At 37.4% G+C, this 72,089-nt stretch overlaps 2 protein-coding genes and 1 long non-coding RNA gene across 3 annotated transcripts; 1 reads left to right on the top strand and 2 right to left on the bottom strand.

The window, feature by feature from the left end:
• Positions 1 to 13,116: 13,116 nt before the first annotated feature.
• On the bottom strand, positions 13,117 to 18,792 carry LOC140146338 (uncharacterized). The gene is made up of 4 exons (XR_011858224.1): positions 18,696 to 18,792; positions 15,919 to 16,079; positions 15,313 to 15,419; positions 13,117 to 13,791 (listed from the first exon to the last, which is right to left on the bottom strand). It is a non-coding gene; the product is annotated as an uncharacterized lncRNA (long non-coding RNA).
• A 14,265-nt stretch (positions 18,793 to 33,057) lies between these two features.
• On the top strand, positions 33,058 to 40,211 carry LOC140146337 (UDP-glucuronosyltransferase 2A1-like). Its single transcript, XM_072168147.1, has 4 exons — positions 33,058 to 34,031; positions 37,725 to 37,944; positions 39,001 to 39,220; positions 39,925 to 40,211. Exons 1-4 carry the CDS (start codon positions 33,168 to 33,170, stop codon positions 40,208 to 40,210), a joined length of 1,590 nt encoding a protein of 529 aa, XP_072024248.1. The 5' UTR covers positions 33,058 to 33,167; the 3' UTR covers position 40,211.
• Positions 40,212 to 43,485: 3,274 nt separating this feature from the next.
• LOC140146336 (uncharacterized) lies at positions 43,486 to 62,436 on the bottom strand. Its single transcript, XM_072168146.1, has 7 exons — positions 62,109 to 62,436; positions 54,444 to 55,475; positions 53,706 to 53,850; positions 49,281 to 49,445; positions 47,235 to 47,374; positions 46,038 to 46,204; positions 43,486 to 45,480 (listed from the first exon to the last, which is right to left on the bottom strand). The coding sequence occupies exons 1-7, from the start codon at positions 62,257 to 62,259 to the stop codon at positions 45,250 to 45,252; spliced, it is 2,031 nt and encodes a 676-aa protein (XP_072024247.1). The 5' UTR covers positions 62,260 to 62,436; the 3' UTR covers positions 43,486 to 45,249.
• Between the last annotated feature and the right edge of the window lie 9,653 nt (positions 62,437 to 72,089).

Raw genomic sequence — 72,089 nt, 5'->3', positions numbered from 1 at the left:
TAAAACCCACTTGGATGAAAGCGCTAGCAAAATTAAAACGCTAAGTGACGCGGCGACTATGGCGGACGACTATGGCTTAACTCACAAATTGAATGCGAGTAGATTTGGCCATAACAGAAGTTATTCAAACAGGTTCAGCAATAACCAACCTAGAGCAAATCAGGGTGGTACACAAGAAGGGAAATCTCAGTCTAATCACAGATCCTGGTCTAATTCACAGCATAGTGCTGGTGGTAGAGGGACCCCATGGAGTTCAGGTACCAGACCAACAGGTGGGACTGAATTTAAATCCCAATTATTTTGCAATTTCTGTAAGAAACCAGGACATACAGTGACCACGTGTCGGACCTTAAAAGCCAAACAAGACGCACAAAAACAGCAGCAAACTGATAGTAATACTGTAGGATGTGCAGTGTCACTTGAGTCAAAGAAACAAGTCAGTCAAATCAAGAAACAAGAATTCCCACAAAAGGGAGGTGAGACAGACAAGGTGTGTGAAGAATTTGAACCATTTGTGTTAGAGGGAGTAGTATCACTTGGTGATAATGGTAGTCCAAAGCCCATTAAGATAGTGCGAGACACATGTTGTGCACGGTCTATGATTCTGGAAGGAACTTTGCCCTTTAATGAGGATAGTTCAGCTGGTAATGCTTTGATCCAGGGTACTGGGATGGAAATACTTAATGTACCTCTCCACAAAATTAACTTGACATCTGACTTGGTTTCTGGTCCGGTAACCATAGGAGTTAGACACAAATTGCCAGTCAAGGGAGTGTCCATGTTGCTAGGAAATGATTTGGCAGGGGGGAAGGTTTTTCCTGACCCAATAGTTACAGATAAGCCCTGTTTACAGGATGATAGTAGTGAGGAAAAGGAGATATTTCCTGCATGTGCAGTTACACGGGCAATGAGTAAGAGAGCCTCTGTAGAAACAATTGAGGACAACAAAATTGATGACCTAGGCTACAATTTGGAAGACACATTTGTGTCAAAGTTGAATGAGAAAGAAGATAAACTTCCTTCTCCTGGGGATAAAAATACCCCTAAAAATGACACGGCCTCTGAGCATGAACAAATTGGGGAGACATTGAGAGACCCATTAAGTCATGACAAGCTAATTCTGGAGCAACAAAATGACCCAGAACTCAAAGAAATCAATCAAAGGGCATTGACCCTAGAAGAAGCAGAACAAAATTCTGTCTGTTTTTACAGACAAGATGGAGTGCTAATGAGAAAATGGCGCCCACCTGATGTGCCTGCCGATGAAGAAGGTAGTGCACCAAATTATGGTACCAAAAGTCTACCACACTGAAGTTATTAACATAGCACATGATAGTCCCATGGCAGGGCATTTGGGTGTTAAGAAAACTCATGAAAGAATTCTGAGACATTTCTGGTGGCCCACTTTCAGAAAAAGATGTTTCTGAATATTGCAAAACATGTCACATATGCCAAGTAGTAGGAAGCCAAATCAGAAAATACCTCCTGCTCCATTAAAGCCAATTCCAGCCTTTGATGAACCATTTAGTAGGGTTATTATTGATTGTGTAGGCCCCCTACCAAAGACTAAGTCAGGTAATCAATACCTTCTGACAATTATGTGCACGTCAACACGCTTACCCTTGAGAAATATTTAAGCAGTGACTATAGTGAAAGCTTTAACTAAGTTCTTCACATTTGTGGGGCTCCCCAAGTCCATACAGTCTGATCAAGGATCAAACTTTACTTCTGGAGTATTTCAGCAGGTCATGTATCAATTAGGTATAGAACAGTATACCTCAAGTGCTTACCATCCAGAATCACAAGGTGCACTAGAAAGGTTCCATCAAACATTGAAAAACATGATCAGGACATACTGTTTGGAATTTCAGAGGGACTGGGACGAGGGAGTACACTTGTTGTTGTTCGCTGCTAGGGAAGCTGTTCATGAAACCTTAGGATTTAGTCCTTTTGAGTTAGTGTTTGGACACACAGTGCGCGGGCCCTTAAAGTTGTTGAAAGAAAAGTGGCTCAATGAGAAATCAGATATCAATTTACTGGATTATGTCTCCAATTTTAAGCATAGGCTTAACAGAGCAACTGATATCGCCAAAGAAAACTTGAAACAGGGTCAGGCCAAAATGAAACAATGGTATGATCAACATGCCAGAGAAAGAGTGTTCAAACCAGGTGACAAAGTTCTAGTACTGTTTCCAATTCCAGGACACCCGTTACAAGCCAGATATCATGGCCCATGTGAGGTAGAGTCAAAAGTGGGTGAAGTAGATTATATTATCAAGACTCCTGGTAGACGCAAGAGCAGGCAGTTATGCCACATAAATATGCTCAAAGAGTATGTTGAAAGAAGTGACAGTGGCATTTCAAAACCTGTGTGTACAGTAAAACATGCTGATAATGTAGACAAACATGCCGATGTAGACAAAATCGCCAATGTAGACAAGAGTAAAGATGACAATTCTGATGTCACATTTGACCAGGATAAAGAGCTGGAGCACAAAGAGTATAATGTAAAATTGAACAATTCTGATGTGCTCACTAATTTGGACTCAAAGTTAGGTCATCTTTCTCAAGATCAACAAAAGTCAAATTGCAAATTTGATTCACAAATTTGACAATATATTTCCTGATACGCCAAGTAGAACAAATGCTGCATTTCATGATGTAGATGTTGGTGATACAAAACCAATCAAGCAGCATCCTTACAGAGTCAATCCATTGAAAATGGAACATCTCCAAAATGAGATCAATTACATGCTAGACAATGATATCATAGAACCAAGTAGTAGTGAATAGAGTTCACCATGTATTCTTGTTCCCAAGCCTGATGGTTCATACCAACGCTCTGCAGGGTCTATTGTTCTATTGTTTCCGATTAGAGCGCTGACATATTGGAAAATGTTGCCAATCAATATTCATGAGAGTGTACATTCAACGTCCAGTTTGCGAAATTGGGTGAGTTGTGTTTGGTAGGTGTGAAATACATCTGACTGGGCGTTTTAATTACGTAACGAATAAAGGCATTGACATCGTCGAATGGCTGCATTTTATCACTCCCTCGCTCTCATTGTCCCCTCTCACCCTCCCTCTCTCATTCCCATCATTTTCCTTATATTTCTATTTATCTACTTGTTTTTATTATCCCTTCCTCCAGCCCTCTCTCATTCTCCATATCCTCTCCTCTCCTCTTCCTCCCTCCCCCCTCCCAAGACTTCTCACAGAGGTGAATCTGTCCCTCCCCAACCCCCTCCCCTCTTTGGATACGCCACTATTTCTATACCAATCTCCTTCTTAAAATAAAATTGAATGGAAATTTCTTAAAAACAACCTTTATAGGCCTATACTTATACTTACATGTATACGTATAGCGATTACCATTATACGGTGTAATATAGATAATGTATATGGACTGGAAATGGCAGCCTTCATACATTCTAATGTGTAATCGATCACCAAGAGCATTCAATTTATTTAAATGAAACACCTATCGTCAGGTCATACTGCAGTTACTGTCCGTTTTCCTATACACAATACACAGTGCTCTTTCCCATTGACGCGTGACCTTTACAAATAGCCCTACGTTAACAGTATGGGGATATGACTAGTTAACGTCGCTGTGTGAAAAATAACCGGCCAATATTAAAAGTACTCTTCTAAAGTTCTAGAAAATATAGTTTTTAACATGTCCTAAATTTTTAGCTAATTTAGATGTTTGGAAATATTCGTACTTTGGTGTTTTAGTTAATGTTATAGGTAATAGTACATTGCCTAGTTAACGTCGCTGTGTGAAAAATAACCGGCCAATATTAAAAGTACTCTTCTAAAATTCTAGACAATATAGTTTTGTAACATGTCCTAAATTTTTAGCAAATTTAGATGTTTGGAAATACTCGTACTTTGGTGTTTTAGGAAGGATATGTAAACGACAGATAACACCAAAAATATGAAGAAATTATTTCTAAACCGTGTTAAGTCAAAAATCATTATGTTGCTCATTTTCAAGAATGCTGGTTTACAAAAAGCACGACATTGTCTGATTTCGTGAACAAAGCCACACATAACATTGTTTCCTTTCGTTTCCTTTATAATCGGTTACTCAACTGAAGCTATGAATACCAGCTTTATTGCGATATCGCACATGAAAACAGTCACTTGTGCACAACCAGAGAAGATCCGATTTAATCAGTTGAGCTGTTTCAATGAGTGTTATCTTGGTTTAATAGCTTTTAATGGGGTTAAGTCCTGCAAAGGTCGAGATGAATTCTACTGTAGACATGACTGCATCATGTGGGTGGTAAAGATGATTGCATCGACAGCTAAAGCCTCCTTATAGTCTTCAGACCCACACAAGCACACATTTGGAATACATGAGTACAATGGTACCACTTTACACATGACTGCCCTTACACATGACTGTAGTGTGGTCACTTATTGATACTCGCCTGTTGTGTAGAGCGTTAATATGATGCCGGATCAGTGACCAATTTAATGGCGGAACCCCTTTATTCGAAACAATGGTACCACTTTTATGAATAGCCTGTCGCAACTTCTAATCGGCATCAAACGAACAAAAGATTATATAATCTATTGCGACTCTATTTCTATTTAAAACCTCTTTGGTTCATACCGATTGGCCGCAGACATGAGAGCTGCAAATGTTCATTCAAAGACGGACTCGTACCCAATTCCAAGAATTGATGATTGCATTGACAAAATTAGGAATGCAAATTTTGTTAGCAAATTTGATCTTTTGAAAGGGTACTGGCAGGTTCCACTCACAGACCGTGCCAAAGAAATTTCTGCCTTTTGTACACCATTTGGTCTTTACCAATACAAAGTCATGCCATTCGGTTTGAAAAATGCACCAGCAACATTTCAGAGAATGGTAAATCAAATTGTGGCAGACATAGAGGGATGTGAAGCGTATGTAGATGATTTGATTGTTTACAGTCAAACTTGGGAACAACACATGGAACAACTCCATCAATTGTTTAAGAAGCTGTCTGAAGTACAATTGACAGTCAATCTGGTAAAGAGTGAGTTTTGCCATGCCACAGTCACATATTTAGGATATGTTGTAGGTCAAGGTCAGGTGAAACCTATCAAAGCCAAAGTTGAAGCAATTGAGCAATACCCCACACCTGTAAACAAGAAGGCACTCATGAGATTTCTAGGAATGGTTGGCTATTATAGAAAGTTCTGTCCAAACTTTTCAGAGATAGCAAGTCCTTTGACTGATTTGTTGAAGAAAGATGCAAAATTCATTTGGTCACAACAGTGTGAAAATGCTTTTCACAAAGTCAAATCAATACTCATGAGTTCACCAGTACTTACTGCACCTGATTTTCAGAAGCAGTTTAAGTTGACTGTTGATGCCAGTGACATAGGCTGTGGAGGTGTTGTGATGCAAGAGGGTGAAGATCAAATTGACCACCCTATATGTTACTTTTCAAGGAAATTCAACAAGCACCAGAGAAATTACTCCACAATTGAGAAGGAGTGTCTAGCATTGCTATTAGCATTGCTACATTTTGATGTGTATTTGGGTACCACAGTATACCCTGTGCTTGTTTTCACAGATCACAATCCCCTCACCTTCATCAACAGGATGAAGAACAAAAATCAGAGACTGGTGAGGTGGAGTTTGACCTTGCAAGAGTACAATCTGGACATCAAACATATTAAGGAAAAGACAATGTAATGGCTGATGCCTTGTCCAGAATTGCATAAAAACTGACAAACAAAAATTCCTTTAAAAGGAACTTGTGTGACAAGTAGTCACTGTGTATATTGAGTTAAGCACTCAAATTTAATATTATGTTGAAGTTGATGTAAAAGAAGAAAACAATTAAGAAAGTTTTCATTAAATTCAAACTTTCTTCTTTTAAGGGGGAGGGTGTGATGTGCCCTGAGTAATTTAATTTGATGATTTATCTTTGTTTACAAAGTTACATGAGTGATGACATTTTGGGGAATTCCCCTCTCAAATTGAGCAAAACAAGTTGAATCATATCTAATTTGGAATATTTGGAAACCCCCTGAAAATGATGTAATGGGATTTCCCCTCAGGAAGTGATGTAATGAGAAAGGTTAATGTTATAATTAAGGCTTGGGAATTTCCAAGTTCTCATCATGTGTATTAATACTGGTGATTTCCCAGGGCCTGATATATAAGAAAAGGTAAACATATTTATTCACAGTTGATAGTGTTGATCTGGGCTAGCTAGCTAATATGCTTACAGTCCAATTCCTTCAAAGAAAGGAAATTGCAAACCAGAAATATTTTATGTAGTCAAAGTACTACTATTTACCAGTGTTGTCGGAGAAGATCTAGAATACGTCAAAGAACGTTATTCTTCCAAGAAAGGAATATATATTCTTCTGCCGATTTGCTGAAGTCTGGTTAAAGGAGCAACACAACTGTCAAAATGAGTGGGGACAACTGCATCGCAGTCCTGCTTGCTGAAGATATTGTGTGAAAGGTGGAAATAGCACCAAGTTTGGAGAAAGCAGCGCAAGGAGTTAAAATTTGGAGAACTGCGCAAGGAGTTTAGCATAGGAGAACAGCGCAAGGAGTTTAGTATAGGAGAACCGCGCAAGGAGTTAAAAACGTGTTTGGAGAACACCATTTTCGTATAAGGATTTTATACGCAAGGATTTATCAATGCAAGTGTGCAAAGGACTTCGCTGATTTTCGCAGGACAAGTGAATAAGGATATATTACATCAGTCGTCCAGAACATTGCAAGAACTTTATGATCGCCAAGAAGAAGAATGCTGGCTAAGTACAAAATAGATAAAGAGTGATTGTATTTGATTATTGTGTATGTGCATTTGTTGTCATATATTGTACCAATAATAACGTGCTGTCAATTAAAGACTTAGATTTTGTTAGCTTAATCAAACAGTGTATTTGTGTTGTGCATTCGTGTGAGTTCGGGTAAAAGGTGATTTTGGCCTTGAGTCAAGTACGACTCGTAACAATATATATATATATATATTGGGGGGGGGGGCTCATAACACCCTCCCCCTTTTGAATGCAAAGAAAACTTTCTTAGCTCTCAATAATACAAAACATATCTTCATAAACTAATATGTTTACTTATCACACTATGTACATTATAGCATAGGCCTTCGAAGGCCTATGATTATAGTGACTACTTGTTTGTCTTATTCAACTATGCTTGATGTCCAGGTTGTATCTCACCAATCTTAGATTTTTGTTCTTCATCCTGTGGATGAATGTGAGAGGATTATGATCTGTGAAAACAAGCACAGGGCTCACTTTTGATGCACAAATATACATCAAAATGTTGCAATGCTAAATGCAATGCAAGACACTCCTTTTCAATTGTGGAGTAATTTCTTTTTTTTTTTTTGGTGCTTGTTAAACTTCTTTGAGTAGTAACATATAGGGTGATCAATTTGATCTTCACCCTCTAGCATGACTAATACCACCACAGCCTACATCACTAGCAGAGGAGGCTTAAAGGCATTCCTACAATGCACTATGATTGGGAAATTTGATCAATATAACCTAATTTTAAAGGCAAAGTCCCCATTGCCACACACACAAAATGGTAATTTTAAAACTGCAGCCAACGAGCTAATAGTTGAGACTTAGGACTGATATTTGATTTTCTCTTGAAACATTCATATTGTCGCACTGCATTAATTTTATTCCTAAGTCTCGATGTTTCGAATCTTAAATAATAGGATGAAAACACCAGATATTTGCACACAATCCAATGCAAGGTATGATCAACTGTACCACATGTGTACAAAAGCCAGACATACAAGGTCAGAAACCCCATTGGGTTGTGGGAATGTCTTTAAACATCCTCTGCATCACTAGCATCAACTGCTAGTTTAAACTGCTTCTGAAAATCAGGTACTGATAGTACAGGTGAACTCCCCGGGTGAACTCATCAGACTTGACTTGATCTTGTGAAATGCATTCTCACATTGCTCTGTCCATATGAATTTGGCATTATTTTTTAACAAATCAATTAGAGGCGATGCTATGTCCGAAAAGTTTGGTCAGAACTTTCTATAATATCCATGCGCGTATTTTTTTTGGGGGGGGGGCCTGGGGCGCGATCCCCCCCCCCGGGGTAAAGCAGGGGGCGGCCAAAACGAAAGGGCGGCGGAAGAAGAAGAGGCAGCAAAAAGAGGGGAGGGGGAAGAAGGGCGGCAAAAATTTGAAAAAATGGTACTATACATCAAAATGTGTTGCTTTTAGGGCTTGAGCCCCTATAATCCTTTTTTATTTTTTTTATTTTTTGCCAGGGGGATGCTCCATACAATCATCCCCCAATGTTGACGCCTGAATATAGGTTTCTGACCAAATTAACCTCATATTTGCCCATTTTAGCCCCAAAAGTGCAAATTTTCTCGCGCTTCGAGCGCATTTATTCCACTTTTGCAACATATTTCATCAGTTTAGCTTCAAAATAGCAAAATTTTATTCTGTCGCCAAAATGCGCTGGATTCACTATACTTTTTTCCACCCCCCCAAATGTCAACAAGAAATCTACGCCACTGGTGGCATGGCAAAACTCACTTTTCACCAAATTCACTCTCAAATTGGCTTCAGTCGGTTTCGGAACTAACTGATAGAGTTGCCCCATATGTTCATAATGTTGTTCCCGTGTTTGACTGTAAACAATCAAATGATCAACATACGTCTCGCAACCGTCTATATCAGCTACAATTTGGTTTACCATTCTTTGCAAGGTGGCTGGCGCATTTTTCAAACCAAAAGGCCTAACCTTGTACTGGTCATGCTGGTAAAGACCAAATGGTGTACAGAATGCAGAAATTCTTTGGCACGGTCTGTGACTGGAACCTGCCAGTACCCTTTCAAAAGATCAAACTTTAATACTCACAAATTTTGCATTCCCGATTTTGTCAATGCAATCATCAATTCTCAGAATAGTGTACGAATCCGTCTTTGAATGCAAATTTGCAGATCTCATATCTGCCACAAGCCTGTATGAACCATCTGGCTTTGGAACAAGGAAACATGGTGAACTCCATTCACTGTCACTGGGTTCAATTATATCATTGTCTAACATATATGTGACCCGTTCTGACAAAACCAGGAACATGTCGCATTTTTGACATTTTGTAATTTTGCATAAAAATGTAAGCACGGGACAATAAGCTTTAAAATAATACCAAAATTATATACATAGCATCAATACTTTTCAAGATATGGATAATTTTGTACATGATACCTTGATATTTTCGTGAAATTGTTATTCTGAGTAATTGGGCTAACAGTTTCCTGCTTTACACAGGATTAAATAGGAATTATCATAGTTCAACTGCCAATTATTGATTAAATAAATCCACATAGTCCCAAGGTCAAATACCATAGGAATTCCAAAATTGGATTTTATTTTTATGGGAATGTCATCTTTAAAGGCCTATAACTCAAAAACATGTCTGGCGGTTTGTTCCGGGTTTTGTTGCAGCTGGTCACATATTGATATTGAATCTCATTCTTGAGATACTCCATTTTCAATGTATTCACTCTATATGGATACTGCTTAATTGGTTTCGTGTCACCAATATCTATATCATGGAACGCAGCATTCGTTCTGCTTGGAGTATCAGGAAAGATACCTTCAAAATCTTTGATCAAATTTCTAATTTGATTTTGTTGATCCTCTAAAAGATGCCCTAACTTTTCATCTAATTTTCCGAGCACTACATCAGAGTTTTATAATTTGACATTGTACTATTTGTGGTTTACATCCCGGGGGGACTCAGTACAAATGACCATACGGGGACGTGCCGCAAACATGGGTAGCATTTTTAGCCTTCTGGTATATCAATGACCCCTTTTTCAAAGCCTATTTTGGTATATGAATGGGTCCTTTTTTCAAAATTTTCTCAATTTTTTCGGAAAACAGCCCAATTTTTCCTTAATCTAGCCAACATTTTCAAAATTTTCCCACAATTTTGGGAACATTTGTAAAAACTAAGACAATTTTGAGTAAATTCGGCCGAAAATTTTGACTTTTGGTATATCAATGGGTCCAAATTTCTTGAAAAATTGGTATATTTATGGGTCTACTTTCAAAATCTCAGCGGCACGTCCCTACCAAAACCAAACTTGAGTACCCCCCGGGTTTACATCATCACTCTGATCATTCATGATGTGAGAGCCCAGCTAACCAAAAAACGTTTTCTGAACGTTGTGAGAACGTACCGTTGACGTTTTCTAGACGTTTTGATAAAACGTTTTTAAAACGTAATTTTGTGGAGGGTTTTTGACGTTTTAAAACGTTATTAAAGACGTTCTAAAAACGTTTTCACAACGTAAAAGACGTTTTTAAGGCCTATCTTTCCGTTACCCAAGACGTATCCAGGACCTAGAGAAAACGTATTGGACGTTCTAGCACGCAACTAACGTACTAAGAACGTTGCAGAAACGTCCAAAACGTCCTGAAAACGTTATAGCAACGTAAAAAACGTATTGGAGGATGCATTACTCACCACCAGAAAACGTATGTTACGTTTCTACTACGTTTTAGAACGTTTTCTTGACGTTTTAGTGACGTTTAGAAAACGTGCTATGTTTTATTAGTTAAAAGTCCAAAACAAATATCAAATATTATCAAATTAGGCCAATACAAAATTCATGAAACAAGTTAGTTTGGCAAATTAGTGATACTTACGACTTACACGACACATAATAAATCACACAAGACAATTAATGTTGATTTGATGTGTGATTCATTAAACTTTATTCCTGTGTATGAATATTATTCTTCATTCATTTTCGTTGAAAATACTGCTGAAACATAAATTAATTTTATACAAACATGCTATGCAAAATCACCCCATGGAACATGTGGAACTTGTGTTACCATGTATCGAGTCAACTATTGTCATGACCATTGATGACTGTTTATACACTCTATTACTCGATTTATAATAATTATTGTTTAATACATATGCATGGATGGAATACTTATGAAACCCGATTATTGTACATTTATAGGATAAAAAGTTTTAAAACATGATTTATATACATGAAAACTCTCAAATATAAGTTACTATTTATAATTGAAGACAGAATAATATTCAAAAGACTAGTTTGCGTATAATGTCCTGTCAACCAGACCAAAAATGCCGTTCTGCGCAGGTCAGCAACCAATCACACCTTTTTTCACATTGTTCTCAAACCGCGACGCCTCTCGAAAAGCGAGCGGAGCGAGCAGCGAGCGCAGTGGAAAATCATCATACAGGTATCAGAGTACAGAGTGCTAGGAACTACCGGTACCCAAAGCATTAACGAGCAAATTAGTCCTTTAAACGAAACTACTTTCGTTTTCGGCCATCATCTCCCGCCCTGCCAGAAACGTAAATCCACAAATGTTGAAAATTATCTTCTTAAAAGAAATATTTTTACAAACGTCATTGAGATTTGAAACCCACTCCCACAAACCTCGATCTTTTTGGTTGTTCCTTTAAGGGATGGGGTATGAACGTTTGGACAGTATTTATTGTGGGACATTAGAGCACATCAGACATATCGAATTGCATTCTGAATACGAAGAATGTCCTTCTGATATCAAATAATTTTGATTTTTTTTAAATTCGCAATGTAATACACATTTTATGTGAAATGATTAAAAATTGATATTTTTGAATTTAACAGTACTTGCAGTTAACTTGATAAATTTGATGTTTTATACTTAAAGTGTATTTATTTAGGATAAAAAGCCGACGATCAATTTAGAAAATGTTGACCTTTCGTATTGGAGGTATGGATTTTTTCTCCCAAACACCCAAAAAAATAGGTCTTTTGGGGAAAAATTCCATATCTTCAATATGGAAAGTCAAAATATTCAATTGATCGTCGGCTTTTCCTCCCAGCTACATACACTTTAAGAATATGTCATTAGATTTATAACATTTACTTCGAGGACTGTTAATATAACAAAAATGTGAAAAATATCAAATTTTAATAATTTGTCATAAAATGTGTATTATACCGTTAATTTAAAAAAGAAAATTATTTGATATCAGAAAGACATTCTTCGTATTCAGAATGCAATTCGATATGTCTGATGTGCTCTCATGTCCCACAAAAATACTGTCGAAACGCTCAAAACGCTCATTCCAGATCCCTTAATGTCATTAAACACGTCAAATAATTTGAATACGCACAGTCTAGTCTCAAAGATAAAATAAAGTTCAATTGAAGTGCTGTGTGAAAACTCCTCAAATTGAATTATTACCTCTTTACTAGTGTCCCCAAATACAACGTAAAACCACTAATTTACATTGTTTACGCAACATACAAATAATATCATCACTTCCGTTGCTGATGGGCAGAGCGATTAACTGTAAACCGTTGACAAGAGCGTACTTGCGCGATGTTGACAAGGCGCAACTTGCGAGTATGGCGACAGAAATAACAACACGTACGGCGTGTAAAGCACACATAGTAGGCCTACGCTTCGGATCGGAGGCGCATTGTGAACATCGCGGAAGTATGCTCTCGTCAAAAGTTTTATAGCAAATTAAAATCACGGTATAGTTACTATAATCGATAAGTCGCTATAATCTGAGGCAGAATTTAAAAGTCAGAGTACCGGTACGACATTTTCGGTCTGGTTGGCAGGATGTCAGACGCAAAGTAGTCTTTTAATTCGGGCTCAGATTATAGCATGCCCTCGAGCGTCAAGTTGCAAGCCATACATGGCCTTTAATGCAACTTTGACCAAAGGCCCGTACATATTGCCGCAATTGCGGTGCGGTGCGGTGCGGTGCCACACTGCAGAATACTTACGATATTGCAATGAAGTTCAATACATTTTAACTTGGAAATGCGACGAGTAGCGTTGAGTTGAGGCAAAAAGTAATCGATATATCGGTACCGCATCGCACTGCATTGCGGCGTAGTTTGAACGGACCTCGACGCTGCAACAATAAGGCTTTTTGAAGTATGACGGGCACAAATGGAGATGGTGTACTTTTATTTGGGTAATCTTGTGTATGCTTTCTTTCAGCATACAAAAGATTACCCAAATCAAAGTACTCCCTCTTTTGTGCCCGCCATACTTAATAATCAGCGATTGTGGAAACGCACTCAGCGAATACTAGTGTGATTATACACTGGTGAAGTGACGTAGTTAATCGGATTAACTACCATAGCAATAGATGAATACAATTTTGACTGTATCCCCGTATAGGCCTACAACGTCCATGCGGTACCGATGCATTGAACCATATATGTCAAAGAAATGCTAATCACTTGCACCTGTAAGATTAGCCTGTTTGAAAAGAGCGGTATTGTATTCAATCTATTATATGATTGAAGACAGGTGATGAGTGCAACCTGCTGTAGTGCAGAGCGATCTATTCAAAAATTGTATTCATCTATTGCTATGGTAGTTAATCCGATTAGGACGTCACTTCGCCAGCGTATATCGGATAGGAAAAGTTAAAAGCTATAAGTACAGAAACAAAAACATCTTAACATGCTTATGAGAAATGTTTTAAAATAAAAGTCTGATATATAATCACAGCTATTTTAAACTTAAACCTTATATTTATCGAATATATATACTTCAATAGACAGTGAGCACCTTGTCCGACAATGTTGTAAAACTAGCATGTTTACCAGTACAGTGTCTGTGGTCTTCACTCTTCAGTTTCAATGTGTCCCCTAGTCTTGTTCTTCCTCTTCCTGTTGGGGGCCACGTTCATTTTCGCCGCGCTCATCATCCTCCAATTCCCCTACAGGTACCGCTGCATCCACATTCCCAGCTTTCTATAGATAATAAAATGGAAAACAATCTATTTATAAGCATGATCATCATTTTGGGAAACATCATTTTTTAAATTGAACTGAAACCCTTAAATCTATCAGCTCACTAAAATAGCAGCCCTGACAAAATATATATAAATAGGCATAAGAAATTCTATGAATAAAAAAATTCTATCCGGTTATGGTCACCCTTAGATATCCAGACAACTTATTTATATTATCAGTATCATTAAGGGATCTAAAATGAGCGTTTATTGGGTTTCGACAGTATTTTTTGTGGGACATGAGAGCACCTCAGACCTATCGAATTGCATTATGAATACGAAGCATGTCTTTCTGATATCAAATAATTTTCATTTTTGAAAATCACAATATAATACAAATTTTATGACAAATTATAAAATTTGATATTTTTCACATTTTTGATATATAACAGTCCTCGAAGTAAATTATATAAATCTAATGATATATTCTTAAAGTGTATGTAGCAGGGAGGAAAAGCCGACGGTCAATTGAAAATTTTGACCTTTCATATTGAAGATACGGATTTTTTCCCCAAAAAGACCTTTTTTTTTTGGTGTTTTGGGAAAAAAATCCGTATCTTCAATACGAAAGGTCAAAATTTTCAATTGATCGTCGGCTTTTCATCCCACCTACATACACTTTAAGTATAAATCATCAGATTTATAAAGTTTACTTCAAGTACTGTTAAATATCAAAAATATCAATTTTAATGATTTGCCATAAAATGTGTATTAAATTGCTAATTTCAAAAATCAAAATTATTTGATATCAGAATGACATTCTTCGTATTCAGAATGCAATTCGATATGTCTGATGTGCTCTAATGTCCCAAAATAAATACTGTCCAAACGTTCATACCCCAGCCCTTAATTCTGAGTAACTTTCAAGGTCTGTATAAACCATAACGAAATCATAATGCGCGCGTGGGGGTGTGTGTGGGGAGGGGGCATGGTGCACCTAAAACCTAAGAGAAGTGAAAATAAACAAAAATGCTCCATAGAGAAAGAAACATCACGTAGGTGTGTGAAATGTAAGTCCAAAAAAGTATGTCTCAGATACATTTGGTAAAATAGCTTTGTGCTATGCTTTATTATTTTTTAAAACATTATTTTTAAAAGAAAATGAGCTGTGCGATATGCGATATTTTTTTCATTTTACATTCAACGAACAATTTTATGCACTTTTTGATATTCAGATACAGAAACATAGTAATACACTGCAAAAACAGTGTCTAGAGATTGAACACTTCTTTTTGTTTTCAATTTGTAAATACGTTTAAAACCTAAACACCAATGTCAAATTTCAAAACATCATATGTTTAATATCTGAACACAAGACATATTTAATTCCTAAACATGTTTAGCATTTAAACGTGTTTACAAATAGAGGACAAGGTGGTGTCTAGAATGGGTGCTAATATTATAATCCCTAGACATTGTTTTAGGCCTACATGAATTAAATAAATGAATTTGGCATTTCAGCAATGATATTTGAACTTACTTTATACTTTTTTCCACCTGGAAGATTTGGTGTTCTTTTCAGATAATCTCCAAGTCCCTTCTCTATCTCAACCTCCTTAGCTTGAGGATGATTCTTCATGCAAGCTTCTATAGAAAGGTGGAAATGATATGAGTTCAGTATTAAATTAAACTCCTTTATCAAAATAAACGGTCTGTATCTCAATATTAGGATTTTCCAAAAGCCTACATGTCGACGTGTTACCATACGTGCGGTCTGTGGTCTTAGGGGAAATATTTTTTATTTGATAAGTTTATGAATAAAGTATACACATATAATCTAAAATAACAACAAAAAAAACAAGTTGGAAACAGACGTCCGATTTAGGGGTCAGATTTAAATATCCATATTTTAATTTTATAATCACAGAATATGAGATGAGTATATTACACCCACTATGATTGGTTCAGACAGCATGACAAATTATATGCATTCTGTTTAGGCTTAGCCGATCTTAGCTCTATGGAAGCTTATGGATCTGTTTTCTCACCCAATGTTTGGAAACATACTGTGAAATAAAAGGAAAGGCCTACGTGATTTGACATATTATGTTAATCATAGATTGTATCTTGGGCCTATGAAACTTACTGACGATAACTTTGTAGAAAAAGGGCTATCTTTAATGCTCAGCTTGCCTTTTCTCCCTATACACTGCAGGAGGACCACAAATTGTTCGTTCCCAGCTTCCTCATCATCCTCCTGATGGTTTCGTTGAGATCATGTCCTCCAACAAGACTAAGGTGTCGTATCTGGAATAAAGACATATGAATCAAAGCTAAATATTTTAATGCATTATCGCATGGAATTTGGAAGTCAATATCGTTTATGATGTTGCCGTTGTTGATGGTTCAGTATCTTGTGATACTTTGACCCACAACTGAATAAAGTTATTGTGATTTTCATCGCAAGTGCAAAATGTCAAACATATTTTGAATTATGGCCTATTTATAAATGATCATGATTATTAGTACTTCAATTGTGTAAATCAACCACAATTTCATATTGTGTACTTTTGAACACACGAAAATGGCATCTTAATTCATAATTTTGTTTTTAAAGCTAGTATAGGGTGGAGACAAGGGAATATTTTGCACAGGTTATGATTGTTTGGTATAAAATGCCAGTTCCTGAGAAATATTAAAATATTTAAAGAACCTCTCGTGTCTATTCGATATTCCTATATATTTTAGGAATAATTTTGGCTGAGTGGAATTTTAATATAAAACCACATATGCGGCCCTCATGTGCATGTTTTGCAAAAAGCAAAACTTATAGTTAAGAGTGCACCAAAATATTGACATAGTTTTTTTTTGTATTTCAATCAGGTACAATAAAAAGCTATCTTGTCATGTTTCTCTACAAAGTTCTAATTGATAACTAACTAAACAGCAGATTGCGTAACTCTAGCTATCACTCTTTAAACAAATGATAAACTTCAATGTTGCAAAATATGGAATATGGATATTTTTCGACAATGTTCTTAGCACATCGTAAAATGTTTCAACAGAACGAAGGACAATATCTTGAACTTCTGAACCAGCAGTTACCAGGCCTTAAGGCCTATATGATTTTATGACATGTTACATGTACAAAATAAGTTACAAAATTGTCTTGCTTTTAAAACTTTATACGAAGGAGAACAACTAAGATTACAAGAGATGGTAATCTAATACTAATGGATATGCGTTTTCCCAGTCGCCACCCAAACAGGGTGGTGGGTTATGTATTTTTAAATTGTGATCTGTTTAATTGATAAAATGTCATATTTTGTGTTGGTGTCATTTGAAAGCTAAAAAACCACTAACATTAGTAACAACCCTGTATATATGAACAATATAGCTTTTCAACTACTGGAGATGTGTGGTTGATCGAAGTTGTGAGGGAAGGATGGGAAGAGGAGCACATAAAGTCTATGGGAACAGGGCGTTTCGCATGTGTAACTTGAATAAATTAATGACTACAGGGGCTACATGAACTTGATTTTGGTCTTAATTTACAGCTAAAAAATTATACTGGTTGTTTTTAATCATTTTGAACTCTTATGCATGCATACCTAGGGCTAAAGAATCGTCCTGGTCATCGATCTCTTTGAGTTTTTTCAGACAGAAGCGCAATTCAGACGTCCCATTTTAATTCAGTGCTTTCAGGCAACACAAACCTAATAATAATTACACTAAAAATTAAAACAAATGTGTTCCACTTCCAAGCAATCAATATACATCATTATTCATTTGCAATCATTTCATAAATATTGCAACATTCCATTGTTTAGGGCAAAAATAAGCGTACTTGAACTTCATGGGTAATATATGATTTATAGGTCATACCATCTGTTGTCTTTAACCATGGACTTGGAGTTTGTGACTAACCCAGAACATAGGTCAAGACTGAGGTGGTACAGGTGAAGTTCTGGGTGCACAAAATACACCTCTGGGTGCAATAACCGGCAACATGATAATCATTTCAATGGATTTCCAGTAAACCCTTAGAGCTCCCTTCTGCCTGACTTTAAAGCAATTATTCAAATTGTGATTTTTTGTGCGCTAAACATGCTAAATACTCCCTATTAATCACATATTGCTTACATATTGGGTAACAACGGCCACTCTTTTTGCACTTGTAATTATTAATGTTACTTCTCACGTGTTCTGTTTTTATACTTGATGACTTCTCTTACTACTTTCAGGAATTTGTCTGTGTAAATATAATATGATATAGATGAGAATAATAATATAGCCTACTTGTAATTAAATCAGGTACTAAGTTGTCCGACGATCTGATGATCGAGTGTCATGAGTGTCATGCTAATCTAATACTCATCTAACACATTATGTCAGATAGACTTATGAAATAGGTATAACAATTTGACAAACATGACAAAACTCAAGTCAATAAACCACCTTGAATTTCAATCAAATTAATTGTAGGCACGGCCTTTCAATTCTGACAACATCGCCGATCTTTTTCAATTTCGAGATTGCAATTTTATAAAGCGCTCAATCACGACGAATAGGCCAGCTATACGAATGCATCACGAACATACAAGTATTTTATTTAGTAGTACCAATACGGAATTAAACCATGAATATCATCAAACCTTACAACATACTTTTAAGTCAAGAATGGTAAATAATAATTAGAAAAACAATATCCTATTAAAAACATCTTATTAAGTTTAAGTCCTCAGCTTTTAAAGACTTTCCTCGAATTCAAATTACATCAACCGTCATTATATTGTGGATGCCATGCATACAATGCATATGTTACTCATTGTACTTCACTGATTAAATTGACTCACTGGACTAAAAACATACACGCTTTATCATGTTTAATGGAAATATAGTAATAATAAAATACAATCTTACCTTTGTTTGGTAGAACTGAACGAAACAGATGCAAATAGTTCCTTTTGATGAGCAACTTGATGTATATATTCCTTAGAACAGCATGCCAGCATAAACGAAACGTATAATTTGTCACATTCCAGGTTTGAATTTTGGGTTGCCAGACGATTCACAAAACCATAAAACTTTTATATAGGTCACACTTAAAGATGTCAAGCAAGTCAAACACCCGGGTCATACATCACAATCTCTAAGACACAGTTCCTCACTAACCAGCAGCTTATGCTAGGCTTAGGCTGACTTTAAAATGTTGGTTGCAAAAGCTTAACTCTACAAATTGAGGTCAACGTCCGAGAAGTGATGTTGTCGAATGCATATAATTCAACCGTGCTGTGATGATGAGATATAATAAAAAGGACTGCGTGAAACACTTGCCAAATTAGGTACATGTTTCCTGATTGATGCACATATATAAAGAATTAAACAGTTAAACTTGTATTCATCAACAATATACAGACATCATTGACTTCACAATTGCTGGGATTTATGCGCGCACAGCATAGCGAACATTAAGTTTCATATTTTGAAGTGAAAGTTGATACACATTTGGGTTCATTTCCCACGAAGCGCGCAAAAATATGCAATTTTACACTATTTTATACCAAATCAAGGCGTTTAGGGCTATCTATAAACAACAAGGAATTTTTCTTTCACTTTTTTTTCTTTGATATGTGGGGGGGGGTTGTCATAAGAATTCAAGGAATTATTTAATCCCTGTTGATTTAATATTTAGTCGGCTTTGTCATGTGTATCTTGTTTTATTTTTTACTTTCTTCAATCCTTCGATTCCGTCCTTTTCCTCAGTCTTCTGACATGATAGCTCCTCTTTTCCTTTCTGTTAATTGCTGACGTACCAGATATCAGAGGTATGACATAGATAAATTGCTTTTTACCGGTCAAGTTTACGGGGAGATGCGCGTATTATTCACACAAAACTTGTTATACTATTTTAGCCCCCAATCACGGTGAATTGGATGTGAATATGAAGGTGAATTTGAATTCGATGAAGTACGCGGAGCGCGAGAAAATTTCAATTCTAAACTATTTCATCCAAAAATCAAGGTATAATACCGAATAGGCCTATTGCCTGTATTTTTAGAGTAAATATACTTACACCAGGGAAGTGTTTGCCGAAAACGGGGTGGGGTGACATTTGATATCCCAAAGTGTATGCGGACGTGTCCCCCCTGTCCCCCAGGATTTACGACCATACAGTGCCTTAAACCAGAGAAGGCTACGTGTTAAAACATTTTGATAATATGAAATAATAATTAAACGCTTTAGAAAGACATTTAATTGACGTTGTACAAAACGTTCGGAAAACGTTCTGGAAATAACGTATTACAAACGTGGCAAAATAACGTAAAAATCGAAATATTTTGTCACGTTTTAAAAACGTTTTCTGAACGTCATGGTAAAACGAACAATATTTTACCCAAGTCAAAACGTTTTTAAAACGTTTTTAAAACGTTTTGGAAGACGAAGACGTAAAAGACCAAACTAGAACCTAGAGAAAACGTTTTCTAAACGTTTTGTGTTTGCTGGGAGGTGGCATCTTCACTCACGTTTACTTCAGCATTTGTAACTGAACAGACTGGTTTTGAACCATCAGTGACATTTCTTTCAATATTCTCTTTCAGCATATTTATATGGCACAAGTTGTCTACTTTTGCGTCTACCAGGATTCTTAATGATATAATCCACTTCATCCACTTTTGACTCTACTTACTACATATGGGCCAGAATATCTAGCTTGTAGTGGGTGCCCTGGAATTGGAAAAAGTACAAGAACCTTTTCTCCTGGTTTGAATTCTCTAGTTTTTGTGATACCATTGCTTCATTTTGGCTTGGCCCTGCTTTAGGTTTTCTTTAGCAATTTCAGGACATTTGCCCGGGTCTCATAATGATGTACCTTTACCTACATATGATCGTATCCTAGTCAGAACATTTGCTCGGTCTGATAATGATGTGCTTTCACCTCATATGATCGTATCCAGGACATTTGCTCGGTCTGATAATGGTGACTTTCACCTACATATGATCGTAACCAGGACATTTGCTCGGTCTGATAATGATGTGCTTTCACCTCATATGATCGTATCCAGGACATTTGCTCGGTCTGATAATGATGTGCTTTCACCTACATATGATCGTATCCAGGACATTTGCTCGGTCTGATAATGATGTGCTTTCACCTCATATGATCGTAACCAGGACATTTGCTCGGTCTGATAATGATGTGCTTTCACCTACATATGATCGTAACCAGGACATTTGCTTGGTCTGATAATGATACATGTACTTTCACCTACTCGTATGATCGTATCCTATGTCAGTGAACTTTGAACTTTTGCCAATGTCACCTAAATCACACAAACGCGTCCAAAACTCACTGTCAGAAAGTACAATTTGCAATCAGAATCGCAGTCGGAATCCTTGAAGTTATCAACTAATAATACCTTTGCAATGTTTAGTGTCAAAGGTCACTTATCCCTCTGTCATTATCGTTGTTCATATTTGACACCAGCTTCGGGTATTTATACCGACGGGCCACTTATACGTCTATGGTACGTAATACTGTTGAATTTGACTCCAGTTCATCTGCTAGTGCTATTGGCATAACCATTTTATGTCAATCGCCGTCTTCTGCGTCTTCCTGTAATAAACAGATAGATATTCAGAACTATAAGTTTCTTGGATCTAAACCTAAAACTGAGACCCTGCTTTCATAATGGTGTCGATAACGTTGGTTGTAATTCTGGCGTCAAGTGTCTGTACCATTGTATCCAGTAGTAATATCCTTCTCGTCCCTCTCATATGGGAAGGCAGCCATTATCACGTAATGCTCACTGTTGCCAAGCAATTATTATATCGTGGTCATAACATTACAATGCTCGTCTCAGATCTACAGAAACACCATATTTCTTCGTCTCAAGACCCTACGGAGCAGGCTATAAGTTACATCTTCTTTCCCGCTCAAATCAAAATGGCGGAATATCGTGAGGTTATGTCAGAGATGACTGCAGCAGGATTACAAGGCAAATACATGCAATGGTTCATGGAAAAAATGAGGGAGGAGGACAGCATCTTAGTAAAGCAATATGGTATATGGCACAATTTGTTAACCAATCAGGAGCTTGTATTCACATTACGTCATAGCAACTTCGATTTGTCATTGGCTGATATGAATGGAAACTGTGTTATATCTCAATATCTCCGAAAGACTATGGGTGTACCATATATCGCACTGTCTTCTGTATTATCAATACCATCACCAATACTTCTTGCAAATCGTTCTCCATTTAATCCTGCCTATATACCAGAATTTACTTCCGGTTTGAATCACGTGATGTCATTTCCGGAAAGATTGACAAACTTTGCAACTTCTGTCATGTTATTGATTCTATTCAATAAAGGAATAGAGGATAGGCTACTGCAGACACGAAATCAATATGGTCTTGCCGATAATTCTATACATTGTGAGGACGCGGAACTTAGTTTTATAAATACTAATTTTGCTCTGGATTTCCCTAAACCACTATTGCCTAGTGCCAGAACTGTTGGGGGATTGACAGCTGGACCAGAACGCCCTCTAGCAGTGGTGAGTACAATTCAAAACTCTTATTGAAATTGTGGTCATCATCAGATAACTTCGAGGAAAGTACTTCCTTAAGAATCAGTCGCCTTAATAGTCCGCCCTAAAGTAATTCAATCATCATGGCTTTGTTTTAAGCTCAGTCGTAACACAGATTTCGAGTTTTATTTTGCCAATATACCGAGTATATGTGACCGTCCACGGCGAATGAGCCGTAAATTCCTCCCCGGTCAATTTTGTTTTATTTCATGTTTAACAAATATACATCATAAGCTTTAAAATGGTATATCATTTGACTTCAAACGATACCCAGAAGCGGGGTTATAGTTTGTTAAACTTTGCTCCTTCAACGACATTGAATACGACATTCGTACACATTTTACGCTGTAACTCAGAATACAATTTAGGGAATTTACGGCTCATTCGTGCTGTACGGTCACATATATTCCAAATAATTATATCGTCAGCCCCGGGAGTCCACTCATATATAAAAGTTTTAAGCATCCGCGTGAATTGAATGGATGAATGGATGAAATAAAATTGATTGAAATTGATTGATTGAAAAAAATTGACTTTCTAAAATGGCCCTAAGATATGATCTCGAAAATTTGTCAAACTAACCCTAAGGCGACGAAAAAAGAAAATCCTGTTCTACGGACCCGACCGACCCAGATTTTGAACAAATCTGGAAAAGAAAAATCCTGTACAAATGAATGCCGACCCAAATTTCGGAAATTTCAGGAACAATTTTGTTTTGTTTGTATTTTCTTAAATTTCAAGTTATTTACAAAAAACTTTTGGTCATTTCCAAAAAAAAGAAAAAGAAAAAGAAAAAAAGGCCGACCGACCCAAATTTCGGAAATTTCAGGAACAAATGGAAAGGTCCGTCCGCCCATAGAACAGGGTTTCTTTTATCGTCGCCTAAACAAGGATTTTACTCAAAAAAAAAAAAACCCTAAACACGAATTTGGTTTGAAATTCGCCCCTAAACAAGGATATATAAAAAACACCCTAAACGAGGATTTGGTTTGAAATTTGCCCCTAAACAAGGAAAGACATTGCGCCGTGTAGGTATGAGTGTCATTCAGTGACAGCCTGGAGTGACAGTGATATCAGTAAGTTGTAAAATCGCTCAGAAACCACTCAAGCGAGGATCGTCCACAAAACACACCGCTTCTTCTCGTAAATTCACCTTTTCGGTAAATCCCATAAGCCTTTGCGAGTACACCTGAGAACTCGTCATTTTACGTCCCGCCGACTTGCAATGCGCAGTAACGATGTTCGATAAACGATGTACGCATCGGCGTAGATCGGTGTGACGTCAAATGACGAGTTCTCAGGTGTACTCGCAAAGGCTTATGAGATTTACCGAAAAGGTGAATTGAGTGTTCAATTTTGATACCTTAATCGCGGATCTGCGCCGATCCTCGCTTTGCTTTTCAAAACCACCCTAAATCTGCGTTTTCTCCCGGGGCCACCCATGTATAAAAGTTGTAAGCATCCGCGTGAATTTACTTTCAAAAATGACCCTAAGCTAGGATGTCGAAAATTTGTCAAACTAACCCTAAACAAGGATTTTACTCAGATAAAAAGCTATAAAAACACCCTAAGCGAGGAATTGGTTTGAAATTTACCCCTAAACAAGGATAGACATTGCGTGTGTCGGTAGAGTGTCATTCAGTGACAGCGGCTGATATCAGTAAGCTTAAAATTGGCGCTGTTGAAGTCGACTCCGATGTTTAAAAATCTGGTTAGTAAAATTGCTCTTTTCATGCTTTTGTGCCGAATAACTTGATAAATATGTCACCACTAGCTACCACTAATGTCCATTAAATTACATGAGTACCCCCGGATCGTCAGTAATCATGGTTAATTAGCTTTGGTTGACAGGCGCGTCCGTAAATTCACGTAAAAAGCGTATTTTTTCAGACTAGGGCACGTTACGTGCGTAACGTGAATAGGGTATCAAATTTATGTAAAATTAGTGTAAAAAGGAATGTTCCTGGAGCTCTTACGTACTTGCCAAGTTTAGGATTTTGTGCTTTCTCCTTCATTCATGAAGAGTGAAAGAAAAGTCTGTCTTCTCCCCCCGGCTTCTCCCTACACCCCAAAAGCAACTAAAAGTCCTCTTTCAGCTGTCATTATATGTCAGAGATAACAGATCGCTACTGGCCCAGTTAGCATACTAAACATAGGTCCCAGGACGAGGTCACAACCTGGTCATAACATACCCCCGTAACATACAACCAAATCAGCAATCTTTTTCTTAACTGTGGAGTCAATATAGGAAATAAGAGGATTTGAGGAATGAACTTTTGACATGTGTGAAATTTTAGCGAGGTATTTACAAACACAACGATTGAATAATTTGGAACTATTTGCTGGCTTTCCTTTAATATAAATTAATGAGTTTCAGGATTTTAGTTGGATTTACCAATAAATCCAGCATGATAGTGCTCTAGGATGTTTTAATCGAGACGAAATTAGGAAAAAGACCAAGCTAGACTCACTGGCCGTGTTTGCCGTCTTCCAACTTCAATAGCTCATAATGTGTGGTTTGCAATCCCCATGGTCGTAATTTGCGTTTGACTTGCAGTTCAAAATTCTCTTGGAAATATAGAGAAATGGGTACATCCCGATCCCAAAGAATACATTCTATATTTCAATGAAAAGGGTTGGACCTGTGATCAAAAAAGGGAAAATTTTTGGCCCAAAAATCTTGAAAATATTGGACATACTGCATGAACTTTGAGGCAAGCTTGAACATGTTTTTTGTACCCCCGGAGGGGGTTCTCCCTGGTTGAAGGTATACGGGGATGTGCCACGGTTTTGGGGTACCTTTTCAGCAATTTTGGTATATCAATGGGTGGGTTTTCGGTGGAGACGTTTTTCCCCCGAATCCCCCGAATGCCCCATGCGCCGGATACCCCCTCTTGACACTGTAGTGCCGCAGCAAACATAAAAAACGTTTTAAATAAGTTATATTTTGGGTTTTGGTTTAGGTAAAAACGTTTTAATAACATTAAAATGTCGGGTTATATAAAGGTCACGAAATCGTTTTAAAACGTTTTGTATGAAAACACACTACAACAATATTTTAAAAATGTTTTCGAAATGTCATTGTAAACTATTTTTGCAAACATTTTTGGCCAAATATTTTGTCAACACTTAAATAACATTATGTTAAAATATATGCACCCAGCAAACACAGAAATGTTCTTAAAATGTTTTTTTACAAAACGTGTTAATAACATTTAAATGTCGGGTTATATAAAGGTCGTGAGAACATTTTAAAAACGTTATTGTAAATATTTTGGTCAAACATTTTTTGCAAAAATATTTTTTCAACCCCAAAATAACATTCTGTTTAGAATGATTTGTACCAAGTTTTCAAAAATGTTTTTGGAATGTTATTAAAACGTTTTTATACCCTTTATATAACCCAACATTTAAATGTTTTCTGTAAAACATTTGTGTTTGCTGTGCAGTAATTATATAAATAGCAACAAATGTTATTTAATTTTATGAAAACGTTTTATACCATTAATGTACCCTTTATATAACCCGACATTTAAACGTGTTCTGACAACCTTTTATAACCTTTTGCGAATGATGTCGAAAACGTTTTGTGTTTGCTGCCCCCCCCCCCCGGGGACTGGGGTACAAACCTCTGTTCGCATCGACATATTATCGTGTTAAGGAACCATACTAAAGCGCTACTTACATGGGGACTTTACCCTTGCCTACATAATAACCATAAATTTTATTTTGATGGATGACTTGCACTGGCCATGCAATTTACATGGGGACATTTGTTTCCAGCAATATGATCTGAATCAACTATATCTGGGCCCCCCTATGTGACCTATAAAACCATAACCAGGTAAATACAAAACAAAAGTGTGCAAAAGCCATCAACATTCCAGAGAAACTCTCTGGAGAGTGTAGTACTGTCTTGAAAAAATAGCCCCGGTTCTATTTTGAGGAAACTATGAAAGGTCAGAGGTCCAGGAGCATTGCCTGGCAAAATTACCAATATACACGGGGACTTTCCCTTGCTGGAAATAAATTTCCAGCAATAGAGTCTCCGTGTAAACTGTGCATTATGTAAACTTAAAGTTGAAATATGTTATCAAACTAAATCGTGTTATCATTAAGTAAATATCCATATGTTTGCACTTTGTCAACCTTGTTGTGTGAGTGGGCTATTCCAGTTGAAATCCATACACCCACTATCAAAGACATGACACATATTTTCTACGGTTACCTCAATGAGTGACTTCATTTGAAATCTACACCCACTTGTAGCTCCTGTGTGGGAGATTAAGTCTTCCATGGGGGTGTATGGAATTCAACTGGAATAGCCCAGTACGATTACCAAGTACATGTCACTATGGATCGCAATAGCCTCATCCCAATTGCATACTTCAATAACCTCAATTAAGCAATCATGATGCAAAATGTGACTTTAAGTTGCAGAGTATGAGTTTTTGTATACCCACATAGCCTAGTACGACTACCAAGTACATGTCACTATGGACCACAATAGCCTCATCCCAATGGCATACTTCAATAACCTCAATTAAACAATCATGATGCAAAATGTGACTTCGAGTTGCACAGTATGAGTTTTTGTTTACCCACATTTTCAAAGGTCATGCAATGAATGTACAAATGTATTAGGGGTAAAGAACTGTGCCCTGATAGATGCGTATTCGCTGGAGTTTTAAAGAAGCCAAAAAGGCCGTTATATTGGACAACAACAGCTCTTGATAAATATGGCTTCCCAACCAATATTGCTTTGCCTTATATCGTGGATTGTACTCCCCTTGGTTTGTGCTAGTAACATACTAATCTATCCATTATTCGGGGAAGGTAGTCATTACAGTGTTATGTACAACATTGCCAAGGAAATGACTGCACGCGGACACACGGTCACCCTGTTGGTTGGCGATATCTTCGAAGATAAAGTTCTGAAGTCCACAGGTGCTGACGAAGAGAGAATCGACTTTCTTTTCCATAAAACTTGTCAGACCTATGCCGAGCGAATTGAGTTTATTGGTAACATGACTAACGCGGGATTAGAAGGGCGATACACGGAATGGATGTTGGAGGTCTCCGCAACTGATTTCTTTAAGCAATATGTCAAGGAATGCGGTACAATATTAGGTGATGAAGAATTGATGTCAAAGTTGCAGAATTTTGACCTCTCCGTGGTGGATAATAATCAAGATTGTTCTGTCGTGCAATATTTACGTCTCAAATATGACGTTAAGTTTGTATCAGTGTCCGCTATTCTCACAGTTCCATCCATAGACTTAATATCGAAACGTGTACCTTTTAATCCTTCTTACATGCCGGAAATGACGTCAGCTGTAGATCACGTGATGACATTTTCAGATCGCCTGAAGAATGTAGCAACATCTTTTACAATTTTGGTTTTGTTTACACTGCTTAACACCCCCAAGTATGAAACAAGAAGAGAATTTGGTATCACGGAAACAAGTCCTTATTACGAGGATGCGGAGCTATTCTTAATCAATACTGATTTTGCGTTGGATTTTGCCAGGCCGTTGTTGCCCAATGCGCTTCCAGTTGGAGGACTGACTACGAAAAAAGCAAGACCTCTTTCAGCAGTAAGTACTCTTTCAACCCTAATACCATGTGCATTTGGATGTATTACTAATAGATTTGGATGTAATCCTAATCAATTTGAGTGTATTTTTTAATACATTTTGGTGTATTCCTAATACATTTGTGTGTATTCCTTAAATATTTGTGGGTATTTCTAATACATTTGGGTGTATTACTAATACATTTGGGTGTATTACTAATACATTTGGGTGTATTCCTAATCAATTTGAGTGTATTTTTAATACATTTGGGTGTATTCCTAATACATAGAAATAATGAGAAGTAAATAAAATAATAGAAAGATAAGGACATTATTTATATTGGAATGACAGGGAGAGTGAGAGAGGACAAAAAGAAAAGGAAGAGAGGCAAGAAGGCAAGAGAGAGAAGGATAGCGAGGGAGTGATAAAGTTTGTGTAGGCCTAGGAAAGAATAAGTACAGAGAAAGAAAAGAAAGGAAAATAAATGTAATATAAATGATTATGAAACATAACAGCACTAAGCAGCCATTCGATGACATCAATGCCGTTGTGCGCATGTGCGTTACGTAATTAAAGAGCCCAGTCAGATGTATTTCGTAGATACGGCACGATTTAGGGTGTAAAAAATCGGATCTTTTTTTTTTACAGCCTCACATTTCTATATAACTAAAAGACTGTTGCCTCACAAAACAATCAATAAAAAAGCAGAAAATATATTAAATACATCAATGTTATTATGCAGCATTGGAAATGGTTGCGACATTGTAACCAGTATTATAAATCATAACAAAGACTCCAAAGGGAAATATAGTCCAGTTTCGATAAGCAAAAAGGTTTTAATGCCCAACCTAAATACATAACATTAAGATTTTTTTTCTCTTTCCTAAAAAACGATTGCCTCACAAAACAATATAAAACAAAAGATAGCCACTCACAAAAAAATAATAGAAAACATAACAAACAGTGGTTTTTTACTCTTTCCTAAAAATTAGTGATCGCCTCACAAAACAATATAAAACAAAAGAAATCCAATCACAAATAATACACAACATAACATAGTGGGTTTTTTATCTCTCTTGCAAATGATCGCCTCACAAGACGATATAAAACAAAAGAAATCCAATCACAAAATAATAGAAAACATAACATAGTGGGTTTTTGTATCTCTCCTGCAAATGATCGCATCACAAAACAATATGAAACAAAAGAAATCCAATCACAAAATAATAGAAAACATAAAATAGTGGGTTTTTTTATCTCTCCTACAAATGATCGCCTCACAAAACAATATAAAACAAAAGAAAACAAATCACAAAATAATACAAAACATAACATATTGTTATTTTTATCTCTCCTGCAAGTGATCGCCTCACAAAACAATATAAAACAAAAGAAATCCAATCACAAAATAATACAAAACATAACATAGTGGGTTTTTTTTTATCTCTCTTGCAAATTATCGCATCAAAAAACAATATAAAACAAAAGAAATCCAATTACAAAATAATAAAAAAACATAACATAGTGTTTTTTATCTCTCCTGCAAATGATCAGATTTCTTTTCTTTTATATCGTTTTGTGAGGCGATCATATGCAGGAGAGATAAAAAGACCCATTATGTTATGTTTTGTTTTATTTTGTAATCACAAAATAATACAAAACATAACATAGTGGATTTTTACCTCTCCTGCAAATGATCGCCTCACAAAACAATATAAATGAAAAGAAATCCAATCACAAAATAATACAAAACATAACACAGTTACACAGCCGTGACGTTAGTCACGCCCTACATGTCACATGAAACTCGCGGGGTCAAAGGTCACGCAGGGGTCACAGGGGTCAAAAACGTGATTTCAACTTTGTAATCACAAAATAATACAAAATAATACAAAACATAACATAGTGGATTTTTACCTCTCCTGCAAATGATCGCCTCACAAAACAATATAAAAGAAAAGAAATCCAATCACAAAATAATAGAAAACATAAAATAGTGTTTTTTTATCTCTCCTGCAAATGATCGCCTCTCAAATCAATATAAAACAAATGAAATCAAATCACAAAATAATACAAAACATAACAGTGTTTTTTTTATCTCTCCTGCAAATGACCGCCTCACAAAACAATATAAAACAAAAGAAATCCAATCACAAAATAATACAAAACATAACATAGTGGGTTTTTTTAATCTCTCCTGCAAATGATCGCATCACAAAACAATATAAAACAAAAGAAATCCAATCACAAAGTAATAAAAAACATAACATAGTGTGTTTTATCTCTCCTGCAAATGATCGGAATTCTTTTCTTTTATATTGTTTATGAGGCGATCATTTGCAGCAGAGATAAAAAAAAACCCACTATGTTATGTTTTGTTTTATTTTGTAATCACAAAATAATACAAAACATAACATCGTGTTTTTGTATCTCTCCTGCAAACGATCGCCTCACAAAACAATATAAAACAAAAGAAACCCAATCACAAAATAATACAAAACATAGCATAGCGGTTTTTATCTCTCCTGCAAATGATCGCATCACAAAACAATATAAAACAAAAGAAATCCAATCACAAAATAATACAAAACATAACATAGTGTTTTTATTATTTTGTGATTGGATTTCTTTTGTTTTATATTGTTTTGTGAGGCATCATTTGCAGAGATAAAAACCACTATGTTATGTTTTGTATTATTTTGTAATCACAAAATAATACAAAACATAACATAGTGGTTTTTTATCTCTCCTGCAAATGATCGCATCACAAAACAATATAAAACAAAAGAAATCCAATCACAAAATAATACAATACATAGCATAGCGGTTTTTTATCCCTCCTGCAAATGATCGCATCACAAAACAATATAAAACAAAAGAAATCCAATCACAAAATATTACAAAACATAGCATAGCGGTTTTTTTACCTCTTCTGCAAATGATCGCCTCACAAAACAATATAAAAGAAAAGAAATCCAATAACAAAATAATACAAACATAACATAGTGGTTTTTTATCTCTCCTGCAAATGATCGCCTCACAAAACAATATAAAACAAAAGAAATCCAATCACAAAATAATAGAAACATAACATAGTGTTTTTTATCTCTCCTGCAAATGATCGGATTTCTTTTGTTTTATATTTATTTAATGAACATTTGCAGGAGGATAAAAAACCCACTATGTTATATTTTGTTTTATTTTGTAATCACAAAATAATACAAAACATAACATAGTGGTTTTTTACCTCTCCTGCAAATGATCGCCTCACAAAACAATATATATAAAAGAAAAGAAATCCAATCACAAAATAATAGAAAGCATAACATAGTGGTTTTTTGTATCTCTCCTGCAAATGATCGCCACACAAAACAATAAAAAACAAAAGAAATCCAATCACAAAATAATACAAAACTTAAAATAGTGTTTTTTTATCTTTCCTGCAAATGATCGCCTCACAAAACAATATAAAACAAAAGAAATCCAATCACAAAATAATATAATACATAAAAATGTGGAGAGACTGTAGAAGGCGGTAATGTGAGTGCGGCACAAAATCCTCACACAGAAATTACACCCTAAATCATGCCATAGCTGGTATTTCGCACCTGCCAAGCACAAGTCACACATTTTCCCATATGTCAGCGCTCTAATAAGACACAATAGAACAATGAACGTTGCAGCCCGCTGGTGTAACCCTTGATAGTTCCGGTAAACATGATAGGTCGCCCGCGCACAGTGTCATCACCCCGATATCTTCATGGCGGCAGAAATCGCCATGGTAGGTTGAATCCACAGCCACGCATGTCCATTTTGTTCCGACCTTTGAGACGCATAATGAGCCGAGGGACATCCGACTAAGGCTACTGACAATAGCCTGGTAATTGACCTCTCTGTGTGTGAGTGAGCATGTAGGCCTATACGCCATTGATGAGGTCAATGGTCATATGCTTTTAGACTGCTTGCACGAGTGAGTGCAGCTAGCCTACGGTGCGCTATAGTTCGACACATATAAAATCAGAATATTTTTGTCAGTTTTTGAGTTCAAGACGCGGAGGTTTTCTCAAGACGCAAGCTAACGACTATCATATCCGTTGAACACATATATTCAAGTGCAAGGAACAAAATCTGGTTTCTTTAGACTAAATAAATTACGGGAGATATTCATCATTTTCTACCCCGGTATCCAAAGATTTATCGTCTGAATATCAAATCGTGCATTGCACATTCACGTGTATCGATCCCGGGTATTCATTTCAGTGTCTCAGCTGTATCCCCGGGGCTGTATCATGTAATTATTAACCGGGCGATGTCGGTGTGCCGCGGTAGTGCAGACAAGTGGGTGTCCCCTGGGAGCAAGATGATTAGAAATCCGATATATCGTTATAATTAAATTAAAAGATATGCAATTTGTCAATGTCAGAATATCATAAAATGGTGCATCTCGATCTGGTCAAAAAGTTTGGCTCCCAAAACTAATCCGCGCGTGCGGACATGGAAGTTTCGTGCAAGCTGAAAATAAGGGTGGCGCTGTTCAGGTCCCCGTAGCTCAAAAGTTAGTCTTAAGGTTATTAATTATTTTAAACTGTTGTGATTTGGTAGTTAACAGCATCTTACGAATGGTAGTGAGCTATGAAAAAAACTGCATTGCTCAATTCATAGCGAGCATGTAGAAGAATTAAAATATCACAGATACACTTTTATAGGTGCTGCGGTTCTTGAGTTACGTTGTAAAGAGGGCTGAAACAACAACACTTTTGTAAAACGTACATAACTCATTAACAACAATAAATTAAGCAAGTTTTCAAAGTATATGATTTGTAGAATTAACTTTTGCAAAACATCAAGGCGTTAATTTTCAATAATATATTGATATAGATAATGAAAATCGATTTTTAGGTTGCTTCGACCAACAATACCTCGTCTACCCTTAAAATGTTTCAAAAATTAAATTTTAATCTTTATTTAATACATTGGTCGCACCAAAATAAAATTACATAACATGTGGTAGGAAAACAAACGTACTTTCATGCATATTTACGTGTATTTCAATGGGACTTTATTTAGTGGTGTGCGCCCACCAATATTAATATACTAGAACGGCAGTGTGGAACGGCAGTGTAGCTCGGGGCATGTAGAAGATAAACCACGTATTCGCTGGATGGAGTTATCAAAAAGCCAAACAAACCGTTATACTATTCAACTATATCAATACCACCGGTCATGATTATGGCTTCCCAACCTATGTTGCTTTGTCTTCTATACTGGATTTTAGTCCCCTTGGTTTGTGCTAGTAACATACTAATCTACCCATTTACAGGGGAAGGTAGTCACTACAGTGTAATGTACAACATTGCCACGGAATTGACTGTACGCGGACACACGGTCACCATGTTGGTTGGCGATATCTTCGAAGATAAAGTTCTAAAGTCCACAGGTGTTGATGATGAGAGGATCGAGTTTATTTTCCATAAAACATGTCTGACCTATGCTGAGCGAATTGGCGCGATTGGTAATATGACCAACGCGATGTTAGAAGGACGATACAGGGAATGGATGATGGAAGTCTCCTCAACGGATTTCTTTAAGAAATATGAAAAGGAATGCGTCACAGTATTAGGTGATGAAGAATTTATGTCAAAGTTGCAGAATTTTGACCTCTCCGTTGGGGATAATAATCACGACTGTTCTGTTGTGCAATATTTACGTCTCAAATATGGCATTAAGTTTGTATCAGTGTCCGCTATTCTCGGAGTTCCGTCCATAGACTCGATAACAAAACGTATACCATTTAATCCTTCTTACATGCCTGAAACGTCGTCTACTTTAGATCACGTGATGACATTTTCGGATCGTCTGAAGAATGTAGCAACATCTTTTACAATTTTGGTTGTGTTTACACTGCTTAACATCCCCAAGTATGAAACAAGAAAAGAATTTGGTATTACGGAAACAAGTCCATATTATGAGGATGCGGAGCTTTTCTTAATCAATACTGATTTTGCGTTAGATTTTGCCAGGCCATTGTTGCCCAATGCGATTCCAGTAGGTGGATTGACCACCAAACCAAAGAGACCTCTTTCAGCTGTAAGTAATGTACTTTATAACACGTATGCACTATGAAATGGACCACAAAGGCCTCATCCCAATGTCATAGTTCAATAACCTCAATTATACAATCATAGTGCAAAATTTGACTTCAGGTTGCAATGTATGAGTATTTGTACCCAAATTTTCAGTCATCCAATGAATGTACAAATGTATTGGGGTTAAAAACTGCCATGATATATGAGCATGTTGTGGATCCTAGTGAAATACTGCCTTTCTTAAGATGAATTTATACTCCATCGCTGAGCGACGAGCGATTGATGTTTTACCAATGATGTAGCGCACTTTTACCATCGTAACCATGGAAACAAAAAGCGCTCCACCTTATTGGCTAAACACCAATTTCTATTGATACCCAATGCGATTCCAATTGGAGGGCTGACCACGAAAAAAGCAAGCAAGACCTCTCTCGGCAGTAAGTACTTTTTCACCCCTCACACCATAAATACTGATAGGCCCTACCTCGAAAAATAATCCATTATTATAGCGGGGTAAGTCCACTTTTTCTCACGTGAGCAACAAAGTACAAATTCCGCACCCCCGCAAAAAATCAAATCAATCGAAATAAAAATCCTGGCTATGGGCCTGGATAATTATTTGATAGGCGATACAAATATTTGTAATCCCTTCATTTTCAAATTTATCGATACCGCTGATGGTATAATTCGTGGTTCTTGAAAGCTGCCCAGAGACATGCAAGCAAGGAGGAGTTGATTGATTAATTGATTTTAATCATATTTATCCAGGGTAGACCAATGCAGCGAAATAGCTGGTCTAACATGGGGCCCTGCATATATATCCGGGGTTTGATTTAATTTTAATGGGACATAAAGAGATTTTTTACACAAAATTATTTTGTCTTTCTACTTTAAGAAATGATTGATTAGTAAATTTATTGGCCAATTGTTAGTACCTTAAATATAAAATGTCAAGCATGATTTCTGAATTCGGTCACCTGGTTTGTATGCACAGATGCAACGGATGGTTTTTGTTGGTTCAGGAAGACAAGAAAGACAACATTATAAACATGCACATAAACGTGTGGAGTGTGCGTCCATGAAGGCTGAGAAGTTTTGTTTGCCAATATTGGTTATCAACTGTGTAAATATTGCCACAGTAGGGTCAACATGTACATGATGTATGCAAAGATGTGTGTTTACATTCAACTAAATTATATAAGAGTCAAGTAGCATACCAACCTCTCTCTCCCCGTCATTTTTGGCGAAGGGAAGGGGAAGAAGGAATAAATAAGAAAAGAGAAGATGAACAAAGAAGTTGTTTGTTTCTTTCTGGATTCCAATCCCAGACCCTCGCGTGTCAAGCACTCGACCGGCAACCGGTAGCCATGTGTGTTTCGCTGGCCCGGCTAACAAAACCGTGCGTATATATACATGATAGGTGATTGCGTCATCGCATCACCTATGTATTTCTTCTTACTTCATGCTCATGCATTAGAGTGTGAATGCCTGCTGAATACTTTTTATTCGATGTCACATGTCTTCGGTTTGTTGAGTATATATATTCCGATATTGGAATTCCAATATTTATATGGAGTTATTCCGAGTTATTGATGTTGTACGAATAATCCGCAGTTACCGAAATTTGTCGGAACACACGCACATGCCTGTTCTTGGAAAAGAAAAAACATTACTGATGTTCAGATTAATTATGCAACCTTATATCATGTTATCAGCAAACAATATATTGGCACGTAGTTAACCATCTCTTCGCGGGTATGGACTGCAGACGACAATTTTAAATTTTCTTTAAAAATTCAAAAATTTCAGAATTGTACATTTTTATGATCATATTTAGAATCAGCATGACAAATGAATTCAAATAAGTACAATCAAGCCTTGTATTGGTTCAGTGGTTCTTGAGATAGCTCTTGACATTTTGAGAAAATATCTCAAAACTTGGACTTCTTATTTTAAAGACTATAGCCAGTACGCACAGCTTTAATGTAGTAAATTTCTGATTAAACAGAGTATGAAATACGAGTGCCAACCTTTGGAACTATAAGACTAGTAGAAGATGGCACTTGTATTTCAAGAAGTTCAACGAAGTATATTGAGTAATACCGAGTCATGATGACGGCTTACCAAACTATTCTTTGTCTTACGTGCCTGTGGGTAGTAGCCTCAATGACTTGTGCTAGTAACATACTTATCTTTCCATTAGACGGCCACGGAAGTCACTTCAAAGTAATGTATAACATTGCCAAGGAATTAGTTGCACGCGGACACAATGTCACCATGTTGGTTGGCGATATCTTCCAAGATGAAATGGTAAAATCCGCAGATCCCGATGGAGAGAAGATCCAGTTTCTCTTCCATCAAACTAGTCTGACCTATATCGAGAGAATCGAAATTCATGAAGGCATGACTAATGCAGGGATAAAAGGACGTTTCAACGAATGGATTATTGAGGCGTCGTCAACGGATTGGTTTCAGAAACATATAAAGGAATGCGATAGGATTTTAGGCGATGAAGAATTGATGTCAAAGTTGCAGAATTTTGATCTATCCGTGGTGGATAATAATCAAGAATGTTTTCTTGTGCAATATTTGCATCTCAAATATGGCGTGAAATTTGTATCAGTGTCCGCTATTCTGACAATTCCGTCCACAGACTTGATAATTAAACGTATTCCATTTAATCCTTCTTACATGACGGAAATGACGTCTGTTTTAGATCATAAAATGACAATTTCTGAGCGTCTGAAAAATGTGGCGACATCCTTTATCATCTTAGTGGCGTCAACACTGGTTAATAAACCCAAGTATGAAACAAGAAGAGACTTTGGTATCACAGAGACAAGTCCTTATTATGAGGATGCTGAATTGTTTTTAATCAATACTGATTTTGCGTTGGATTTTGCCAGGCCATTGTTGCCCAATGCGATTCCAGTTGGAGGGCTGACCACCAAACAAAAGAAACCTCTTTTAGCTGTAAGCACTTTTTAACCCCTTAATACTGTGTTTCCTATACCGTTTCTGTATTGGTTAATTATGCGGTATAATCTTATCATGCTGCCGATTGGCTCAATAAGTCCTAATAGTCTTCTTGTAACCAATCAGGAGGGAGTACTCATACTAGTGCTTTTCAAATTTCACTAATTATCTTAGCACCTGAATAATTGATGTTTTGATTGATCGATTATTTTATTATTTGATTAATTGATTGATTGATTGATTGATTGATTATAATTCCTGATTCCTTTATTTCTGACGACGTTTGACATAACTGTCAATCAAACTCTCCACGACCCCAGTAGCGCGTAAAAGGAAGGTTGATTAATCTAGTGCCGATAGGAGAAAAGAAATCGCATAAAATGGCGAAAAATTACGGTACTTTTACAAGGCAAAAAGCTACCTTCGAGGCACTGTTGACATGGTGCCTTCAAGAAAGAAAGTTTTCCATTTAATATTAAGACCTAACTTTTGAGATGGTTAGCCTTCTTGAAGGTGCAAAGTTAACCATAGGGCACGCCGTTTTACCGCCGCGTTCAGTTCATCACGACACTCGTAAACAAACCGTGCCCGAGTTTAATTGATACATGACGTCAGACGCATTCTTTGATTACAGTTAGCTTCTTGTACAATGTACATGTGCTTCTTGATATCACTAATCATCCTCATTGACACATTGTTCTTATCTTTAACCAAACAGGAATGGATTGAGTTTCTTGAGAGTGCTGATGAAGATGGCGTAGTGTTGTTTTCAATGGGCTCTTATGCAACTGGTATCGATGAAGATGTGGCAAGTCTCTTTGCTGGAGCTTTCGCTCAGTTACCTCAAAAGGTTATCTGGAAGTTGAACGGCAAACCATCGGCCACTTTGACTCCTAATGTCAAGGTTGTAGACTGGATACCACAGAATGATTTGCTAGGTATTAAAGCCCAAGAGCCGAATAAGATCAACAAGCCAAGCAAATATGTTGACAGAATGCCACAGAATGATTTTCATTTTTAAAGGGGGGTAACTCTATTGGTTTTGGATATGGATTGTCTTTAAAATTACATAATAATATCAAATATCGCCCCTTTATGCTGCTTTGTGAAAAACGAGAGCATTTTCAGCGTAAATGTGAATAAATAGCCAAATTTGCAATCCAATACCTTGGTATACGTGAATTGCATTCTGGGCAGGCAATCAACAACAATTCCCGTTCGTATGACGAATGCTGACATGCTGTACAATGCCCGACCCGTATTGAACGGAAAATATTTGGGGATTTTTTCGTACCGTTTCAGAAAAAAAGGAAACAAAATATATCTTGCAATATGTACATTTCAAATGAATATAAAAAAGTTTGGGTTAAAAATGGAGAGGAAAAAACCCTTCCGATACCGGATTTTGAACCGGGTACCTCTCGGGTAACGGACAATGCGCTAACCGATTGAGCTATTTAGCACACTACGTCCATCGTGGAATTCTTATAACTAAATACGACACACTGTCTCCTCAGCAGTTAGAGTGGTTCGCTTTTTTCGCAGAATGTTTATGACGCGAAACCAAAGTAGCTGTTGAGGAGACTGATGATTCGCAATTAATTCCCTGCCCAGAAATCCGAAGTAATTTTAATTATTTACAAACTGGTAGCCTGTAAAAACCGATGTATTTCATGATTTCTCCGGAAATACATCGACTTGGAGCGTCAAATTTCAGGATAGTAATGAGTAAAATAGTATCTATTATGTGATACCAAAACCTCATCAACAATGAAAAAAAAATCGGGGATGATGCTGTCGATCGGGTTACGGACCTTTAATGATCGCAATGATTTTGTCATAAGACTCTTGACATCAAATGGGAGTCAGTCACATAGGGTGGTTTACATAATACGATAGTACACCTAAGATAAAATTGTGTTCTCACTGGAGACATAAAACCAAGCGATTATATACATGACTAACACCATATTGCCCCTCGTCTCTGTTCACAGGTCATCCTCAGATCAAAGCCTTTGTATATCACTGCGGTATGAATGGTGTATGGGAAGCTGTATATCACGGAGTACCTATGGTAGCTGTGCCGTTGTTTGGTGACCAATACGACAATGCACAAAGATTGGTGTCACGTGGTATGGCGGTGAAAGTGGACATCACTACATTGACCAGTGACGAGTTGGCTCAAGCTATACGTACAGTCATTAGCGACCCAAGGTATATAAGATTATACTAATGTTGCAAGAGCGCAAATAATTAAGACATTTTAATGCCTTAAAAGCATGTTATGAAAAGCATAGTGTATGAACGTTTGGACAGTATTGTTTGTTGGACATGAGAGCACATCAGACATGTCGAATTCCATTCTGAATACGAAGAATGTCCCTATCAAATCATTTTGATTTTTTGAAGTTCGCGATGCGATATAAACACAGTTTATGGCAAATGAAGCGCTGTTCTGGTTCAAGTCATTGGTAATCACACTTCAAACACAAAGTTATCTGTTATGATAATTCTATTTGGTAATTGTATTAATAAGCACAGCAATTTGGCATGTAATTAAATGTAGATATTTATATAGCGCTTTATGCCGTAAACAGCCTCAAAGCGCTTTACATTTATTCCGCCGTTATTAGAATATGTCGGAACCACGTTTGCTGCCTCCAAATGGCGCAGGGTTCATCAGTACAACGACTGTGACTACCCCTAACAGCTTCCCATTGCACCTGGGTGGGGTGAGGCAAGCGTGACAAAGCGCCTTGCCCAAGGGCGCAACACGGCGGGACGGGGACTCGAACCCACGCACGTCAAGCAAGCTCTCAGATTATGATTATTAACCACTGTGCCACCGTGCCCTCTAAATTATCTTACATGATAAGGTAAAAATAACACTTCCCGCTGCTTTTTTCTCTTCTTTTCAGTTTCAAGAACAACGCCACTCGTATATCCGCCATTTTCCGAGACTCACCCCGCACACCAGTAGAAATAGCCGCTGATTGGATAGAATATGTTATACGTCACGGTGGCGCCAAACATCTACGATCTGCTGCTTTAGATTTGAACATATTCCAGTACTTACTACTAGACGTCATCGCAGTCTTGCTATTAGCTTTCGTTACATTTATGATTATCTTATACTGCAGCTGTAGACTATGTTTCAGAGGTTGTAGAAGACTATGTGGGTCAAGTAAAGTAAAAACTGAATAGGGTTGTATGTTCAACTCCCTATTCCAAAAATTACACCACAATTTTTTTTTCTTTCTTTTTTTTTCTTGGATTAAAAAATATTATCCTCTTTTGTCAAATGAAACATAGCTAAACCCTTATCCGTTAGTTAGTTCTGGCAATGAAAGTTCCTTTTTAATACTTGGTCAATTTTTGGGAGAAAATGGCCCAAAACCTGCGTTTTTAGGGCGTTTTTTATTATGCTGAGACAATCAAGTCTAAAGACTAGTCTAATTTCAATTCATGCTTTGCGGAAAATACTTGTATCATTCTTTAATCATTTAATGAAAGTGAAAATTATAGCAAAATTTCGGGATATACTCGGGCATATACTTAATATTTTGAATGCTTAGACTTGTACCATGTCTTTGATTTTTGTGACTCGATTGTCAGCAAACATGCCGATAATGCATGTTTTTAGCTCTTTTCTAAACATGATAAATAAATCATTAAGATAGTGAACCCTTTACATTCATCTCTAGTTAGTACTAAATGAATGATATTTGCGCTATGTTTCATTTGGCAAAACTTGATCATATTTTTGAATCCCAGAAAATATTGTTGTATTTTTCTGGAATGGGTAGTAAGTTGCGAAGTAATGCTGCACAAACGGACGATTTGCATCATATTATTTTTACAGCTTCGCCATTTTATAACTTACGTTACAAGTGTCTTATAATGAATTGAGAGGTTGCAATAGTGACACCAAGCCTTACCTTAATTATAAACCAGTCACAATGAAGTGACTTGGAATTGACCAAAGAAACATGAAAATTAATAAATTTAAAATGTACGCAAGATCTTTGCACCATATACGTCGAAGTTCATTTTCCAAACGACTGATAAGCAAGGTAAATGACCTCAAAAGTTCAAATCGTCGGAGCAAATAAAAACAAAATGCCTCAAACTTGTACCCTTTCGGGTGAAAACATAGCTTATATATATTTTTCCAACATTTCGGACACCTCGGATGCTAGAATAAACACATTTAAGATTAACACATCAAAATTCAACATGAGATCCAAATATTATGTAGATTAATTGTATAACAAGTCATAAACTATACATTCTGGACATTTAAAGAGTATCCAATTACAATTGATGGGTACCAATCATTTTGATACAATCTGTGTTGGCTAACAGAACAACTTAACTTGGTTTAACAGTCGATCATGCCACTGTTTTTCCGTGTTAACTTGGTTTCTTTCCCAGCTGAGGTTCAAACACTATGCCAGTTTTACTTAACTGCCGAGTTGGTCCAATTTAACTAATGCTGGTTTCATACTATCGTGTCGCTTACCGTTGACTGCGCAGAGCGGCATGACGTACGCGTATTGCAAACAAATGGACACAATCAAGGCTAGTCATTGTCGCTGTGGCAAGTGGGAACAAAATCTGATGGCATTGTATTCCCCCATTTTTGTTTGCTCTGTGCCAACTTATGCCAAGACACATTGAATGAACTATTAAACTGTGATATTGTTGGGTAGGATTGTATTAAGATTTGTGAACAATTTTACCCAGATTATGGTAGGTCACTTTTTAATCTATTTAGGTATAATTATGATTTTTTTTAAAGACAGGTTTGTTTTATTCTGAATTTGTAGGTAAGGGACGAAATCAAAACTCGACCGGCGGAACTGTCCGGAGCCACAAAGAGAGAATCCACTAATCATCTACTAAAGCATCCACAAATCCCTACATACCCCCTACCACAATGCCTACACATACTCCCACCCTAATAACCAGAGGCCCCCCCCACATATTAGGGTTAAACCACCTAACTACCCTAATACACAACTACTCCCATACTATGCCCACAGACACACCCATTCCGCCCACCTCCTACATTAACACACCCATACCCGGTCCCACATACAAAGCGAGATTTACATAAACTGATACACACCGCAAAGCGAGGATAAAAAGAAACGCGCATAAAAACCGAGGAAATATGCATTTCACATTAGAAGTGAGAAGTGTGCTTATATACCTCCTATACACCCCCTCACTACGTCAGAAGCGTTATAAACGGCATCCTCGCTTTGTTTTTTTTTGTTTTTTGGGGGGGGGGTCCTCGCTTTGTTCCTTGCTATTACAAAAATCCTCGTATTCTCTCAGGTTAGTCATCACACAAACCCATCTCCGTACACTAGTATACGCACAATGCGTACACCCCTGTTGGTGGCAGAGGCAGTTCCACATAAACCACCCATCCGCACCGCCCATACTCCTTTGGTTCTCTCTCTCTCGCTTTATCGCTCCTCATCTTCTTTTTTCTTCTCGCCACTCTTCCTTTAACACTCACTTAAATCCTCGCTGTCTCTTTTAAAGTATTACACATAGGAAGTCTGTGTTATCAGTGCTTTATTATGATTCGTTATACGGGTATTACAGTACAATGACCTTCTGGCATTCAAGCATCGATATATATCATAACCACCTGAGATTAACATGATGAATAATAAATACAAATATTAATATTTTTATCACGAGTTTTATTTCAGGTCCGGATCCGATGCATTATCTCTACACATGCGCAAAGACCAGTTATCGTACAAAACATTCCTACACTCCTCGCATGACAACTCATGTACACCGTATTTCCAAACCGGAACTGAAACTCGTAACCTTTATTTATAAAATTGAAGACCGAATTAAAAAGACTAGTTTGCGTCTGATGTCAGGGCAACGGCGCGGTGTGATTAGTTGCTGACCTCCGCAGTACTGCGTTTTTGGTGTGGTTGACAGGACGTCAGACGCAAACTAGTCTTTTAATTCGGTCTTCAATTATAACTTAATTACAACTGGCGTCCAAGCATATTGCAGCTCTTCAGCGCTTCAATTTATTCCAATTTTGCACCATATTTCAGCTTCAATATGGCAAGATTTTACATGGCATTTGTACCATAAACTTATTCTGTCGCCAAAAGGTGCTGAATTCACTGTACTTCAAGATTTTTTCCAACCCCATCCCCCATGTCAAAAAGAAATCTACGCCACCGATTCGCGGTGTCACATTTGTGCACCCTTTCGTCTACTATAAATGTATAGATGAGTTGACTTCTGACGTCAATGCCTGGCAGTATGCGCACGCATCATCACAATTTCCATTGTTTTTTGCCTGGCAGTATGCGCGCGCATCATATCTTGTTCATGTTCAGGACTCCTGTCTTTTAAAACTCCCGCCACATCACAATAAGGCTATTGAACAGTGTAGTGGTTGCATGGAGTTCACTCAAGCATATCGATATACGCAGTAAACCCGGCAAAATCAATATTATTGAAGACACCTAACCTAACCATATAGTAATCATTAGATGCATATTCTTGTTCTGCGTATTTGGCACAATGCACAATGCGACTTTCACGGTGATTCCTATCTATCATTATAGCGTGACAGAGCAACACTCACTCGCCGTGTTCATAATTAGCGTGTTTCAAGAGAAAGGTCCATGTAGGCCTGTTTAAATGAGGTATCAAATAATTCTCGTACTTTTGTTCAATTCTCATCGCTTTGAAAGAATTCTTATTTTAAATTTCCACTAGCGTATGTCCGCGTTCGAATGTCGCGTTTTCAGCATTATGTTGGAACAGTTGCGCATCAGATTACTGGAACCTTAGAAATAGCGCAAGATGGTATTGTATGTCAAGTGTTGTTATAATCCGAGACAGACTTAAAAATACTAGTTTGCGTCTGACGTCATTGTCGATCAAACTCCCCACGACCCTTGATTGGTTTAGTAGCGCGTAAAAGGTTGAATTATTATTCAGATTTCCTTTTACAAATTAAGCGTACTGCTAGCCGTCCAGCGGGTATTATTTTGCACAATGGTCCAATGCACACGCTTGACAACGCGCACGTATACGCGATGGTTAATTTGTAAAAGGAAATCTGAATAATACTTTAGTGTCTTCATCGGAGAAAGGGAATCGCAGAAAATGGCAAAACGTTACGGTGCATTCACAAGGCAACCTCTCTCAAGTACTGTTGACATGGTGCCTTCAAGAAAGAAAATTCTACTTCTAAAACCTAACTTTCGAGATGGTTTGCATATTTGAAGGTACAAAATTAACCATAAACCATTAACCATTAACCGCCGCGTTCAGAAACTCAGTCGTAACGACACTCATAAATAAACCGTGTACGCGTTTGATTGACAGATAACGTCAGACCGTCTAGTCTTTTGAATTCTGTCTTCGATTAATAGTGATGTTGTCTCACATAAACCGTGATAAGTTTCCTTCTAACGAATCACAGATATAAACCGGACCCTTTGTATAATACAGACTATAGAGGGCACTGCCATCGATTTATATTGCGATGCAAAGCCGTTTTTACCATTGTCACTATCCTCATTCGACAAATCTCGTTGGGTGTGCTTCTCTGATTATACATTTGAATACCTGAATACAAAACCCACCCAAGTCCATACTTTAACCAAATTGAGTTAAGCATGGGAAATTGTTGCTTATACATAGTATCATATGTATAAAGGAACGACACAAATCCACCCTCTATACGTGCGTCTATTGAGCATGTGAAATCAAAAAACCACCCAAGCCCAGAACCTGGGTAGTTTTTGCACACATATTATAGTGTCCTCGCAAACAGGGCAAGATGGCTGACGTGGTAAATCGAGTTGATAGCAAGTTAAGCAATACTGGTGACGAAAGAAGTGGTAAAAAACGAAGAAATGAAGCTGAACTGAATGGGCACAGAACAAGAAAAAAAGACTGAGAGCAAAGGGTAAAGAATACACTTACCATGTGATTCAAAGCACCACCCAAGTCCAGCATACAATGACCCCTCTCTAAGTCCCCAAAATGCTAAGCTAATCGTCATACCTAATACAGTTTAGCCCATTCATTTGCATGTAAAACTTGCCCTGTTTACCAGGTAAATCTAACTGAAGGAATTAAAATGATACACATTTTTTTTAGTTTCTCAAAATCACTTTCCATGGACTTGGGTGGGTTTTGTATTCATGTATTCATTTATTCGCCTTTATGCTGAAATGTCATTCTAGACATTCAATGGTATTTCTCATCATTAAACCCACCATTTCAGGAGAACGCAGTTTCCTGGGATTCTTAAATTGGTTATGCGATGCCGTAGTGTTATTCATAACGAACTCATTTAGTTTATCAAATGAACCTGGTTTGACGAGATACACCCGTGGTGGCGCTATTTCTGCTTTCTCACGGAATGAGTTGTATGTAAATGACGTCTTACAAAGAACTTCATCAACCTGTAAACAATGCAATGCAAAGTTGTAATGAACTGTTTGACCTTTAGATGCATTTAATTTTGCTCAAAATACATTAATAAATGCTTTAAATTGTGCAAAAAGGCAAGTTATGTCAGAATTTGCTAAAATTTCACATTCGTGCTACACATTGAATTATTTTTTTAGAAGGTATAGTTGCCTATTTGGAATGAGTACTTTCTTGAGAAAACGAATAACAACAGTATGTGTGATACTAAAAAGTGTTCATGGTGAAAGCGCTTTGAATAATGGCAGATCTATTCTAATGTTGTTTTTCAGTTCGGATGAAACGGTGACAAAATGTTAGGATTTTCGTGAAATTGACTGATATGTTTTGAACACTGGTTACAAGGCGAATAAGTTTCCCAAACTCCAGTATGTCCAGGATGTCACGTGCTAAATTGAATGTTATAACCAATATTTACCCTAGTAACGCACAACGTTATATATTAATGTTGTCATAACGTTGTCACAGCGTCGTTAAGTCGTAACAACGTTGTTACAACGTTGTACAATGTGGTGTTAGTAGAGTAGCTTACCATTCCTAGATGCTGTTTAGAAATGTCGAGTAGTTCTCTAGGTGAATCAACCTCATCAATACCTTGGTCACCAGCGGAATCCACTTCATCAATGCTTTGGTCACATGTGTCACGATCAACCTCGATGAAGATTACGTAATAGGGGTTTACCTCGTTCTGGTCACCGCCTGAAAATTATCAAATATTTGGAAGCAACTTAAATTTATACAATATCAAAACATTGGTTCAACTATAAACGTCTCAACAATAACGTCAGATATAAAGCGTTTTATCAAATGCAATGTTTTTGTTTTGCAACCAAAATAAATAAATAAATGTGCAACCAAGACGCGGACAGAACGTGGCTGGTTATCGTGTGCACGATACGAAGCGTAAATAAAAAGATATTACTGGGAACCAGACATAATTGACCTTTTCGGTAAATCCCATAAGCCTTTGCTAGTACACCTGGGATGTCGTCATTTTCAATTGTCACGTTCCAGGATACGTAATGGGGCTGCAATTGCGTCTTGAAATACGATGGAGATAATAGATTAAATAATAATACCAGTTTTATCTACGGGGGCTGACGCTTTGTATTTATTGTGGCGGGTTATTGTGTTAATTTTGAATTTGAAAAAAAAAAGCAGATTGATTAAGATAGCCCAAAATGGAGGTAAATTCTTGTTGCTTTCTTCTTTTTTTTTTACAAACAAAGGGAAGATGCACAGTGCAATATTGTTTTCTTGTTTTTGCTATTAGGATTTGTATAATGAGGACGGTTGGAAAAAATTAGGGGGTATGATATTACCTCCTTGTAGTTATTTTTGAACCGTCCCTCGTGACGTATTCATGTCATTTGCTGAACGCATAGCGATCAAGCTCACGGTGTATTTTTACTCGTCAACAGACACTATGGACCACAATCACCTCATCCCAATGGCATAGTTCAATAACCTCAATTGAAACAATCATAGTGCAAAATTTGACCTCAAGTTGCTGAGTATGAGTGTTTATACCCACATTTTCAAAGGTCATTCAATGCATTTTCAAATGTATTGGGGTTAAAGAACTGTGCTTCTGATAGATGAGCATGATGAGGACGACGTTAGTGATTTTTTACCACTGAAAAGGTTTATACTTGGATTCTTTTCGGCCATATGGCGTGATATTCACACGTATTCTATGGACCACTTGTCTTCAAATTAAATTTCTTACCTCCGTCTAGCATACAATTCTCTGCGCATGCGTAGTCAACCAGTGTCACTTTTGGCCAATGAGATATGACCTTTGTGATGACGTTGTGCAGGGTCGCTGAATCCATTTTCTCCGCACGGACATTCAATACTAAACCGGACCTGTGTAAAAGTTTAGAAACGTATGATCTTGTGAGATTCAATCTTAAAATCAGTACGAATACTGAACATACTGAATATTAGTATGAGACCCGGGTGTTCTCAACTTTGGTTTGGGTGCGGTTGGGACTCCGAAAAACTACCCGACTTTAAACATGATGTTTACTTTTTGAAGAAGAAAATGTGTACTTTTTGAAGAAGAATAAAAAACACCATTTCTTTAATCAAATATTCATCAATAAACCAAAATGGCTGAAGATGCACCCTCCCCCGAGTCTAAACTAAATGACTGAAAATGCAGCCGAATTTGCTGCATATCACCGAACCCTCATTTCCTCTAAGAACTCCCAGGATATGAGATTCTGCAATATCGTGGTCTAACGGATGTGGGAGGAGCAATGTTCGGGCCAGGCGCGTAGCCAGTATTGTCAGTCCGGGTGGTAAACGTCAGTATCCTCCCTATTTTTACTCTCCCTCTCCTTCCTTTCCCTTTTTCCCTCCCCTTTTCCTTCTCTTTCTCTTTCCCTTTTTCCTTGTCTTTCTCCCTCTCTTCCCCTTCTTTCTCTCTTTTCTTTCCTTCTTCTCGTCCCCATTTTCCGCTTCTCCGTCCCCATTTTAGGTGTCCGGGGCAGTCTGCCCCCTGCCCCCCGGCTACACTACTGGTTCGGGCACAAGTCTCGGTGGAGAGATAAATATCGATAAATGTTATAGTAATTTCCAAGTAGGCATTAAATCTTACTTAAACCACTGCAATCTGTGACCGTGCAGTGACTGTGTCCGAATACGAGAAATAAAATAAAAGGCCACGCGTTTTGAACTCGCCACCCAAAAATGGTGGTGTTGTTACGCTTTTCCAAATCGAGACTCGTTCAAATTGTTATATCTCTGCTTAAACAAAAGGTATTGAAGTGTGTTTGGTGTCATTTTGTAGCTATATAAGTGCCCTAACAGACCTCCAAAGGAGAATTGTTTATCAGCTAAGCTAGTGGAGTTAGAGTTGTTTGAGTTCAGAATGACCGAGGTGGTGGATGAGGCGGTGGCGGATGAGGCGGTGGCGGTATGTGCAAAGTCTATGGGAAATAAAGATTTTGTGTGTGTGCGTTGAATCAACTGATCATATCTTTGCATCCATATGGGCTACAGACATGGTTAAGAGCTCTTATGAAAGATTATTAATTCTGCTAATTGTTTTTAATCATTTTTAACTCTTTATGATTGGTTTAGTCTATAAAATGCAAACTTTTATGTACACAAAACTACCCGTTTGCATATTAAACACTGTAGTAAGCAATGCGGATGTCTTCAAAATCTAAAACATGCTGTAAATTTTTAATTACTTATCCTATCATAGTCAAACTTTACATTTTCTGAGAGGAAATTTGATGAGGAATCTAAATATGGACTTCCTTTTTTTGTATGGGTTAGGGGTAAAATGTTTCAGTTCAAAATATGTTGAATTGTAAAAAATTTGAACATATTTTGGGACACCCTGTATTCCGAGATTACCAAACAGCTGTGATTTTTTTTCTTCCAGAGTCAGTAGGCTCCCCCTAACCTCTAACCAAATCAATGTTGTTTACTTTCAGTTTATAACTGCAACTTAGTAATAAGCAATGCATTAAATGACCCATTTTTTATTTGGATTTTTTATTCCACCTGTATAACTTCAAGGTCACCCTGTACAGTGAGTTGAAATGTGTATATTTAAATTGCTTTTGCCTTCAGCTTTCCAAAAATGTATACTTTTGCTAGTTTAGGGTTGATAGTTGTGGAGATATTCTAATTTGAAACTTGATTGGTGTAAAAATTCATAATATTTGTGATGTAACGCTAAGGGTTGCGAGTTCAAAACATGTGGCCAAATATGGATAGTTTCGATTATTTGTTTATCCAGTAGTATGCCTCTCACCTGTACTGAAATTCAATCACTGGACAGTTGTCAAGGAAGTCAACAACTTTAATGACGTCACCGAACCGGAAGCGATATAGTCCGTTCACACAAGATCCCACCAGTTCATATACTTTTCCAACTTCAATTTCATCAATGAAGAGTGTCTTTGGTTCTTGTACAAACCTTTCAGAAGAGAAAATAATAAACACCTCAAATAAAGTATCAATTGAATAAACCGCACATTGTAGCGGCATTTGGAAGAAGTCAGAGCTACTCCTGACGAAAGCTTGACAGTTCTAAACTTGTCCGACGGTGAACCCACTATAAACCCACTAATTGTTATGAATTCCCGTCGTAAAAGCCTATCCCACAAAAAGGCATTTGGAATAGTCGGCAGGGGCCATTTTTGGCAAGCAAGCTTGACCACGCTTACCAATTATTTAGACCGCGTGCATCATTTCGATTTGGAACTTTTGAAAATGACCAAAATGCTGGTAAAATTCTTGGTCATTTTAGAGTGTTTGGTACACAGAGCTGTACACAGTGACATCGCCCCGATATCTTCATGGTAGAAATCGCCATGGTAGGTTGAATCCACAGCCACCCATGGCCATTTTATTCGGACCTTATGACATGCATAATTAGCGAAGTGACCTGACTCAGGCTACTGTCAATAGAGGGGGTATTTGATTTCTCGCTGTGTGAGTATGCTTGTATACGACATTGCGGTCAATGGTTATACTGTCTCCACTTGAGTGAGTGCCGCTATACCCTGCTGCACGCTGTAGTCCATACAGGACCAACGCAATATAAAATTAGAGTTTTGGTCAAATTTTGAGTTCAAAACGCACGGCCAATTTTCAAAACGCACGCTAACGACTATCATATCTGCTCAACACGTATTTTCAAGTGTATGAGACCAAATCTGGTTTCTTGAGAAAAAAATCATTTACGGGAGATATTCATCATTTTCTAACCCAGTATCCGAAGATTTTCGTCTGATATCAAAATCGTGCATAGCAATTCACGTGTATCGATCCCGTGTATTCATTTTAATGTCTCTGCTACACCAAATAATTATTAGCCAGGCGATGTCGGTGTGTGGTAGTGGTAGCAAATGTTTAGAGTGTTTAGTAGGAGAATCGCCACACCACCTTATCAATCAAATTGTCATAAGAAGATCAGGTTTTGGTATGGTGTAGGACGGGTTGCATAACTGTGGACTTTCTTTATTTGAGGGGTTTATATAGTATTATTATTAATAATAATAAAGGTTTGTGAAGATTGTCATTCGTCTAGGTAATATTGATATTTGAACTATATCATATTCAACTGGACTTACTATTTTCGAGTGGGAATTTTCACGTCCAATCCCGAACGCATCATCAGCCCTACTGATCTCCTGGGGGCAAAAGTGTACTAGTAATACATCCGCTTCACAGGTCAATAAACGTATGTGGCCAGAAGATCAGTATGGCTGATGTTGCGTTCAGGATGGTGGGTGGGGGGGGGGGGGAATGTCCCACTCACAAACAGTAAGTCAATTCACTCATATGCTGAACTACATAACAATCTTTACGTACTTCCAAAGACCTCACAATATGAGCTGACATTTTCTGACACCGTAAAGACTCGCCTAATGGCGCACTTGGGCCTCTTTGTCGTGGGGTAAATTTCATGTAGAAACAGAGAGCTCCTTCCCCTGAAACCTCAACAACAAGTATGGCTCCGTGCCCGTATTTACTGGCGGGAATTTTACGGGAGTGTACAATTAAAGCCATATTATAACATTTAAAAAAAATAGATTAGCATTTCTTTGCCATAAAATGTTAGCTTTTACTGTCAGATATATCCCCTTTTATTTTTCAGCCGAACAACTAACGGCAAAGCAAATAAATTTTGAATTTACTACCAGCGCACATGTCGCCAATACGTACCAGCTACGTACCACTCCTTCGGTCATGTTGTGGTACGACCCTTTATTGTGTATATCACCGTCCCGCACGCCGTGTACGTACTGTGTGTTATGAACATCGTGTATGCGTTCGACTAATAATTCCATCGTAATAATAAAGCGCATATTCAAAATCACCTAGAGTCTTGATTTTTGCAGGGTATATTGGTTTAATAAAGTACAATTTAATCGTGTAAAAAAAGGAATTTTAAAAATTCAGTGAGGGCGTCTTCCTCAGCAAATGTTATAATATAGCTTTAAGTTGTGCCTGTAGCGCCATTAGTCGAACCTTTACGGTAGTCTACAGTGTTGGAGGACTCGGGACTCGGACTCGGACTCGAGTCCGGACTCGAGTCCTTTTTTCAAGGACTCGGACTCGGACTTGGACTCGGGAGCTAAGGACTTGGACTCGGACTCGGACTCGGACCCCAAGGACTCGGGGACTCGGCTCCGAGTCCTCCTCGAGTCCGGCAAAATAGTGTCTTTTTAGGTCTTTTATTTTTGTTCATTGTAAACTTCCATTTGATCAATGATCACATCACATGATTAATCTAAGTAATTTTGCATGCAAATAAATTCAGTTTGTAAATAAATGTACAACCAAAAAGCAAGATTGTTTTCAGTTATAGGCCTATCTTTAATTGGTTAAATGGATTTTAATCATGATCGTTTGTTTTGATATGACTGCTTTGTTAGATGCAAAAAATAATAATAATACCTTGGGGCACTCAAGTTAAATTTTGGTAGGTGTGTCCGGTGCCAAACTTTGGGAACTAAGAACTGTTTTGGGGGAAAAATAGGGGCTTGATGAACTGAAATTTCAACATTTTTGTGGAGGTCTGTGAACTAAAATTGGGCGAAATTATAGGCTTTGGAGCTAACAAATTCAAAATGTTTCCAAATTTGAGCTGAAGAGCTACAATTTTCAGAGTGTTAGGCTTAATGAACTGGAGCATGATGCAAATGGGGATCTTAAGGAACTGCAGGAGAGTCTGGAAAAGGGACTCTTGACAGCCGCACATACCCGTACCACCTTTACACAGTGGCGTAGCGTCATGGGGGCAAGGGGGATGTGCCCCCGATCGATGGCAACATTTAGAAAATCCCATAGTAAAAGTGCCAAAAAATGGCTTGTGCCCCCCCCTCTCCATCAGACCCGGTGCCCCGGCCCCCTCCTCAATATGATGACCCACGCTACGCCACTGCCTTTACATGTTAGTGATCCCTCACCCCCGGAATAATACTGCATAGGCCTACAGCCAGATCCAACACCCCTTCGTTTGGCACCTGAAGTTTGGTAGTGACGTCATATTGCATCTTTTGCCTCTTTAAAACACAAGCCTAATAAGTTAACTGCGAGTCTGTGATACTCTGTTTCCAAGGTATGCTATCTAAGGAGCTGAGCAAAAATTATGAGCATGGGGGGAAGGGAAAATTGGGGGTAAGATTTTTCTGGCCGGGTGGAACTTAACTAATATTTGGCAAACCGAGAGGGGGGAACAAATCATTTTTGGCACATATGGGGCACCTTAAAACGCTTATAGAAAACAGTACAGAAACGTTTACATATGCAAATTTTCCTGCTCGCTGCGCTCGCATTCTATATCTAAACCATTTAAGGGGGTACTACACCCCTGTACAATTGTGTGCCTATTTTTGCATTTTTTCTCAAAAATTATAGCGCATTGGTGACAAGTAAGATATGTATATTATAGGGGCAAGGACTACAACTACTGCACTGGAAAATTTATTTCGGCACAGACAGCAGTTGTGGAGTTGCAGTCAAAAATAAGGGAAAACCAGTATTTGATCAATAAATCAATAACTACTTGCCTTGAGTTGCTAAATTTTCAGAGCAATAGTTGTAGTCCTTGCCCATACAACATGCATATCTTAATTGTCACCAATGCGCTATAATTTTTGAGAAAAATGCGAAAATAGACACAAAATTAGCCATGGGTGTAGTACCCCCTTAAGGTTTGTAAATTAGGATCTCAAAAAATGGCATGTGCAAAGGGGGTGTAAAGATTTATGGCAGGGCGGGGGGAAGCAATTTTTGGCAGGCCGAGAGGGGATAAGCATTTTTTTGCTAATTCATCCCTCCCCAGGCTCTGCATAATTATTGCACAGCCCCAAAACAATTCTAGGCATGCTAGGTGGGACAAGCAAATTATGTATTTACAAGAAAATACTAGTAATATACATGTAGAACTAAAATTCTGGTTAAGTATAGGCCTATGTTGATAAAGTATTGGTGAAAACCCCGATGCTTGAATTTGATACATAAGGACTCGGACTCGGACTCGGACTCGAACATTGAGGACTCGGACTCGGACTCGGACTCGGACATCAGAAATTGGCAGGGACTCGGACTCGGACTTGGACTCGGACACCAAGGACTCGGACTCGGACTCGGACTCGGATGACGAGGACTCGACTACAACACTGGTAGTCTATGAATATCTATACAATGTAAAATACCAACTTACATATCTTCTTCTGGAATGAATTCATAGACGGTAGATGTCAGTAGAAATGCATATCTATGTGACCCACCGAGTTGTCCTTGGTTTAATTCATAACCTATAATAGGTAACTCCGTAGAACTGTAAAATCCACTGTAGATTGGTATTCCTAGAAGGAGCAAATTGCTTCATTAGTGTTTACATATGGGGCTGTGCAATAATTATAAGCCCTGGGGAGGGTAGAATTCGGGGAGGGAGGGGCAAGAATATTTCGGACAGCCGAATACTTGTACCTAGACCTCTTAAGCTTTACAAATTAGGATACAAAAAAATGACATGTACAACTAGTAGTAAGCTTACTGCACACTGAATTTTTGTGCATATAAAATTTCGTCGACGTGAAATTCTTGGACCTAAACCGACAATGCACTGATAGCCACAAATCGCTATTTTTCACGATTTCTTCGGAAATACATCGATTTGGAACGTCACATTTTGGGTGGTGATGATAAAAAAACTAAAACTTTTTCCTGAAATTAGTAGTCAGTAAACTTAATTATATTATTGATTTATTTTAAGTAATGCAATCATCCACAAAAATCTTCGGCTTTGCCTTTATTAGACAAATGTTCCGGGACAAATGTGGACGATTTGTGTGATGCTTTAATTCGGTAATGAGAGGTGAGCAATATTAGCCAATACAATGGCGTTTACTTTACAACACAATATGTAACAAGCATTCCCATTGGTCAGATAACATACCTTTAGCATATCCTTCCGCGAGAATATCTCCATATCCAGTTGCATCCACGGCAACAATATAATGCATGTACGGCCACACACGTCTCATAATCCCACAGAAACCTTTCTCAAACTCATGTCCAAGTTCATCAGCTCGCCTTTTATCAGGTACCATCGTCGCCTCCAGTGCTGTCCTCGCGTCTTCTGAAACCTTCAATTCTGAGTTTATCGTACCATGTTCGATATCATACACCATCTTATGCCAGTCTTTCTCTAGATGCCTAAGCGCTGAAAATACTGCAGTTGTAAGTCTACCCATGACATACCCAAGATTTCTGTCTTTAAGACTAAACAGTAGGTCTAAATATGTCGCGACAACGGGATCTGTTTCATTCAAAGAAGCCAAAGGCGGTGAATAAACCATAGCACAAAATAGTTTCTTGTCAGCATCCATGCGCGATACCGGTCCAAGTGATGTCCCATCAGGCGTTACGCGTGGCGTCGGCTCCGTGTAAAACAATAATCCCTTCTGCAAGACACTGCGTTGTGGAAACACATCTTTGCGTAAAACTGCCATGGAATACACAATGCCTTCAAATAGTGTGACGTCAGACTCTTTTGAAATTGGAATCACTTTGCCTTTTCCGGTTGACCCGGAAGTTAATCCATATCGAGGCGGTTTTCTTTTCAAGATTACGTTACATTCCCCTTTCGTCATGCGGTCAATATCTCCAGCATAATGCTCATATGTTGTCAATGGATGGCGTTCACGGAATAACGCCATTGATGACGTTGAACCAAAATCATACCGTTTACCATATTCTGTATCTTTGTTTTCAGCAAGCAGTTTTTGTAAAGTTCTCTCTTGAAATTTGCGCGGATCTTTCCAACTTTGTTTGAGCCGTTTGTCAGTGTAGATTCGTTTTAGTTGATAGGCGTACATTACTAGGTACACGAGTATGGTAGATATGATGCTATGTGTTGTTGATATTCGCAGTGAGGCTATATGTGTAAACATCGCAGATATTAGTAGCAATACGATGGACACTGAACCTGTGATGAAAAGAAAGAATAAATCAGATTATATGTAGGTACCGATGACTCTTAACATTTAATACTCCCTGGAGATGTAATAAATTGTATCAAGCATAATAATTAACAATTGCATACTGTTTATATGTGATCCAGGCTAAAGTGCGACATTTTGAACAGTTACTACCATTAGGCACCACATCGAGTTTGGTCCTATAGAACTATCGGTGCCCGGTTAGGTACCGATGACTCTTAACATTTAATACTCCCTGGAGATGTAATAAATTGTATCAAGCATAATAATTAACAATTGCATACTGTTTATATGTGATCCAGGCTAAAGTGCGACATTTTGAACAGTTACTACCATTAGGCACCACATCGAGTTTGGTCCTATAGAACTATCGGTGCCCGGTTAGGTACCGATGACTCTTAACATTTAATACTCCCTGGAGATGTAATAAATTGTATCAAGCATAATAATTAACAATTGCATACTGTTTATATGTGATCCAGGCTAAAGTGCGACATTTTGAACAGTTACTACCATTAGGCACCACATCGAGTTTGGTCCTATAGAACTATCGGTGCCCGGTTAGATACCGATGACTCTTAACATTTAATACTCCCTGGAGATGTAATAAATTGTATCAAGCATAATAATTAACAATATTGCATACTGTTATTGTTTTTCATTTAAATAGAAAACGAATGTCATGTACGGTAACAAAAGAGCCCTCGGTACCTTTTCGGGCACCGATAGCGCTATAGGACGACAATATATGGTGTGCCTTACTAACTTGCTCAGTACCTACACTTACCAATGTTGAATCTCCGGGTCTCTTGAATACTTGGTTGTAAAATTGAGAGAACCTTTTATATCCATTTTATTATGTTTTTATAGTAGGTTTTTTTTCCTCCTCGTTTTTACCTATATCTCAGTTTCATTATTGCCGGCTTCAGCCTGATGGGATCAGATCTGGTCACAAGTTATAGTAAGTTGCTCCTTTTTGAATACAAGATATCTTTCTTCTTTTGCATACATGCATGCTTTTATTCTTTTCTTTTGTTTGTTTTTTCAACAACTAAAAAACTTTGCCCCATTTACAAAGATATCCATTTGAACCTTCCCTCCACCCACCCCACACTTAGTGTTGTTACCCAAATACAGTACATACTATATAGTACCCAAACTGTCCACAAACAATTCCACGGTTGCTATAAAAGATGCTGGTTGCATACACTAAAAGAGATGCAGTAGGCCTACAAACTTATACATATGAAAAGATTTGGCTACAATTCTATCAATTCTCTTAAGGGAACTAGAATGAGCGTTTTGAGCGTTTCGACAACATTTTTTGTGGGACATGAGAGCACATTAGACCTATCGAATTGCATTCTGAATACGAAGAATGTCTTTCTGATATCAAATAATTTTCATTTTATGAAATTCACCATATAATACAAATTTTATGACAAATTATTAAAATTTGATATTTTTCACATTTTGGAGATATAACAGTCCTCGAAGTAAATTTTATAAATTTAATGATATAGTCTTAAAGTGTATGTAGCTGGGAGGAAAAGCCGACGATCAATTGAAAATTTTGACCTTTCATATTGAAGATATGGATTTTTTCCCCAAAAGACCTATTTTTGTTTGTGTTTTGGGAAAAAATCCATATCTTCAATACGAAATGTCAAAATTTTCAATTGATCGTCGGCTTTTCATCCCACCTACATACACTTTAGGTATAAATCATCAGATTTATAAAGTTTACTTCGAGTACTATAAATATCAAAAATATCAATTTTAATGATTTGCCATAAAATGTGTATTACATTGCAAATTTCAAAAAATCAAAATTATTTGATATCAGAAGGCCATTCTTCGTATTCAGAATGCAATTCGATATGTCTGATGTGCTCTAATGTCCCACAATAAATACTGTCCAAACGTTCATACCCCACCCCTTAATGCATCTACGCACAGTTTCCACCTCGATACACCCGAGTACACATTTTTTTTTCAAGCACAACGAGTCTAGCCTCTACACAGTCTGTTTTTATATTACACGGTTGCGTGCATAGCACCATAAGAGCTGTGTGAGATCTAGCTGGTGACTAGTGGAAAATATGGCATATGTGATTGGTTTTTGCCAAAACCCGAAAGTTCCCTTCATCCAATCAGAAAAGTTTTTATATCAAACGAAAGCTAATACACCCCGAATGTGAAATGCGAATGTGAAAAATCTGTTGAAAACGACCTATTCAAGCAAAATGTTTGACTAAGCTAAGGTTAAACACTGCTTATTTTTGTACTGTTTTGTATAATCAAATGCAAAACATTGGGTTGTAGGGGTATAAAGGGTTATGTGAGATCTCGAAAAACATCTGCTATTGTATTCTGTTGGGAACTTCAGTTCCGGATCTGGACTTTAATTGATAACTTGTTACATGAAGGATACCGAGTTGTGTTTAAATGTTTTTAAAAGTGGTAAATGTTATATGGATAATACGTACTCCCTATTCCAGAAAAAATACAGCACTATTCATTCATTCATCTTTATGTCATTCAAATATAAAATATAACAGCACAACGATTAAACACATACATTGAATGAGGAGGTTCTCGGAAGGCCGGATGGCCTGTATTAAGAACCCCTGTCATAACAAAATAACAACAACAACAAAATATACCGCAAAATGTCAATACACCCCCCCTCATTTACCCTATTAACAAAAACCAAAAAAGCCTGTTTTGCGATCAAGAATATGCAAGAAATTACCGAGATAAATTCAATATTACATTAACTATATTACAGATAATACGATACACAATTAAATTAGTACAAGGAAATTAGATAAAATACTAAATGTAATTAAGAATGATAATATATCTTTCACTTTGGTTTTGAAATGCTTTATCGTCTTTATAGTCTTTATATGTTTCCCAAGTGAATTCCACTTAATTGGGCCCGCTGTTTTTAAGGTTTTATGAGCGAAATTCGTTTTAACTTTAGGAACCGGGTAATCTTCATTATTTCTCGTGTGGCTGTGCAGAGTACTCTGCCTTACAAAATACTTTCGAAATGATTCTGGAAGTTGATTGGTAAAATGTTTATACATAAAAGTACTTAATTCAAGATCATAGGTATCGTAGACATTTAAGTACTTTATAGTTCTGAAAGAGATGAGCTGAATGACTTAGGTAATGACTATTTGATACAATTCGAAGTGCCCTCTTTTGCAGCTTGAAAAGTTTATCTAAGTATGTTTTACAAGTGCTGCCCCATGCTATAATACCGTAATTAACATAAGGAAGTATCAGTGTACAATATAATGAATATAGAATATGCTCAGGTACGAAATGTTTAATTTTGTTAATGATTCCTATACCCTTAAACATGTTTTTTGCGATGTTATCGATATGATTTTTGCGATGTTATCGATATGATTTTTGCGATGTTATCGATATGATTTTTGCGATGTTATCGATATGATTTTTGCGATGTTATCGATATGATTTTTGCGATGTTATCGATATGATTTTTCCATGTCAGGTTCTTGTCAATTGTTACTCCAAGAAATTTTGTATTTTAAACTCTTTCCAAATTCGTGTTATCCAATACAATGTTAACACTATCATTATAAATACATGTTTTACGACTTGTACCGAGTAGCATATAATTTGTCTTGCTTGCATTTACAGACAGCTTATTTGCTTTAAACCAATTATTGACCTCTTTAGTTCCTTGTTAATTAGATCAAATTTAGATATAATATCTGGGTGTGAATAGGTAATAGTAGTGTCGTCTGCAAAGAAAGCAAATTCTAGAACAGAGGGAGTATTTATAATATCATTAACATACAGTATGAATAGTAATGGGCCTAAAATCGACCCCTGAGGTACACCACATGAAATGCTCATATAGCTGGATTTACATGAATTGTAAAATACATATTGTTTCCTATTGTACAAATAATCTGTAAACCAATTTAATACATTTCCCCTGAACCCATAATACTCTAACTTGTATAACAAAATGCTGTGATCAATTGTGTCGAAGGCTTTAGACAAATCTAAAAATATTCCTGCTGTAGTTTCATTATTTTCAACTGAAGTACTGATTTTATCAACTAATTCCAAAATTGCCATTATATACGTACAATGATTAGACCTAAAACCAAATTGTTTTTCATTTAAAATATTGTATCTATTAATGTAATTCATGCATCTGTTGAAAACTAGTCTTTCAACTATTTTTGGGGATTGAAATTTTTTTATCAAATTATACATTACATTCTTAAAATCGTAGAGTGTAGAGTTAACATTAACTGACTGCATTCTACCACTTAAGTACGACCTATTCCAATTTAAAGTATTACTAGTGACACCGTACGGTAGTTATGAAGCTTTTGAAGAAGAATTTCGTAATTTACAGTATCAAAAGCTTTTTTGAGGTCCAAGAACAATGCTCCTGTGACAACACCCAGGTACATGTTATTTAAAATGTAGTCAGAAACATCAATAAGAGTAGTAGCAGTAGAGTAATTACGTCTGAAGCCAGACTGACAAGGGTTTAAAATACTATTTTCAGTGAAGAAATTGTAAAGTTGATCATGAACAGCTCGCTCGATAATCTTAGAAAGGACAGGAAGCACAGAAATTGGTCTATAATTATTTACATCATATTAATTAGTGGATAATTAAATCTGGTCAACCAGAAAAACTCACTTTTTGGTCAGATGGAATCACCGACGTTTCGGCCAAAACCTTTGGCCTTCAGCTGGGTGGATGATTTAGGGTCATCCGAGGTCAATCGTGAGTTTTTCTGGTTGACCAGATTTAATTATCCACTAATTGATCAAATCCCAGATGACTGAAAGTATACACAGTGTTATTTACATCATACTTATCACCATCTTTATGAATAGGAGTAATTTTGGCTTGCTTCCAGTCATTTGGAAAACATGATGTAAAAAGCGAAAGATTGCAAATATAAGCCAGAGATTTACAAGTAACTGGAGCAGCCAATTTCAAAAGCCTTACATCAAAATTACTAAAACCAGGTGATTTGTTGTTATTCATCTTACAAATTTCGTCAAAGACAAATTCAGGTGTAATATAATCAAAACAAAATTGAGCATTAACAAGATTACCCAGAGCATATTCTTTGTCCTCATAATCATTACTTTCAAATTTTTTGGCAATCTATTAGAGCTTCGGTCTTAAAACGGCATGTATGTATGTATGTTGAAATGCGCGCGAAGCGCGCTAAAATTTGTGACTTTCTCCGCTTGGAGGGGCACAGAATCGATTAAATGTTGAATTGGCTGATTCGATGGCTGATTTTGGAAGATTCGCAGCGAGTGATATTTAGTGTATATGGCGAGTGGAAAAACGCTCACTAGAAATCTAGTTTGGGCGAGCGGTGGCGAGCGAGAGCGATCGCTCGCCTGAAACGGCAAGGCCTGCGGTCTGTCAAAATGCGAAATTCATTATAGTAACTTCACCAAACGTCCTGACCCACATCATCTGATATCGATGATCTGTATTCGGACTGCTGATCACTGCGCATCATTAGCGCATGGGCGTCATAGATAAATATATATTTGACTCCGTGGAACGGGCTGAACATGAGATTGTCAAAATTGTCAATTGTCAAAATTCAAAAGTATGTGATAGCTGATATATTTCTCAACCACATCGGTTTTAGTTATGTTTTGGTTTATGCGTTAAAATACCCCGGTAAAATACCATTAAAAAATCAGTTTCCGACTGCCTATACAGTTCTTTCAGGGACACCCTGTAAGCTGATTTTTATTGTGTTAATTTCTATTGTGACGTACACGCAACTATTAAATTCTGTCTCACTTCAATGGACATGTTGAATAGAAATGATGGCCATCGAGGTCACGTCCCTCAAGTCATGAATTCGATTTCGTGTTTGTATTGTTCTCAAAAAAATAACAACAGCAAGGTAATGTAAGATTTATGTAAACCTGTATTTTAGATAGGGTATCTGGAGCTAACATACACCGTAACACTTTCCTGAAGTTAGGCATTCAAGTTCTATGGGGATTCTCGCCCGGGGGATTCTCGAAGCTTGTCAGGCTTCCTAACATGTATTTTTGAAGTTGTGAAATAAATGTTTCTTGAATATAAAGCCAGCAGGCTAGCTCTACCAATGTGGATCCATTTTAATGATCCATCTTTCTAGGTGAGATAATAGCTTATGATGTAAAATTGGGCTAAATCGTAAGCACTGGTATGGCTTTAGCCTGATGAAGAATCTAGCCATGCTGCCGGCCCTATCATGGCAATAGGCTTCAAGATAAAAAGTCCAAGTTTTAAAAGTATTATCGCAAAATATAAAGAACGACTGAACCAATATACTTGCTATTACAGAATGTATTTGCGACTGATTATTCGGTGTACAATATACTAGGCTTGTTTGTACTTATTGTAATGCATTTTTCATATTGATTCCAAATATGGTCATGAAAATGTTCAATTCTGACATTTTTGAAGCAAATTTGAAACTTGTAGTCTGCAGCCCGGTCTGCAGTTGACACCCGTGTGGATAGATCGAGTTTTAACCATTCTATTGACTTCCACTATATAATAAAATACACAGTAATAGTACTTACCCGAAGTCACAATTTGTACAGTTAACTTCCCATTGCTTCCGGCGATAGTTCCTATCATACCTGACACCAGGTACGTTGCTATACCCAGCGTTACAACGCTAAATGTCATAAATAATATATTTAACTTTGACATAATGTTAGAGTGCAACATGCAATATCCACTTCCTACATCAAGAGTATCAAGACCGGCGGTATAATGACTGCGGATGACATGCAGATTCTCTTATCATTGTTTTTTTTAAATTCCTGTCAAAGTTGTAGTTTGTATTTCCGTTAGCCTACTTGTTCTTTATATCTTTACGATAAAGGTGCTAGCTGTTCACACCAGAAATGAATTTCACTGATTCACAATTTAGTAACTTCCCAAAATCCTTTGCGAATGAAACCGTAAATACGTCATTGCACTAGTGATAATATCCAACCCAAGTGCGTATTATCGTAACTACGTCATATAAACATATGCAACCTACTACACGTGCTTGCAATCATGCATAGTAGCGTCAATTATACTCACTGGCATGTTGATGACGTAATATGGGGTTAATGTTGCAAAGCATTCTGGTATATACTGTGAAGGTCAATGTCAAAGCACTGATATGAATGAACGCACAGATTGCTTGCATGAATGAATTTGTTTTGCCTGTGGTCCTTTCATTAAATACAACCCACTCGTAAACTGATATAACGCCTTTGTGATTTATTTTTACTTATTTAAATTTGTGAGGTAGAAGTTTTACCATGCGTGGAAACCGGAACTATCAGATTATTTACATCGTGAATTTAATTTCCATTGAAAGTCGAGCTGATGTCGAATTTGTATATGTGCGTAGTAGGCCCTACTATTCGACCTTTCCCTGGCCATGGAATGCCCTGGCTTATTAATTACCTTTCTGTACCATGTGTACTGTATATTCTATGTATTTTTAAATTTCAAAATACTATCCTAAGCTTTGATGATTTCAAATCATTCTTGTTACTTAAAAGTATACAATAATTTGGCAAAGAATAGAGAAAAATTAACTATGAAATGGAAATTAGATTCTAAATTACATACTGTAAATGTATAATGTTTCCGATTCTTATTGTTTATTGTTTGCTGCTTTCATAACATATGTTTGTAACATTTTTCAGTAAAAACATAAATGGAAAAAAAGTTTCAATCCGCGGATTTTGTGTTTTTTCACCGGAAATCAACACGTGCCGAAATTCCTTCCCACAATGCAATAGGGGTATTGCATTCAGCATTTAAACGCCGTAGAAGTGACGTATATAGTTAATCGGATTAACTACCATAATGAAAGACAGAGATAAAAAGAATTTATCGCGTCTGATGTCAGGTTAATAGCGCGTAAAAGGAAGGCCGCTGATTTATCTGGTGCCGATCGGAGAAAAGGAATAGCAGAAAATGGCGAAAAATTACGTACTTTACAAGGCATATTAAGGATACGATACATGATTTACCGACAAGTGACTCATTTCGGAATGCGATCATGAATTTTGAAGAAAAAGTTACCACAGACTTCGTTGGGACTCGAATCAGCGATTATAAACTTCCTTCGATTACGCGTCTAGCGCTTTACCGCTCGGACACCGTGGCAGTTGAGCGGATGAGTGTAATGATAAAAGATAAATCTCATAATGCCATCTTTAGCCTTTTGCTTACTAAAAAAAAGACGCGTTTTGTAAAGATAGATTAGCCGTTTTATGCATAAATAGCACGAACGTTTGGGAAAGGTTTAAAACAAATAATAAAGACACTGATGTGATGATGAATTTGCGTAAGTCGGGAATCATCTGCGTCGCAATGTTTTGTTTTGGTTTTAGGAATTTGACCTTAAAATTTACGACTTCATGACACTATCATTCGAAATCAACAAAAGATATTTCAACACTATATGCCCTCATTCTTTCTCTAGAATGTTTTGTATATGTATGTGAAATAGCTTCAACAATGGTTCGCTGCATAATGGTAAAAATAGTCTTGACCTAAAAAAGGGCGAGAGGTACCATATTTACGGATTCAGGCTAAATTTAAAATTGGTATAAAACGTTTGTTTTTTGGTCGATTACAAAAATTAATTTTTGTCGTATAAGGGAATTGTATCTGGCGTGAATTTACACTACAGTTTTTATTCCTAGGGCTCTTTGACTTCTTCAAATAATTTTTTTAATGATAGAGTGAATCCCCTGGCCCTCTATAATTACGCACAAAAGATCGAGTCCCCTTAAAGCAACTTTTCTAGGCATTGTTGATATGGTGCCCTCGCAAAAGAAAGTTTCCTACTATAAAGACCTAAACTTTGAGATGGTTTGTATGTTTGAAGGTGCAAAATTAACAATATGGTGCCCGGTTATACCGCCGCGTTCAGCAAGTCATCATCACGACACTTGTAAACAAACCGTGCTCGAGTTTGATTGAATCATAGATATTAACAAGGGGTGACACTAAATTCACGGTTGTTCTATTAGCAACGCAAAACCTATGAAAACTTCCGCTGGTTTACTAGCTATTGTCTGTCCAAATAACTTAGACACCCGGTTTTTAGGATATATTTCGAAAAGTTTTTACTTTGGCAAAAAGTCATGAAAGAAAAGTGGCTAAACACGGTCAGACCTAACAGAAATTATAAGTAAAGCGATAAAAAAATATTCTTCCTTGTCTACTTTTATTCAATTTTGACCAATTTACAGCAAGATATCTGGGTCCAGCCGAATATTCCTAATGACTTGAAACTTTTGATGGGATAATCTATTTACAGTAAGGGGTGTTTGAACATTGTAATTATGCATATTGATCAGTGAGTCCACCCTTTTTTCTTTGATCCTTTTACTAATTCACAATAATGGCGGTCTACTCAAATGCATTCAACAAAAGCATGTTTGCAATCTACCGCGAGAGGTCGTCACACGCATAACAAATACACTACGATCAAATAGGTTGATGACAATATTTGATTGAATGGACTACACTGTGCCATGATTTCGGTGAAAGACACCGGTTCAAATCCTTTGTTTGGAGCCAATCAATAATTTCATGCACAACCTCTATAACTCAAAAGAGGTCACAGTTGGTGCATTATAACAAATGATAGGGCAAGTTACTATGCGTCTGGAGTGTATTGTGAATTATACTCCTCACCAATAACATCAGAACATTTATATGGCATACAATTTGCATTTTCTTAGAATTGTGCCAAGCCAAAAGCATGCACAGAAGAAGATTCAAATACCGCGCCGAATTGTTGTAATTGGTTGAGGGACAGCTGGGATCACTGAGTTAATACACTAAGAATAAATATATGCCAATTAAAAACACTGTCTGAATTTTATGACCTGAATTATATTTTTCATTTTTATAAAATGTTTTTGGTGAGGAGTATAATTAATTTACTATTCATCCATTCACTATCCAAAATCACCATACCTACAAATCTGTATAATGAGACCTTCCAAAATAATGGTACCCAACTTCTACCGGATTATTTTTAAAGTGTTGAGAAAAACCTTCCAATTTCAATAGAATTTCTGGTAAACTCTCACTCAATGCTTTGGAAACACAAAAATCCCGTTAGGTCTCAGCGAATGTTAACACTTTTCTTTCATGACTTTCTTTGAAAGTGTATATTTTTTCAAATAAGTAACAAAAACTGGGTGTCTAAGTTAATTGGACAGACAATAGAAAGTGAGGCCAGTTATCGATCCGTTATGAATAATTCATGTTCGACCCCTTGGATCATGTTAATTGATATTGGCAAATAACAACGTTGTTAGTTTTGCGAACTTTGCCTGTTCAATGAGAGTATAGCCCCCCAACCCCCCCAATGCATCTTGGCACAAACCACACCACTCCACGCCATACATAAATTCTGCCAGTCACATTTCCCCAATTTGAAATTTTGTAAAAGTAAAATTTTAATTTTAATTTTACTTCATTAAAGTTTGGCGGAGGTGGGGTTCGAACTCACAGCGCACTACTTTGGACACACTATGAACCTAGCGCCTTAGACCACTCGGCCACTTCTCTTGTTGCAATCCATTTGAAGATATAATCGCAACTTCAACATAGGCCTACCTAGACTATGCCATAGTCTATTTTTGATAAATAAAAGCATGTTAATGTTAATCATGATGAAAGCATTCAGTTGAACTCGAAATTATACTGATATTTATTACATCAAAATATATACTAGTATAAAATTGTTATGAAAAAGTTTATATAATTATATTAGTGACAGTAAAAGTAAAGTGTACATAGGCTTATATTATTGAATGCAACATAAATTATCTTAATGTCATAACTGTATTGGCACTTCACTGAACAATTCTGATTTTAAAATCTGCAAGTTTATTAATCGCGAAATTCCAGGTTAAAAATAGACTATGGACTTCCAATTTTAAACGGGATTTTGAGGGCAAAGTCCCTGACACTCACACTGTCAATCACACTTGTTTATCAATCAAATTTAACCGCAAGCAAATACAATACGCGCTCATGCACTTAGTGACGCGTTCATGCAATTACACAACACAATGGCGGCAGACTTGTGTACCATGTAGTTATTAATGGTAATGATAGGTACCCGGAGGATTTAAACCATAACGAGATCTGGGCGACCAATCACAAGCCAGATCCATTTAAAGATGCATTACATCATGGCCAATTTTAGTAGGCCAGATTTCCGACAATCTCATCCATAGAAGCTTATAGACAGCCGTGTTAAGCATCTCTGACCGCAATCCAATGTCAGTAGTCCACTTGGGGAGCTAACAAAGAGAGGGTGTAGGGTGACTAAAAAGATCAGATGTGAAAATCTATCAAATTGTGCACACATTAATTAAATCAGAGTTTTAAGCTCAAATACAATACCCAGAGTGTATATGCAGAATGGGCAAGTGGACTACGGGGTAGTCTAAGGCCTACCACGTGACAAGCAAAGGCAGAAAACTTACCATATTTTGGAATTTTATTTACCTAAAAACATTAATGTGTATTATTAGCGCTCAATTGTTGTTAACTGATGCGTGTTCTATAGGCCTATACAAAAAAAATCCAGCAATAAACAAGATAAACGGGCGTCTATATGGACAATATACGTTGTGCATTTATTCTCGACCAAATGAGAGCTGCACAGTAATAGACTAGGAGCCCAGACAATTTATTCAGCTGAGAAGACACAAAAGGTTTGATGGCCTGGTTATGTTAGTATAGGGCCAAGATTCAATATTCCATATTGCTGCCTGGTCACAGCCTGTACGTTCATCCTGGGGGTTACAAAATAGGGGGCCAAAAAAAGCATTTATTCAGCTCAAGAGACACATGGACAAAACTTGTTGGATATCACTCCCAGGAGGATACTTTGTATACCTATAGCAATGACAGCAATTTGGGCCTGTACGGGGGCCCAGACAGTAGCCCCAAAGGGGCCCGACCATATGGTGTTATTCAGCTGAAGAGACACATGGATGAATCTTTTTGCATTGGAACTATTATACGTTGGGGTGCACAAAAATAACAATGACAGCAACTTTTTCCTGTACGGGGGCCCAGACAGTAGCCTCAAAGGGCCCGATGTCCCATAACTGATTTATTCAGCTAGAGACACATGGATGAATCTTTTTGCATTGTGACTATTACCCATTGGGGTTTACAAAAATACCAATGACAGCAACTTTTTCCTGTACGGGGGCCCAGACAGTAGCCTCAAAGGGCCCGATATCCCATAACTGGTTATTCAGCTCAAGAGACACATGGATGAATCTTTTTGCATTGTAACTATTACCCATTGGGGTTTACAAAAATACCAATGACAGCAATTTTTTCCTGTACGGGGGCCCAGACAGTAGCCTCAAAGGGCCCGATGTCCCATAACTGATTTATTCAGCTAAAGAGACACATGGGTGAATCTTTTTGCATTGTGACTAGGCCTATTACCCATTGGGGTTTACACAAATACCAATGACAGCAACTTTTTCCTGTACGGGGGCCCAGACAGTAGCCCCAAAGGGCCCGATATCCCATAACTTCAGGTGAAGAGACACATGGATGAATCTTTTTGCATTGTAACTACTACCCATTGGGGTTTACACAAATACCAATGACAGCAACTTTTGCTTTTTCCTGTATGGGGGCTCAGACAGTAGCTTCAAAGGCGCCGATGTCCCATAACTAATTTATTCAGCTGAAGAGACACATGGATGAAACTTTTTGCATTGGAACTATTACCCATTGGGGTTTACAAAAATATCAATGACACCAACATTTTCCTGTACGGGGGCTCGGACAGTAGCCTCAAAGGGCCCAAATGTCCCATGTTAACACCCTGTTTGGTAAGTCCACCAGAGTTAAATTGATGCACCCAGTGCTGAGGGATATGCGTCAAGTCTACACTACATCAAAAGGTCAAAGATTCTAGGAAGCTTCTTAGGAATCTGCAACCAGATACACGCGCATATGTTTTTGCAAGCGCTCATTATCTTGCAGAACCACTCAGCCTGCTGTTTGAGTTTTGCTTCTTCAAGGGAGTTTTCCCAAGCCAATTGAAGACTGCATCTGTCATCCCTATTCACAAGAGAGGTTTGAAGTCTAATCCACCTCATTAGCAAGATCGTGGAGGCTGTTGTACAGAATCCACTTCAGAAGTATCTCCTTGGAAATCAACTGATATCAGATAGACAGTTTTGATTTAGACCACACATTCTGACCCAAGTGTGGTCCAACGCCCTGGACCAAGGCAACAAGCTGCGTCTGGTTGCCCTGGATATCAAAGGAGCATTTGACAATGTCTGGCCATTATGGCCTTTGCTCGAAACTCATAGCAAAAGGAGTATCCGGCAAGCTGCTCAGCTGGATTAGGAGCTACCTGATAGATCGTTCCATCAAATTTGTCTTATCTGACCAGTCATCAAGTACTTCCTCCATCAATGCATCAGTGTCCCAGGGGTTAATACTGGGCCCACTTCTGTTCCCTGTCTTCATTGATGACCTGGGTGATGAGAGTAAAATCCAACTCTGCCTCTACGCAGATGATTCTACCTTGTTTTGTGAGATTACATCTAGAGACAACATAATATAACATAACATTATACATAATAGGCATTTATGGAGCGTTCACAAGAGAATATATGGTACATGGACCAGAGACATAAACTGATACAAACAATACAAAGCATAATACATGTCAAGACAATTTTGAAAGGAGCATGAAAAAACTACTTGAACAGGTATGTTTTCAGATTTGCTTTGATTGGCTTCCCTGATGTCACGAGGTAGAAAATTCCATATCCGGGGTGCACATGATTCAAATGAACATGATGCAGTCATGTCTACAGTAGAATTCATCTCGACCTTTGCAGGACTTAACCCCATTAAAAGCTATTAAACCAAGATAACACTCATTGAAACAGCTCAACTGATTAAATCGGATCTTCTCTGGTTGTGCACAAGTGACTGTTTTCATGTGCGATATCGCAATAAAGCTGGTATTCATAGCTTCAGTTGGGTAACCGATTATAAAGGAAACGAAAGGAAACAATGTTATGTGTGGCTTTGTTCACGAAATCAGACAATGGCGTGCTTTTTGTAAACCAGCATTCTTGAAAATGAGCAACATAATGATTTTTGACTTAACACGGTTTGGAAATAATTTCTTCATATGTGTTATCTCTCGTTTACATGTCCTTCCTAAAACACAAAAGTACGACCCTCTCCAAACACCTAAATTAGCTAAGGGCTGTGCAATAATTATGAGCCCTGGGGAGGGTAAAATTGGGGGGGCAAGCAATTTTTGGCGAGACGAAAGGGGGGGCAAGCAATTTTGGCAAGCCAAGAGGGGGGGGGGGCAAGCGATTTTTGGCACGCATTCACGGGGCACCTTTTTAATAAAATGGTTTAAAAAGGCTTAGGAAAACGGTACGGAAACGCTTAAATATGCAAATTTTCCTGCTCGCTGCGCTCGCAACATACATCTAGACCATTTAAAGTTTGGAATTTGGGATCCCAAAATTTGGCATGTTCAAGGGGGGGGCAAAGAATTTTTGGCGGGCCGAGAGGGGGGCAAGCGATTTTTGGTGAGCCTATTTGGAAATTTTACCCCCGGTACTATGGGCTCATAATTATTGCACAGCCCCTAAAAATTTAGGACATGTTACAAAACTATATTGTCTAGAATTTTAGAAGAGTACTTTTAATATTGGCCGGTTATTTTCACACAGCGACGTTAACTAGGCAATGTACTATTACCTATAAACACCAAAGTACGAATATTTCCAAACATCTAAATTAGCTAAAATTTAGGACATGTTAAAAACTATATTTTCTAGAACTTTAGAAGAGTACTTTTAATATTGGCCGGTTATTTTTCACACAGCGACGTTAACTAGTCATATCCCCATACTGTTAACGTAGGGCTATTTGTAAAGGTCACGCGTCAATGGGAAAGAGCACTGTGTATTGTGTATAGGAAAACGGACAGTAACTGCAGTATGATGATCACCAGTACGTGGATTGGTTTTGGTTGAGATAGAAGTGTTTTGTCCTTTGACGAATTAACGAGTGGCATACACAGATGTTTTAACCGAAATCATATCTTGGACTATGCATTGAGGGAGGCAGTTCAAGGCAAAGAAGAGCAGCTTGGATTCCAGCTGGAGAAGAGAAGAAGTAGACGGATCGGACCTGAAGTGCTAACAGATTTAGATTTTGCAGACGACATCGCCCTATTGTCTGAGGAAATCCACCAAGCACAAGAGCTACTGCAAAGGGTTGAATCATCTGTTGGAAAAGTAGGCTTCAAATTGAACGCTTCAAAAACTAAGTTCATGTCTTTCAACCAACATCAACAGATATCTATCCAGACAAACAATGGCACCAAACTAGAAGAGGTGAGCGACTTCAAATATCTGGGTGCATGGATGGCTAGCACTGAAAAAGATGTAAAAACACGCAAAGCAGCTGCATGGAGAGCATGTAACAGCCTCAACAAAATCTGGAGGTCAACTCTCCCAAAGAAATTCAAGATCCGTTTATTTGCTGCTACCGTCGAATCCGTTCTAACCTATGGATGTGAAGCATGGACTATGTCTCCCAGACTATGTAAAGAACTTGATGGTTGCTACACAAGAATGCTTAGAAAAGTATACAACATCAATTGGAAGCAGCACATCACGAACAATACCAATATCAGCAGTAGATTACTAGTTCATTAACAACAATATCAGAAGTAGGTAGCTACTTCACCAATACCACTATCAGCAGTAGTATAGACAGCTTCTTCATCAATACCAATATCAGCAGAACCTAGTTACTTCATCAATACCAATATCAGCAATAGATATCTCCTCCGTAGCGTATTTTAACGCCTCGTTCAGCACACTGCGACTTTATTCCCGCATCTTATACCAATTTGAAAGGGAAAAGAGAGCATTTCAAAATTGACACATTCGGGATATTTTTTTCCTTCAGGGCCATTCCCACTGCATTTTAAACGGCTCGCTACATCTGGCTGAATAACAAGTTATGGGACATCGGGCCTTTTGAGGCCACTGTCTGGGCCCCGTACAGGAAAAAAGTTGCTGTCATTGGTATTTTTGTAAACCCCAGTGGGTAATAGTTCCACTGCAAAAAGATTTATCCATATGTCTCTTCAGCTGAATAGCCAGTTATGGGACATCGGACCCTTTGAGGCTGCTGTCTGGGCCCCCGTACAGGAAAAAGTTGCTGTCATTGGTATTTTTGTAAACACCAGTGGGTAATACATGTAGTTCCACTGCAAAAAGATTAATCCATGTGTCTCTTCAGCTGAATAACCAGTTATGGGACATCGAGAGCTATCGAGCCCTTTGAGGCTACTGTCTGGGCCCCCGTACAGGAAAAAGTTGCTGTCATTGGTATTTTTGTAAACCTCAATGGGTAATAGTCACAATGCAAAAAGATTCATCCATGTGTCTCTTCAGCTGAATAACCAGTTATGGGACATCGGGCTC

This window comes from Amphiura filiformis, chromosome 2 (genome assembly GCF_039555335.1).
Source record: "Amphiura filiformis chromosome 2, Afil_fr2py, whole genome shotgun sequence".
NCBI classification, from domain to species: domain Eukaryota; kingdom Metazoa; phylum Echinodermata; class Ophiuroidea; order Amphilepidida; family Amphiuridae; genus Amphiura; species Amphiura filiformis.
The sequence above is the reverse complement of the archived record's forward strand: the minus strand, read 5'-3'. Positions and strand labels throughout refer to the sequence as shown.

Coding starts and splice junctions, on each gene's coding strand:
- LOC140146337 (XM_072168147.1), top strand. CDS start 33,168: ATGATTATGGCTTCCCAACCTATGTTGCTTTGTCTTCTATACTGGATT. Junction 34,032..37,724: donor CAAAGAGACCTCTTTCAGCT/GTAAGTAATGTA, acceptor TTAACCAAACAG/GAATGGATTGAGTTTCTTGA. Junction 39,221..39,924: donor ACAGTCATTAGCGACCCAAG/GTATATAAGATT, acceptor TCTTCTTTTCAG/TTTCAAGAACAACGCCACTC.
- LOC140146336 (XM_072168146.1), bottom strand. CDS start 62,259: ATGTTGCACTCTAACATTATGTCAAAGTTAAATATATTATTTATGACA. Junction 49,446..53,705: donor TTCATTCCAGAAGAAGATAT/GTAAGTTGGTAT, acceptor CTCTTCTGAAAG/GTTTGTACAAGAACCAAAGA. Junction 47,375..49,280: donor GTGATTGAATTTCAGTACAG/GTGAGAGGCATA, acceptor ACTTTTACACAG/GTCCGGTTTAGTATTGAATG.